The sequence below is a fragment of the Balaenoptera musculus genome, chromosome 3 (genome assembly GCF_009873245.2).
Source record: "Balaenoptera musculus isolate JJ_BM4_2016_0621 chromosome 3, mBalMus1.pri.v3, whole genome shotgun sequence".
NCBI classification, from domain to species: Eukaryota; Metazoa; Chordata; class Mammalia; order Artiodactyla; family Balaenopteridae; genus Balaenoptera; species Balaenoptera musculus.
This window is the reverse complement of record NC_045787.1, coordinates 46,202,508-46,274,596: the sequence shown is the minus strand read 5'-3', so window position 1 is coordinate 46,274,596 and position 72,089 is coordinate 46,202,508. Positions and strand designations below refer to the sequence as shown.

At 39.9% G+C, this 72,089-nt stretch overlaps 1 long non-coding RNA gene across 2 annotated transcripts; it reads right to left on the bottom strand.

Annotated features, from left to right (window-relative positions):
- Positions 1 to 15,100: 15,100 nt before the first annotated feature.
- LOC118891815 lies at positions 15,101 to 67,425 on the bottom strand. 2 transcript variants are annotated; one of them, XR_005019177.1, is made up of 4 exons: positions 67,201 to 67,425; positions 65,822 to 65,949; positions 17,956 to 18,078; positions 15,101 to 16,311 (listed from the first exon to the last, which is right to left on the bottom strand). It is a non-coding gene; the product is annotated as an uncharacterized LOC118891815 (long non-coding RNA). The 2 variants fall into 2 exon arrangements; XR_005019178.1 differs by lacking the exons at positions 15,101 to 16,311; positions 17,956 to 18,078 and adding an exon at positions 65,580 to 65,710.
- Between the last annotated feature and the right edge of the window lie 4,664 nt (positions 67,426 to 72,089).

Here is a 72,089-nt window from a genome sequence, read left to right as displayed (position 1 = left end):
TACCCTGTCACATCTCACCCCTCCCCGTCCCCATATCCTCAAGTCCATTCTCTAGTAGGTCTGTGTCTTTATTCCCGTCTTGCCACTAGGTTCTTCATGACCTTTTTTTTTTTTTTCCTTAGATTCCATATATATGTGTTAGCATACTGTATTTGTTTTTCTCTTTCTGACTTACTTCACTCTGTATGACAGACTCTAACTCCATCCACCTCACTACAAATACCTCCATTTCATTTCTTTTTATGGCTGAGTAATATTCCATTGTATATATGTGCCACATCTTCTTCATCCATTCATCCGATGATGGACATTTAGGTTGCTTCCATGTCCTGGCTATTGTAAATAGAGCTGCAATGAACATTTTGGTACATGACTCTTTTTGAATTATAGTTTTCTCAGGGTATATGCCCAGTAGTGGGATTGCTGAGTCGTGTGGTAGTTATATTTTTAGTTTTTGAAGGAACCTCCATACTGTTCTCCATAGTGGCTGTATCAATTTACATTCCCACCAACAGTGCAAGAGTGTTCCCTTTTCTCCACACCCTCTCCAGCATTTATTGTTTGTAGATTTTTTGATGATGGCCATTCTGACTGGTGTGAGATGATATCTCATTGTAGTTTTGATTTGCATTTCTCTAATGATTAATGATGTTGAGCATTCTTTCATGTGTTTGTTGGCAATCTGTATATTTTCTTTGGAGAAATGTCTATTTCGGTCTTCTGCCCATTTTTGGATTGGGTTGTTCAGTTTTTTGATATTGAGCTGCATGAGCTGCTTGTAAATTTTGGAGATTAATCCTTTGTCAGTTGCTTTGTTTGCAAATATTTTCTCCCATTCTGAGGGTTGTCTTTTCGTCTTGTTTATGGTTTCCTTTGCTGTGCAAAAGCTTTTAAGTTTCATTAGGTCCCATTTGTTTATTTTTGTTTTTATTTCCATTTCTCTAGGAGGTGGGTCAAAAAGGATCTTGCTGTGATTTATGTCATAGAGTGTTCTGCCTATGTTTTCCTCTAAGAGTTTTATAGTGACATTTAGGATTTTAATCCATTTTCAGTTTATTTTTGTGTATGGTGTTAGGGAGTGTTCTAATTTCATTCTTTTACATGTAGCTGTCCAGTTTTCCCAACATCTGTTATTGAAGAGGCTGTCTTTTCTCCATTGTATATTGTTGCCTCCTTTATCAAAAATAAGGTGACCATATGTGCGTGGGTTTATCTCTGGGCTTTCTATCCTGTTCCATTGATCTATATTTCTGTTTTTGTGCCAGTACCATACTGTCTTGATCACTGTAGCTTTGTAGTATAGTCTGAATTCAGGGAGCCTGATTTCTCCAGCTCCATTTTTCGTTCTCAAGATTGCTTTGGCTAGTCAGGGTCTTTTGTGTTTCCATACAAATTGTGAAATTTTTTGTTCTAGTTCTGTGAAAAATGCCATTGGTAGTTTGAAAGGGATTGCATTGAATCTGTAGATTGCTTTGGGTAGTATAGTCATTTTCACAATGTTGATTCTTCCAGTCCAAGAACATGGTATATCTCTCCATCTGTTGGTATCATCTTTAATTTCCTTCATCAGTGTCTTATAGTTTTCTGCATAAAGGTATTTTGTCTCCTTAGGTAGGTTTATTCCTAGGTATTTTTTTTTTAATATTAATTAATTAATTAATTAATTTTGGCTGTGTTGGGTCTTCGTTTCTGTGCGAGGGCTTTCTCTAGTTGCGGCAAGTGGGGACCACTCTTCATCGCGGTGCGCGGGCCTCTCACTATCGCGGCCTCTCTTGTTGCGGAGCACAGGCTCCAGACGCGCAGGCTCAGTAATTCTGGCTTACGGGCCCAGCCACTCCGCGGCATGTGGGATCTTCCCAGACCAGGGCTCGAACCCGTGTCCCCTGCATTGGCAGGCAGACTCTCAACCACTGCACCACCAGGGAAGCCCTATTCCTAGGTATTTTATAGGTAGATTTATTCCTATGTATTTTATTCTTTTTGTTGTAATGGTAAATGGGACTGTTTCCTTAATTTCTCTTTCAGATTTTTCATCATTAGTGTATAGGAATGCAAGAGATTTCTGTGCATTAATTTTGTGTTCTGCAACTTTACCAAATTCATTGATTAGCTCTAGCAGTTTTCTGGTAGCATCTTTAGGATTCTCTCTGTATAGTGTCATGTCATCTGCAAACAGTGACAGCTTTACTTCTTCTTTTCTGATTTGGATTCCTTTTATTTCTTTTTCTTCTCTGATTGCTGTGGCTAAAACTTCCAAAACTATGTTGAATAATAGTGGTGAGAGTGTGCAACCTTGTCTTGTTCCTGATCTTAGTGGAAATGGTTTCAGTTTTTCACCATTGAGAACAATGTTGGCTGTGGGTTTGTCATATATGGCCTTTATTATGTTGAGGTAAGTTCCCTCTTTGCCTACTTTCTGGAGGATTTTTATCATAAATGGGTGTTGAATTTTGTCAAAAGCTTTTTCTGCATCTATTGAGATGATCATATGGTTTTCATTGTTCAATTTGTTAATATGATGTATCACATTGATTGCTTTGTGTATATTGAAGAATCGTTGCATTCCTGGGATAAACCCCACTTGATCATGGTGTATGATCCTTTTAATGTGCTGTTGGATTCTGTTTGCTAGTATTTTGTTGAGCATTTTTCCATCTATGTTCATCAGTGATATTGGCCTGTAGTTTTCTTTCTTTGTGACATCTTTGTCTGGTTTTGGTATCAGGGTGATGGTGGCCTCATAGAATGAGTTTGGGAGTGTTCTTTCCTCTGCAGTTTTTTGGAAGAGTTTAAGAGGATAGGTGTTAGCTCTTCTCTAAATGTTTGATAGAATTTGTGAAGCCATGTGGTCCTGGGCTTTTGTTTGCTGGAAGATTTTTAAACGCAGTCTCAATTTCAGTGCTTGTGGTTCGTCTGTTTATATTTTCTATTTCTTCCTGGTTCAGTCTTGGAAGGTTGTGCTTTTCTAAGAATTTGTCCATTTCTTCCAGGTTGTCCATTTTATTGGCATATAGTTGCTTGTAGTAATCTCTCATGATCCTTTGTATTTCTGCAGTGTCAGTTGTTACTTCTCCTTTTTCATTTCTAATTCTATTGATCTGAGTCTTCTCCCTTTTTTCTTAATGAGTCTGGCTAATGGTTTATCAATTTTGTTTATCTTCTCAAAGAACCAGCTTTTAGTTTTATTGATCTTTGCTATCGTTTCCTTCATTTCTTTTTCATTTATTTCTGATCTCATCTTTATGATTTCTTTCCTTCTGCTAACTTTGGGGGGTTTTTTTGTTCTTCTTTCTCTAATTGCTTTAGGTGTCAGGTTAGGTTGTTTATTTGAGATGTTTCTTGTTTCTTGAGGTATGATTGTATTGCTATCAGCTTCCTTCTTAGAACTTCTTTTGCTGCATCCCATAGGTTTTGGGTCATCATGTTTTTATTGTCATTTGTTTCTAGGTATTTTTTGATTTCCTCTTTGATTTCTACAGTGATCTCTTGGTTATTAAGTAGTGTATTGTTTAGCCTCCATGTATTTGTATTTTTTACAGAATTTTTCCTGTAATTGATATGTAGTCTCATAGCGTTGTGGTCAAAGATACTTGATACAATTTCAATTTTCTTAAATTTACCAAAGCTTGATTTGTGACCCAAGACATGATCTGTCCTGGAGAAAGTTCCATGAGCACTTGAGAAGAAAGTGTGTTCTGTTGTTTTTGGATGGAATGTCCTATAAATATCAATTAAGGTCTCTGAGATTGTCCTCAGTTCTTTTCATTCTTTTTTCTTTATTCTGCTCTGTGGCAGTTATTTCCACTATTTTATCTTCCAGCCCACTTATCCATTCCTCTGCTTCAGTTATTCTGCTATTGATTCCTTCTAGAGAATTTTAAATTTCATTTATTGTGTTGTTCATCATTGTTTGTTTGCTCTTTAGTTCTTCTAGGTCCTTGTTGAACATTTCTTGTATTTTTTCCATTCTATTTCCCATATTTTGGATCATCTTTACTATCATTACTCTGAATTCTTTTTCAGGTAGGCTGCCTCTTTCCTCTTCATTTGTTAGGTCTGGTGTGTTTTGACCCTGCTCCTTCATCTGCTGTGTGTTTTTCTGTCTTCTCATTTGGCTTAACTTACTGTGTTTGGGGTCTCCTTTTTGCAGGCTGCAGGTTCGTAGTTCCCGTTGTTTTTGGTGTCTGCCCCCAGTGGGTAAGGTTGGTTCAGTGGGTTGTATAGGCTTCCTGGTGGAGGGGACTGCTGCCTGTGTTCTGGTGGATGAGGCTGGATCTTGTCTTTCTGGTGGGCAGGTCTGCATTCAGTTGTGTGTTTTGGGGTGTCTGTGACCTTATTATGATTTTAGGCAGCCTCTCTGCTTATGGGTGGGTTTGTGTTCCTTTCTTGCTAGTTGTTTGGCATAGGGTGTCCAGCACTGTAGCTTGCTGGTCGTTGAGTGGAGCTGGGTCTTAGTGTTGAGATGGAGATCTCTGGGAGAGCTTTCGCCGTTTGATATTATGTGGAGCTGTGAAGTCTCTGGTGGACCAATGTCCTGAACTCGGCTCTCCCACCTCAGAGGCACAGGCCTGACACCCGCCCAGAACACCAAGACCCTGTCAACCACATGGCTCAGAAGAAAAGGGAGAAAGAAAGAAAGAAAAAAAGGAAGTCATTCAAGTAAAAAATAAAAAATAGTTATTAAAAATAAACAAATTAAAAAGTGATAAAAAAAAGAAAAAAAGAAAAAAAAAATAAAAGAGAGCAACCAAACCAGAAAACAAATCCACCAATGATAACAAGCACTAAAAACTATATTAAAACAAGAAAACCAAAAAAAAAACATACAGATAGAACTCTAGGACAAATGGTAAAAGCAAAGCTATACAGACAAAATCACACACAGAAGCATACACATACACACTCACAAAAAGAGAAAAAGGAAACAAATATATATATTGTTGCTCCCAAAGTCCACCACCTCGATCTGGGAGGATTTGTTGTCTATTCAGGTATTCCACAGATGCAGGGTACATCAAGTTGATTGTAGAGATTTAATCCACTGCTCCTGAGGCTGCTGGGAGAGATTTCCCTTTGTCTTCTTTGTTCGAACAGCTCCCGTGTTCAGCTTTGGATTTGGACCCGCCTCTGCGTGTAGGTTGCCTGAGGGCGTCTGTTCCTCGCTCAGACAGGACGGGGTTAAAGGAGCAGCTGATTCGGGGGCTCTGACTCACTCAGGCCGGGGGAGGGAGGGGTACGGATGCGGGGCGAGCCTGCGGCGGCAGAGGCCAGTGTGATGTTGCACCAGCCTGAGGTACGCTGTGTGTTCTCCCGGGGAAGTTGTCCCTGGATCACGGGACCCTGGCAGTGGCGGGCTGCACAGGCTCCCGGGAGGGGCGGTGTGGATAGTGACCTGTGCTCGCACACAGGCTTCTTGGTGGCGGCAGCAGCAGCCTTAGCGTCCCATGCCCGTCTCTGGGGTCCGCGCTGATAGCCGCGGCTCACGCCCGTCTCTGGAGCTCGTTTAGGTGGTGCTCTGAATCCCCTCTCCTCGTGCGCCCTGAAACATTGGTCTCTTGTCTCTTTGGCAGCTCCAGACTTTTTCCTGGACTCCCTCCCAGCTAGCTGGGGCGAACTAGCCCCCTTCAGGCTGTGTTCATGCCGCCAACCCCAGTCCTCTCCCTGCGATCGGACCTCCGAAGCCCGAGCCTCAGCCCCCAGCCCCCAGCCCCCAGCCCCCACCCATCCCGGCAGGTGAGCAGACAAACCTCTCGGGCTGGTGAGTGCTGGTTGGCACTGATCCTCTGTGCGGGAATCTCTCCACTTTGCCCTCCGCACCCCTGTTGCTGTGCTCTCCTCCGTGGCTCCGAAGCTTCCCCCTCCGCCACCTGCAGTCTCCACCCGTGAAGGGGCTTCCTAGTGTGTGGAAACCTTTCCTCCTTCACAGCTCCCTCCCACTGGTGCAGGTCCCATCCCTATTCTTTTGTCTCTGTTTTTTCTTTTTTCTTTTGCCCTACCGAGGTACGTGGGGACTTTCTTGCCTTTTGGGAGGTCTGAGGTCTTCTGCCAGCATTCAGTAGGTGTTCTGTAGGAGTCGTTCCACCTGTAGATGTATTTCTGATGTATTTGTGGGGAGGAAGGTGATCTCCACGTCTTACTCTCAGCCATCTTGAAGGTCTCCCCAGATATACCTTTTAAAATAAGGATTTTGTGATTTATTTGGTTTAATTCTTGGTTTTATTTTAACCACACTTTGATACATTTCATGAAGTATAGTGGCAGAATGAAAACCAATTTTAAAAGGCAAATTTTCAAAACAGCTTTCTTAAATAATTCACATACATTTAAATTTAAAGTGTACAGTTCACCTTTTTTAAAGCGTATTCACAGAATTGAACAAACAGCACCACAATCTAATTTTAGAACATTTTCATCACCCCCAAAAGAAATCCCATATCCATTAGCAATCCTCTCCATTCCTGCCCATCCCCTCCCCACAGCCTGAGGCAACTGCTAATGAAATTTCTCTCTGTATATATTTGTCTGTTCTAGACATTTCACACAAATGGAATCATACAATATGTGGTATTTTATGACTGGCTCTGGTTTTTTTCACTTAGCATAACACTTTCAAGTTTCATTCATGTTATGACATGTAAATACGTCATTCCCTTCTATGGCTAAATAATATTCTATTGTGTGCATATACCACTTTTTATTCATACATTCGTCAGTTGATAAGTATCTGGACGGTTTCCACTCTTTGGCTATTATGAATAATGCTGCTATGAACATTTGTGAAGGAGTTTTTGGGTGGCATATGTTTTCTTTTCTCTTGGGTATATACCTAAAAGTGGAATTGCTGGATCACATGGTAACTGTATGTTTAATATTTTGAGAAACTGCCAGACTGTTTTCCAAAGTGACTGTGCTATTTTACAATCTCACCAGCAGTGTATGGAGGTTCCAATTTTTCCCCATCTTATAAAAGGCAAATCTTACAATTTTAACTGGTAAACATTCAATTATTTATCGAGCATCTCCTAGGTGAAAGGTCCTGTTTGAGGCACTGTACTTTTAAAAATTCTATCAATTCATTTGTGGAAAACTTAGAACTTTTCTTAAGGGGATTCCTTCCTGAAGGGCACTATGTCAGTCAGTGACCAGTGAGGAGACAGAAATTACACCAGTAATTTGAACAGGGAAAATTTCATATAAAAAATTATTAACTAGTAAAATATAATTAACTGCAAAAGGGGTAAATTAAATGCTAAAGAACACAGGAACAGTAAACGTAGGAAGCAGCTGTGACAACTAGGGCTGAGAAAGAGTACTGCTCAAGGAAGGAATAAACTTGGGAGAGCATCACCTTCCACTCGAGGCTGAGATCCAGACCTTGTTGGAGGGGGAGAGGCTGTGGTCCACTGGAGGGCGAAGTTTCTTGAGGTGCCATGAGCCAGGGCTGGCAAGCAGTGAACTGGGAAAGTGTCTACTAGAACCTGGCAAAACCTGCAGGAAGGTGGGTACCCCTGGATCTTCCACATACTGCTGGCAAGCAAGCTGCCTACTGGGCTGATAGGGAAACTCAGTAGAAAGCCCTCACTCGAGTGTGATGCCACTGGGTCCCCCACATACCACTGATGGCATGCCACAGGAACAAGAAGGACCAGGAAGAATGAAGAAGGACCATGCCTTCCTCTGCTATACCTTGCAGTATCCCTCCTGCACTCTACCAACAAAACATAACATGGCACCAGCTGGCAAAGGAGAAGTGTTTACAAAGTCCAGATTAGGGCAAAGCAGGGTGGATTTGGAGTTGAGAGGCAATAAACCAGTAACTGGCAGTCACCTCCTTTGACTACTTACTTCCGCATGCACCCTTTTAAACATATTTGAACTTTTGCACAACACAAAGCCAACTCTTTTCTTCATAGAAGTGCAGAGGTTCTCACCCTTTCCCCCAATGAGGAGACACACAGTTTCAGCAGCCATTTATGTAGCCCACTGGCGATGTTACTTACTCTTCAAATTTAATCCCAGTCCCACTGAGTGTTCTCTTATCTAAAGGCTAAGTTGCAGAATTTACATTCAACGACTTCTATGTAAAATAATGAAGGGAAGAAAGAGAGAAAAAAAGAAAATGGTTAATATATACAAATGTACTCATACATGTAACATACAAAGAGAAAATATGTAAAACTACTGCAGTTCTCATCTCTGTAATTGAGAAAGAGGCCGTAGTTGATAGCTATGACTTCCTCCTTCTTCTACTGTCTATTCTATGTACCATTGCCCTTAGATGGTCAGGGCTCTCTGCCTGATGGGGTGATCCAAAGCTTCATTTCCAAGGGTCTGAGTTCTCAATAATCCTGCCTTTTAAAAGTTTTGATTCCTATGGTTTTTTATTAAGCGCTACTGTTGGTGCCCCCAGAAGATCCCCTGCCTTCCACAGTCCTCCTTGCCCCCCTTGTGGAGCAACACCCCAAATTCCCCTTGGTAACCAGGATCAACCACTCCAGCCAATAGAGTTGCCCTTTTCTCTGTCTGTTGGTTCAGTAGCATAAAGAGTGCAAAATGGCTTGTGGCATTCTCATCCTATGACTTGATGGAACCATTTTACATCCCTTGGTGGAAGTCTTGCCTCCTGAGAACTTAGAACCCCAAGTCAGCCAGCAGTGGTCAAAGTTGCTGGGAAGGGAAGCAAAATTTTTGCAAATAGCTTGTTATTTATATAGTGAGAATAGCCACTTTTATTTCCGCACTTGTATTGTATTGTAGATACATGTATTCTGGTTATGAGGGAGATAGCACCGTATAAAATCTCTGATTCAAGGCATACACTTTATTCTATAAAAGAGAACCCCATCCTCTCAGAGTCTTGTCTCTCAGTTGGTGGTGTAACTGAGTCTTCAGTAAGCCTTTCAACGTTTCAGTCAGCCCAGTTGCTTCTGGGGTATGGGATATGTAACAAAATCTGTTAATTAGTTGGGCATAAGTGCATTTGCTGTGAATCAGTCCCTTGATCAGAAACACTGCTGTGTGGAATATCATACACAGCAAGTGCTTTTCTCTGGGCTTCAAGGAGAATTCGAAGTACCTAGGTCAGATTTACGTAGGTCAGTACATAGGTGGTTCTGACAGAAGCATTATGGGCAGAAAGACTAATCCGTATCCAGAGTATATGTCTAGTATGGTGGAGACAAATCTCCATCCCCTCCACAAGACAAGAGACCCAACATAATCAAACTGCTGCTGGGTGGCTGTCTGGGTCCCCCTGGTAAAGGGCACCATGTCAGGGGCTCAGTGTTGGTCTCTGCTGTTGGCTGGTTAGAAAATTGGTGGCAGCAGTAGTAGCCAGGTCAGCCTTATTAAGGAGAAATGGATGTTGTTGAGCCTATGCAGGGTCTCTATCCCTGACACTGTGATCACTTTGAGTAGCACTGGGGTAGCTGGGGAAAGGGTCTGACTGACATCAGATAGCATGACTTTAAAGAGCCTCTTCTGTAGTGGATGCCTTTTGATAATAAGCATTCACATGCAACACAAATATCTTCATACTGTGCTCATTCTGAGAAGTCTATTCACATACCTTTTCTCATTCTTTGTTGAAACTCAAGAGAGGTATTTGGTCACCAGACCTAGAGTTTTTTTCCTATCACTGTTTTCAGATCAACATTAGATCCCTGGCACCTTTTATGGTAAATAGTCCATCTGGTCTTTGGTGGTAAGTTGCTGCCTCATGGCTTCTGTTCCTCTGGAGTCCCATCGTCGCATGAAATCAGGGATCCTCATTTCAACGGAAGCTTCCTTCATTGTCATGCTTGGCCAACAAAGTGAGCAACTACAGAGCTTTTTTATTTCCCTTTATTTTAGTTTTTAATTTAATTAATTTTAAGTGTCTCAAAAATTGAAGTATCGTTGATTTACCATGTTGTGTTAATTTCAGGTGTACAGCAAAGTGATTCAGTTATACACATAAATATCTATTCTTCTTCAGATTCGTTTCCATTATAGGTTATTACAAGATATTGAATATAGTTCCCTGTGCTACACAGTAGGACCTTGTTTTTTATCTATTTTATAGATAGTAGTGTATATCTGTTTTTTGTTTTTTTTTTTTTTTTAAATTATTTATTTATTTATTTATTTATTTTTAATTTATGGCTATGTTGGGTCTTCGTTTCTGTGCGAGGGCTTTCTCTAGTTGTGGCAAGTGGGAGCCACTCTTCATCGCTGTGCGCGGGCCTCTCACTATCGCGGCCTCTCTTGTTGCGGAGCACAGGCTCCAGACACGCAGGCTCAGTAATTGTGGCTCACGGGCCCAGCTGCTCCGCGGCATGTGGGATCTTCCCAGACCAGGGCTCGAACTCGTGTCCCCTGCATTAGCAGGCAGATTCTCAACCACTGCGCCACCAGGGAAGCCCAGTGTATATCTGTTAATCCCAAACTCCTAATTTATCCCTCCCCCACCTTTCCCCTCTGGTAACTATAAGTTTGTTTTCTATGTCTGTGAGTCTCTTTCTGTATTGTAAATAAGTTCATTTGTATCATTTTTTAAGATTCCACATATAAGTGATATCATATAATATGTCTTTGTTTGACTTACTTCACCTAGTATGATAATCTCTAGGTCCATCCATGTTGCCGCAAATGGCATAATTTCATTCTTTTTTATGGCTGAGTAATATTCCATTGTATATATACACCACATCTTCTTTATTCATTCATCTGTAGATGAACATTTTTTAGGTTGCTTCCATGTCTTGGCTATTGTAAAATAGTGCTGCTGCGAACACTGAGGTACATCTATCTTTTCAAATTAGAGTTTTTGCCTTTTCCAGATATACCCAGGAGTGGGATTGCTGGATCATATGGTAACTCTGTTTTTAGAGTTACCAGCATTCCTACCTCCCTGAGCTTTTGTATTCCCCTGCATCTCAGCCTCACTGAATGTAGACCACTCTTGAGACCACATTTTGGGCAACCAGCCACATAAATTGTTAGAGCCACTTCTAACTGCACAAGCTAAGACGTTAAATCCAGAAGCACTAGTAAATATATCCATATCAATGAATTTGGCTCTATCTAATTACAGCCAAATTAATTATCTTCCTTGTTCTCACACCCTTAGAATCGATTTCCACATGTTTTCTCCAGGTTTATGCCAGTATATTTAGCAACATCTTGCAAGTCTTTTGGAGAGTGAGCTATTTCTTTCTGTGTTATAGTGTGTGCCTGACTCCCGTGGGCATGCTGAGTATCAGCCCTAGTTATGGGTCGAGTGAGTACAAGAGGTAGTTGTAATTGTGGTGGGTCTTGAAGAGAATGATCATCTCTTTTCAAGTCATCTTCTCCAGGTGATGTTATAATAGCCTTTTCAATCAAAGAAAAGCTAGTGTCCTCAAACAAAAGAGGGCAAGCTACTTCCACTGGTAAGGAAGACTCAGGGCAACTTGGGGTTTCAGGATTGTCAGTTTCATTTCAATACAACCAGATGTCCTTATCCCACATTTTAGGGCTCCATTTTTCCAAATGAGTGCCCTCACTTTTACATGAGAAACTTAGTGAGACGGTGAATTCAAATGATGTTAAAAATTCAACAACCCACACGACTAAATTTTTTGTTTGATTTTTAGCAATATCAGCCCATTGGCTACAATAAATAGGAGACAGCAAATGTCTCCAGGTTTTATGATGCTGTATAGTGAAATAATACTTATTTTGGCCACTTTGATGTCTATGGTATCGTGGTTGGATTCCTTTCTGAGGGCCACAGGATTCATTAAAAAATAAAACTACATTCAGTTCTGTCATCAGTAACGTGCTCTATTTTGATTTTTATGACTTAGTGTTATTAAACGCACTTTGCAGATAGACTTTTCCTCCTGACTTCCAAGTAGGGACACTGTGATTGTGTAAACATTTGTAGATTTTAAGCATCCTCACAATGCACTGGTTTCATAATGCAATAAAAATAGATAAGCTCAATGAAATAAAGACCACAAATACCTGTCTGCTTAGTTGAAAAGCATACTATGAAGATTAAACATTTCCCTCATAGTGGGTATAAATCTCAGTCCACAAATATTGGTGTTTTCCCTATACTCCATCATAATTTTTTTAATCAACCCCTATTCTGCTAGCGTAGAGGGAACAATCTCAGCAAGGCCTGGGTCTGCCTTTTCTCTCATTTTGCACTTTGAGTCCAGGCTCTAGGGAACGTTGCTCACGTTGAAGATTCCTCTTCCGCTCCTGTGCAGCTGTTTGTGAGTGACTGTTCTCCCAGGTGGTCCTGGGTCCTTGGGCCTCCTAGGTTGCTGCCGCCTCATTCCTGGTACCTGTCTGTGGGGCAGGTTTACTTCAGGTGGTTCATCCCACTGTGTTCATGTCGTACATTGGGGGATTGTGTCATTACAGTTTCCTGCTTCTCTGAAGTGCCGGGGGATCCAGAATCCCTGCATGATGCTGGATGCAGCCACTCTTTTAATGGAGACTTACCACCCAGGGCCCTTCTTTTTTAGGATATCCCCCCTCCAATCTCTGTTCCCCTCTGATCTGGGGAAACCTCTTTTTCTTCTGGGGTGGTGGAGGGTGAGGAAAGAAATTATTTTCCTTTTTTGTTTATCTCAGACACTTGGATGGCCTTGGTTCTCATTTTCTTAGCTTTAAGGGCTTAGTTCTTACACTCCCCCCTGCCCCCTCCCAGAAATCACTTCCAGGAAATCTCATAGGACTTGTCTGCTTTCTGCCTCAATTTACCCCTAATGAACAAAGAGCTAACATTCTGCTTGTAAGGGGGGAATATAGTAAAAAATGAACAAAATGTAATATCTCACAACTCTTTTCCCACCTTTTAATAACTATTGATAAATTCTAAAAGTAGCTGCCTAGTTGAAAGTTCAGTAAGTAATTATAGCAATTATAAATTTTTATTTATTATGTAAGATAATGCACATATTATAAATGTCATTATCTGTGGTATAAATATACATTGTAACCACCTCCTTTTAAGCATTTTCTCTCGAACTTTCAACATTTGAATTGGATTCAGAATACAGAACAAACATCTCTTAAAAGTGTCAGACATGCTAGATTTCTTTCTCGGCTCCATGGAAAAAGTAAACACAACATAAAACACCCACTAAATTTTAGTAGTTAAGAATGTGCTTTATGTAATTTATGCTAAAAAAATTCCTGAGTTATATAAACTTGTAGATTAAAACCGAGTTATAGTCATTTGGAGATTGCAGCAGAACAATTGTCAGATTAAAGGATTTATACACAAAGGTGAAGTCTTCTTGAAACAACCAGAGTCTTCTTGCAAGTCGAACTCCCAGAGCAATTTATTTCAAAAATCTTGAAATGTCATGCAGGAAGATGTTCAGGATATGCAAAATTATTCAAACTGCTTTGATTATGTTGAATCGGAGGACAGGTCAAGAGTGCAACAAAAGCTAAAACAGGAGGAAATGAAGTGAGCTTATTGTGAACATGGCCTTTTCCTGTTTAAAAAAAGAGGATAGTTTATGTTATTTTGAGGATTGTGAAGTGGGAGAAGCAGATCAGCCTTTCATGTTTCCGAAATAGAATTTTCCTGGCCAGCCCCACATATCCCTCATTACTTGTCCCCAGTTCTTTAAAAAGAAAAGAAATACCCTTCCTGCATTTCTTCTGGAATAATTTCATAGTTGTATTTGCCAAATATTTAAACACAATTGTGATAAGCAGTGCAAATACCTTGCTCTGTGGTGGCATGAAATGATTGAGAAAATAACTGTTTTTTTTCTAATGCTTGTTTGTTCTCCATCCTTACTCTCGACCTCTACTAGTTGAGGGTAGCTGGAGGGAGGGTTCTGTGTGGACATCTGAGATCCCCTTTCTCCAGGGGAGAGGTAAGAGGCTTTTGCTGCATTGACTTGTGCTCCTGGAGCTGTTGTACTGGACAGATGCTGAGGGAGCACTGGGAAGCTGAAGGGGGGAGGTCGAACCACAGAGGATGCTGGAATGCTGAGACCCCTGGTGGTCATGAGAGACACTGGCTTTCAGAGTCAGGGCAAAGACTTCAGTGGTGGGGTGGATCCTGCGAATAACAGAGTCATCTATCATGAAATGAGCCAGCTGGGTGGGACAATATACTTCAAGATTCTGCAACCAAGATAGACAAAGGACCAGACCAGAGACTCTTCCCTAAACGGATTGCAAAAGCCCCAGTGTTCTTATGTTGGTGGGTGGGGTATATGGTGGTCTAAAAATGACTGAGATTGGATTTCCTGTCAATCCTAGTGTGAGAAGGCTCGTTCAGTTAGAATTAGATTTGGAAAAGTAAAGAAGCCTGCCATTTCATGGACCTGGGGGTTGTGGAACAAACCTATACCCATTACATTTGTTTCAAAAGCATAAGCAGTAGATCCTGCCTTCTCGCTTTATCTACTCTCCACATATAGCCAAGGTAAGACCATTTCAGGTTTCCTCTTGGGCCAGAAGATTAATTCTATAAAGAGCTGAGGAATGTCAACGATTTAAAACAAGAAACATTTACTGACTAACTATTTTGTTAGCCTGGTAGGTGCTACCTACTAGGTACCATGAATATGAGGAAAAATATGTGATATCGGCCCTTGAGGAAGCAGACTTAAACATTAAATCTATAAAGTGTTAATGACATCAATAAAAGGTCTGTATAATGGATGTGGCCAGGGCTGGGGCCAGGAGGTCCATCTCAGAAAGCAGTGCGAAATAATGAGTCTTCAGTCATGTTTCATGGAGAGGAAGGGACATATTTAGGCCCAAGGAATTGGAAGGGAATGGATAGAAATCTTATTTCTGCTCATCTGCAATGTCAGTTTCCCGATTATAAAACCTGTTCATATAAAATGCAGTTTACCACCTAGAGGGGTGGGATAGGGAGGGTGGGAGGGAGACGCAAGAGGGAAGAGATATGGGGGCATATGTATATGTATAACTGATTCACTTTGTTATAGAGCAGAAACTAACACACTATTGTAAAGCAATTATGCTCTAATAAAGATGTTAAAAAAATATATAAAATGCAGTTTAGTACACGAGGAATCAGCAAGATTGTTTATTATGAAGATCTGGAGACTTAGGTACAGATGGGGTTGATATTCTGAAGCTCACAGAATTTGCTAACATAGTACTTAGGGAAAAAATAGAAGATCATAACTTGAAGAAAAAATATAAATTATCCTAGGAAGAAAGGGAAATCAGAAATCTTGAGGGCTCCCTTGGAGAAAATCAGATCTGTAGTTCTAAGCCAGAATCAAATGATATTGGTTGAGAGTGTTAATGTGCTCTGTGCTAGAGAAGTAAGTGAATGTCAGTCTTTCCAAAGAAGATGGTAGGCAATAATCTCTAATTATCTTCAACTAGAAAAAATAAATTCAACAATCCACACTATTCAGCAACCCACACTCTTCTTCAAGCCACTATCTCAAACCTTTTTCTCCCTCCTTTAGGTTTAAATGATAAACTTCTAAAAATGGCAAAGATATTTCTCTGAAAGTTTTGTTAATGAATGGATTCCTCCTGATAGAAGTCCAGGCGGGAACACAGATAATGAGAGAAACTTAATGGACCAGATGTAAAACAGAGACTACAGTGTTTAAGAATTATGTAGAAATAGTGTCTTGGCGTCATTCTAACACCAAGAGACCAAGAGCAGTACAACAGGGGGCTCCGTGCAATGCATTCCTCAGCAGAACATAGAACCCTGTAAAGCCTAGGGATGAATGCAGAGAAGAACCCTGCCCACTGTTGGGAGAGCCTGGTCTGGTCCTTGGGCTGCACTCACCACTGTGAGTCCTTGGGCAAATCATTTACCTTTCTGGGCCTTCACTCCCTCATCTAGAACTGAGGATAGTGGATTAGGCCCTTCTTCAGGTCCTAAGATTTTTAAGGCTCAAGAGCAGTCATATATTAATATGGTACCATGTAGCCTTTGTCCTACATGGAGTTGCAGGTATGATTTATGCATATTTGTCTCCAGTCCAGAGGTTTGCGTATTCACTAAGGAAGAATCAGTTAAGGGCCAAACAGGGGAATTGGAAGGATTCAGAGCTATAGGATCTATTCTTCGTTACAAGGCAACTCTTCACCAGAAGATAGAGAAGCTTATCTAAAAACTGCCATCTGGTGTTTGCGTGGGTGTAGGGTGCTGGAGAGAGGGGGATGGCCCAGGAGATCAGGTGAGGGGGTTGCTATGATATCTGAACCAATCAAAGAGCCTAGAGGCATGAGTGATGACTCCTTCTTTCATGTGGCCATGATTTTCTCTAGTTCTTCAAAAGCCATGAGTTGGATCATTGTTTTTTCCTGTGAAAAAAAGAAAATTAAGTGAAAATGCTTCACAGAATATAACGGCAACACACATCTCAGGATTAATTACTATTTTTAGAAAACAGATGGAAAGAGACCTTGCCCGTATAAAGGACTGAAGATCCACATATTCTGGGAGAAAAGAGGCTGTTATTCTGTCATAGCTGCATACACAGTTTTGCTATAAAGTTAACAGAAAATTCAAGCCTTTCAAAAATAGAATGCATGGGCATGGCTGTGAGGTCATGCATGAGCAAAATCTGAGTTTCTGTTCCAGCTAAGTTGCCCCTACTGAGGTCAGAGGAGAACCAAGAGGGAATGGTAGCCTGAAAGCCAAGTGATTGAAAGGTGAAGATTTTCAAGAAGGGAGTGATCAGCCGTGTCACATGCTGCTGACACGACTGGGGAGTGACCACTGGATTGAGCAACATGGGGGACATTGTGACCTTGATGCAAACTTTTTCTCTGGTTACAGTGGATTCTAAAGAGAACAGGATGAGGAGTAGAAACACCGAGTGAAGACAACTCTTTGAAGATTTGTTGACCATTTGTTATTGTACCAAGTGAGTTGTGAAGGAGAGTTTTATAACCAGAGAAAAGCCTCCTTTGAGCTCAGGGTGTAATTGCTTTTGAAGCCATGGAGAGTCAAGGTCACTTGTGATATAATCATTCAGGAAAGTGGTTTCTTAGAAAATTTATACTTTCTTCAAAGGCAGTCAGTTTCTCTCATTTGAGTGTCTCTCCTTTTTAATAGAATGCATTCTGTACTACAAAGCAAAGCAACCTAGTGAAAATTCCTTCCCCTATGAACTTGAGCTTTGCACATATTGAGTATACTTACAAGTGCTGGTTGGTTTGATTTGGTGCTGAGCAGGATCCCACAAAGAGAACAATTCAGATTTATAACCTCTCCTCCCTTGACTTTCTACCGTTAATTTTTTGAGAGTTTCATGGAGTGTCTGGTAACAGCTATGCCCCCCCCCTTGCCATGTGGTGACCCTCGTCTTGGAACAAATTGGCTCACCCGGTAGGGGTGGTGGGCAGGAGGGATGAAATCATTGTTTTGCTTCGGTGTCCGTTTTTCTCAAGAGAACTTTCACCGCCAGGGAGTCTATATTTTTAGAATTAGCGTGTTCTGTTTCAGTGTTGTGAACACTTATTTTAAACCTACTATATTTAGTGAAGATTTAATTATCCAAGTATGGAAACTAGTTGCAAGCTGTCACCTTTCATTCCTTGCTCATCAAAACAGCCCCCTGCAGCTGAGAATGGCAATTTCAGCTACGCCTGCTGAGGGCAGCAGACAAGAAAAATTCCATTGCTGGAGTTCAGTGTGAGCAGCAGGGAAAGCCACTCTGGTTCCTCCCACTCCTGTTGTAGCCCCTCCACTCTCACTGGGACCCACTTTCTGCAACACCCCCTCTGTGGGCAGGGGCTGGTGGTACTGAGTGTCAGCTCCAGTGCGTGGGAACTATATTCCCTTCCTACACAGAGACAGTGATTGGACTTTCCAAAGTAACACTCAGGTAACAGGATCTGTTTGTGCCATTTACAAGTACGTGAGATGTTATGGAACTGTGCTCTGAATGATGAGATTCTTGGATTTTTCAGGGATACCATTTATTCCTTGGTTTTACTCACTCGCTTCTTCTGGCAGGGTCTGCTCCAAAGCCATGCTTGGGATTGAAGTTGGGCCAGTCAGAGGGCTGGATTGAGGAGTTCCAGGCTGAGGCAGGCATGGGTGAGTTAGATTCAGGGAGGATGCTGGTGGGAGAAAGGGAAGGTACCAACTGGCACAAAAAATGCTCTGAGACACAAATATAATATTTTGCACACATTTATTTACTCATTCAGCAAATATTTGTTGACTGATTGGTGGAGAGCCATGGAGCCTGGCACTACTGGGGAAGGGTAGAGATGAATAGAAAAAATTATGCGAACAAATGTATAATTACAGTGTGAGAGCTCAGAAGAAAAGGAACATTTTATGAGTGTGTAACAAAGGAGACTGTGGTGACTGGGTCAGCGGAGGGAAGTGATGCTTGAGCTGAGAGCTACAATGGTGCTTCCCAAGTTTCTGTGCATATGAATCTCCTGGGGATCTTTTTAAAGTGCAGAATCCTGTTTTAGGTGTGGGGTCTGAGGTAGGGCCTGAGATGCTGCATCTCTAACGAGCTCCCACGTGATGCTGGTGCTGCTGGCCCATGGACCACATTTTGCGTAACAAGGAGTCTAAAGGGTGAGGATAAGGCAAAGCAGTGGGGTCTGGGGAGAAATACGTTTTGCAGGGAGGGCCCAGCATATACATAGTCTGCACATTGGTCTTCTAATCCCCTTTGGAGGCACTGAGGCAACGGTAAAGAAGCTGTTCCACTCTCTTCCATGACCAGTTCTCAGGATGTGTGTTCACCTGCCAGGACATTTTTCCCCTTAAAGGCTGCTCTTTATGTTTACTTTAAACTTCATTTTATCTTTTGTAAATAGTGGGGCTTCTATTTAAAAGAGCAGGCTGTCTTCAATAAGTGGTGCTGGGAAACCTGGACAGCTACATGTAAAAGAATGAAATTAGAACACTCCCTAACACCATACACAAAAATAAACTCAAAATGGATTAAAGACCTAAATTAAGACCAGACACTATAAAACTATTAGAGGAAAACATAGGCAGAACACTCTATGACATAAATCACAGCAAGATCCTTTTTGACCCACCTCCTAGAGAAATGGAAATAAAAACAAAAATAAGCAAATGGGACCTAATGAAACTTAAAAGCTTTTGCACAGCAAAGGAAACCATAAACAAGACAAAAAGATAATCCTCAGAATGGGAGAAAATATTTGCAAATGAAGCAACTGACAAAGGATTAATCTCCAAAATTTACAAGCAGCTCATGCAGCTCAATATCAAAAAAACAAACAACCCAATCCAAAAATGGGCAGAAGACCTAAATAGACATTTCTCCAAAGAAGATATACAGATTGCCAGCAAAGACATGGAAGGATGCTCAACATCATTAATCATTAGAGAAATGCAAATCAAAACTACAATGAAGTATCACCTTGCACCAGTCAGAATGGCCATCATCAAAGTATCTACTAACAATAAATGCTGGAGAGGGTGTGGAGAAAAGGAAACCCTCTTGCACTGTTGGTGGGAAGGTAAATTGATACAGCCACTACGGAGAACAGTATGGAAGTTCCTTAAAGAACTAAAAATAGAACTGCCATATGACCCAGCAATCCCACTACTGGGCATATATCCTGAGAAAACCATAATTCCAAAAGAATCATGAACCACAATGTTCATTACAGCTGTATTTACAATAGCCATGACATGGAAGCAACCTAAGTGTCCATCAACAGATGAATGTATAAAGATGTGGCACATATATACAATGGAATATTACTCAGCCATAAAAAGAAACGAAATTGAGTTATTTGTAGTGAGGTAGATGGACCTAGAGTCTGTCATACAGAGTGAAGTAAGTCAGAAAGAGAAAAACAAGTACCATATACTGACATATATATGGAATCTTAAAAAAAAAAAAGGTTCTGAAGAACCTAGGGGCAGGACAGGAATAAAGATGCAAACGTAGAGAATGGACTTGAGTACACGGGGAGGGGGAAGGGTAAGCTGGGACAAAGTGAGAGAGTGGCATGGACTTATATATACTACCAAATGTAAAATGGATAGCTAGTGGGAAGCAGCCGCATAGCACAGGGAGATCAGTTTGGTGCTTTGTGACCACCTAGAGGGGTGGGATAGGGAGGGTGGAAGGGAGATGCAAGAGGGAGGAGATATGGGGATATATGTATATGTATAGCTGATTCACTTTGTCATAAAGCAGAAACTAACACACCATTGTAAAGCAATTATACTCCAATAAAGATGTTAAAAAAAAGAGGCATTTTCCAAGTGAGTTGAAAATCATACTGTTATTCAAATATTCAATAAATATGTATTGAGTTCATACCAAAAAAAATAAAATAAAAAATAAAAGTGCAGGCTAAAGATATTTCTTCCACCCTTCTCCTCAGAATTTTCCAGAAAAAATAAAGGAGGATAGAAATATGAATTTACCTTTGATAAAACTTGAAGACTAACCCCCAAAAATAATATATGGGGAGTGCTGCCAATGCAGTAAAGGTCAAACGTGGACACAGAAAGACTCCCAGGGCAGGTGTTTGAGGATATAGATCTCAGACAAAGCAGGCAGGAAATTATTTTCTTAAGTAGATGGCACTCTGAGGGGCAAAACCAATTATCCCTTCTTTGAAACCACAGGAATAGCTTCTACATATGAGGTGGGTGGGTGGCTGGATCCCTAGACCCTATTTCATCCCATAGAGAAATGAAGAAAGCAGAGCTAAATTAAAAATAAAAAACATGTAGAAATGCCACCTTTGGTCTGTCTCCTGATGAGGCAGGGTAGAGGAGAGGTTGAATTGTGTTCTTCTCTGAAGCTGCCAATATCTGTTGGCTGGAGAGAGGTAAAAGCTAAAAGAAGTCACATATACAGCTTTGTCATAATGAGTTTCTTCCCGAACCATTGAGAATTCCTGCTAGCCTGGAGCTGCTTACCCATTCCCCAAAAGGTACCACCTTTAAAGTCCGGGAAGGATGCACTTAATACAAAGATGAGCAATAAAGAGGCAACCAGCACAGTCTCCATACAAGATAGTATAAGACAAAAGGAGGGAGGGGACAGGGGATCTATATGGCAGAAAAAAAAAATCCTCACAATAACAAGTGACCACCAAGACGTTGGAAATTATGACTAAATAAATGGCTAATAGAACCTAATGAAACAATGAACAGACTCAAAGCAGAGCAACTGAGAGCTCAGGGAAAATCATAGGGGCACCACAGAAGGAGATAAAACAAGAACTTCTAGAGCTCAGGAGGGAAGCAGAAGAGAAAAATAAAGCCATCATGGAAATTAAGGCATATTGGAATAAACACAAAGGAGAATAAACACTGCTGACACCAGTGAAGATGAGGTGGACAGGATTAAGAAAAGCAAGAAAAATAAATAAGAAACAAAGAAAGTTAGAATGGATTAGAGAGAATATGGAAGACAAAAGAATCACAGCATATGCCTTATTTGTATCCTCTAAGAATTAGCCTGGAGATATTATTCAGTACAATGCTTTGGAAAATAAAATAAGACTTAAATCTACAAATGGAAAGGGCACAGTGTGGCCCAGGAAAAACTAATACAGAATGATCAACATTGACACATATCCAGGTAAATTTATGAACCCTCAAAGACAAAGAAAAATTCTTCTACCATCCAGGCAAAAACCAAACTATTACAAGGGGGGGAAATCAAGCTGGTGTTATAGCAAAACACACTACATAGGGATATCAAAAGCAAGAGAAGGGAATCATAACCTAAAATGTGAGTAGCAAGTTTTGACCAAACATATGACCATAACCATAAATTGTCTAACTCAGCTATTAAAAGAGACTCTCAAATTGATAAAGAGTGAAGTCCAATTACGTGTAATAATAAAATAATAATGATAAGATATAATAATAAGATGTACCTAAAACAGTGAAGTCCAGAAAGGCTGAAGATAAAGAGTTGGGCAAAGACATTGCTATAGGCTGAATTGTGTGCCACCCAAATTCATATGTTGAATCCCTAACCCCCGCCATGTGATTGTATACTGGAGACCATTAGGCGGTGATTAAGATTAAATAAGGTCATAAGGGTGGGGCCCTGATCTGATAGAACTGGTGTGCTTATTTATAAGACGAGGAAGAGACACCGGAGCTTTCTCTTTGCCATATGAAGACACAGCGAGAAGGCAGCAGTGTGCAGGCCAGGAAGCGAACTCTCACCAGAACCTGACCAGGCTGGCACCTTGATCTTGGAATTTCCAGATTCCAGAACTGTAAGCCACCCAGTTATGGTATTTTGTTAGAGAAGCCCAAGCTAACAAAAAGGGAGAGGGAGAGGGAGAAGGAATAGGAGAGGGCAAAAGCAGCAATCATTGCTGTATGGCTGTATTCAAAACAGAGAGCATTGCATTAGATGAAAATGGCACTTGATGATAATAAAGGATGTAACTCATGATGTAATTTAATGTGATGAATAAACTGTCATGGAAAATATAGTGCCAAAGTTACAGGCAACAGGAATAGACAGAAATGCTTTAATAATAGGAAACTTTAATTCTTATCTCTTAACTACTGACAATAAAATAGAAAAAACAAGTAAGGATATGGACTGCCTAAATGACAATCATTATGATAGCTCTTAGATATACATCAAGCTATATACTCTGAAAATATATACTTTCAAGTATTAATTGAGCTGTCACAAAAATTAACTGTGTAATAGACCACAAAGAAAATGGCAATAAATTTTCCCAAATAGAAATAGACAATATTCTCTGATGACAAAATTGTGAAAATTGTCATCAGAAATTACTAATAAAAATAGAAAGCTTCCTTACCTCCTGGAAATTAAAGAACACAAATATTTCTTGAAACTGAAATTGCAGAATATTTAGAAAACAACAAAAAACGACATATTGGAGGCTATGAGATCTTGCTGAAGCAGTGCTTAGAGGATAATTTGTAGCATTAAATACTTATAATTAAGAATCAAATTAAGTGACTTAAGCATACAATACAGAATTTATAAAATAAAATAAGTTAAAGAAAAAAGCTATAGAGTAAAACATTAACAAAGATTAAAGCAGAAATTAATGAATTTGAAAAATTTTTTAAATGGCAAAACTAAGTCTATGAATTGTGTTTGCTATACTCATTTTATTGAAATGATCTTTTCATTGTGGTAAAGTATATATAACACAAATTTGCCATTTTAAAATGTACAGTTCAGTGGCATTAATTATATTTACCATGTTATATAATCATCATCACTATTTCAAAACTTTTTCATCACCCTAAACAAAAACTCTGTGCCCATTAGGCAATAATTCCCCATTCTCCTCTCTCTCCAGCCCCTGGTAACCTCAAATTTACTTTTTGTTTGTATCAATTTGCAGATTCTAGATATTTCATGTAAGTGGAATCATACAATATTTTTCCCTTTTTGTCTGGCTTATTTCACTGAGTGTAATGTTTTCAAATTTCAGCCATTTTGTAACACGTGTCTGAACTTCTTTCCTTTCTGTGTCTGAATAATACTCCTTGTATTGCATATATCACCTTTTGTTTATTTATTCATCTGTTGGTGGGCACTTGGATTGCTTCCACCTTCTGGCTATTGTGAAAAATGGTGCAACATTTGTTTTTGAAAGGGAGAAAGCAGAAATAGATTAAAAAAAAAAAAGAGTAGAGAAATAATCACAGATAAATTAACAGAGATTATAGGAGACTTATTTGCTTAACCATATACAAATAAATTTTAAAACCTGGATAAAATATGTAATTTCTAGAAACCTGTATAAAATATAGAAATTTCTAGAAAATGCAGTTCTAAGACTGGCCCCAGAAGAGTCTGAATATCTAAAGAGATCAATTATACTCTGAAACGCAGGAAAGTTTTCAAAAGGCTGCCCCTCTCCCCAGCTACCAGCTGTCGATGTTTTCACAGGTGAACTCTTTTTAACCTTAATCAATCACCCCATTGCTTTTTAAAACTCTTCTAGAAAAAGAAGAAAAGCCTCTGGTTTCTTTCATGAAGTAAAGATTCTGTTGGTGACAAAGTCCGCCATGGAACATCAACAATAAAACGAAAGAAAACCACAGACCAGTGCCTCTTGTGACTATCAATGCAAAAGTCTTCAATAGAATATTAGCAAACAGAATCCAGGGTGTCAGTAAAAGAAAACATGACCAAGTGAGGTTCATTTTAGGAAGGAAGGGATAGTTTAGTATTAGGAAACCCATTAACACAATTCACCATACTAATATATTAAAACATAGGTGCTCACACCCTTGGTTGCTGAAAATGTTTGTTGTAATAGTAAAACTCATGATTGATTATGGAAAAACACCTCATGAAACAGAACTAAATTCCTATTGCCTTAATATAACAGATTTATCTTACCTCAAAAGTCAGCTCATGCCTAATGGGTAAACAATAGAAGCACAATGTTCATCACATTAGTGAACATTAATCTTGAGGTACTAGCCAACTTCACTTAGATAAGAGAAAGAAAGAAATATGAGATGTATAAATGGGAAAAGAGGAGGTAAAATAATCATATTTGCAAATAATATGACTCTGTGCCGAGAAAACAAGGAAATAAACTGAAAGATATCAACAATAAGAGAATTGAGTAGTGTGGCTTGATACCAAAATCAATGGTCTTTATATATATAAACAACAACAATTGGCACCAAGATACATGGAAGAAAGGACCACATGTCCAGAGAAGCTGATTCTAAAGTTTACATGGAAGAATAAATAGCAAGGATAGCCAGGAAAAATCCTGAATCAGAAAAGTAACGAGAAGCATGAATGCCCTGATGAGCACATAATATAAAGCTAAAATGATTAAAGCACTCTGGTACTGGGTCACAGATAACCACATCCATGGAACAGAAGAGAAAGTTCATTTCTTTCTGTAGATCACAATAAAAAAAGTTTGAAAACTACTCTTCTACATATGTGATATATACATTTTCCATAAAAATGCATGTACGTCTGTACTTGTATACGCACAGAACAGCTTTGGACGTATATTTAAGAAACTGCAACAGTAGTTAAATGGCTGGGAGATAGAGTTGGGGACGATATTTCACCATTTTCTTTTATAACTTTTGAATTTTGTAACATCTACCCTATTATCTCTTCACAAAATAAGTCATCTTTTCCCCAAGTCCAACATAGGATATGGATAAGGTAAAAAAATACTATGGATGAGTATGGAATGATTTGCTCAGATCACTCCCATAAGGGCTTTTTTTTAATTATTATTTTAATTAATTTATTTATTTTTGGCTGCATTGGGTCTTCTTTGCTGCGTGCAGGCTTTCTCTAGTTGTGGCGAGAGGGGGCTACTCTTCGTTGCAGCTGCGTGGGCTTCTCATTGCAGTGGCTTTGCTTGTTGCGGAGCATGGGCTCTAGGCGTGTGGGCTTCAGTGGTTGTGACTCGTGGGCTCTAGAGTGCAGGCTCAGTAGCTGAGGCGCACGGGCTTAGTTGTTCTGTGGCATCTTCCAGGATCAGGGCTCGAACCCGTGTTCCCTACATTGGCAGGCAGATTCTTAACCACTGCCCCACCAGGGAAGGCCCCCATAAGGGCTTTGAATACGTCCTTGCCTGTGTCTGAAAGCTTCCCAGACCTAAATTCCCCAAGAGAGACTTCAGAGAGTCATACCAGAGTGAACACATTGACATAAGATTTTCATCATTTTCCATGTTTTTCCCGCTCTGGGCTTTCCTCCCTTCAGCCTCCAGTGGGAGGCCAGGAGGTGGCTTGGATGTAGGGGCTTAATGATTATCCCATCAGCTCCGCTCAGCTGATGCTGATAAACGCAAACAGCTGCCGGATAACACGCAATGCACGTGATAGCCGTGTGCTTGCAATGCAGGTTTCAGCAAAGCCCCCCAGGTTCCTCTTTGTGGTAGAGTCCTGCCCCCCTCCCTTCCTGTACAAGAAACTCCGGAGCGTGCCACATGCCTGCCTGTTTCCCACATCTTCAAGAGAAAAGGGCCGTCCTATTTTCTTCTGAGAAAACACCAAAATTTACTGGTCAGCACGAAGAATGCACCAAGTGTACTTAACTTTGGTTTCAGATGGCAGCTCAAACATGGGTGTGTTTGTATTGCCCTTTATGAGTATTCCCATCAGCAAAGCCTTCGGTAAGTAGCACGGGAAGTGGCTAAGCAGAAAACATTCCAGTCTGGAAGCTCCTTTTTCATCCTCTCCCTTTTGGGAAAAGGCTCTGAAAACTCAGGGTTGTGGCCAACTCTTGAAGGCCAGGGTCATCATCAAACATTTGCTGAGGCTCTAACAAGAACACAGGTCTGTTAACTAGGTCAATATGCACACAGCTGTACTGGGAAGGGAAGAAGGGTTCTGATAGGAAGCCTGTTTCTGGAAAATGCCCGGCCACCAGTTACTTGAGTTGAAAATCTAGGCGGAGGAAAACTCAGAATGTCTTCACGTTGTCCGAGCGAGAGGGCATCTCTAAGAAATTAGGACTAAAACTTGGCTTTTGACTTGGGGAACACTCAGAAGGGTCCAAGCTCCTGCGTGCTCAGTGTGTAACGCTCTGTCTTAAGAAAAAAAAGAAAAGAAAACAGAATTTGTTTTTCTAGCTCCCGAGCCTTTAAGTGTGTTATAACCAACTGAGAAAAAAATCTTATTTCAACCTCATTCCTAAAATGGGTTAAGCACTGATTGTAAATTTAAAAACTTCCTCAAACGAAAAACATTACAACTGTATTTTACCTTTAAATATATTTTGTTGATATTTCATTATCATTTCATTATGGGTAGCAAAAGGTGCCGAGATAAGGATCTGACATGGTTAATTTATTGTGCACTGTATACAGCAGAAAGGATGTTTTCCCTAAAAAATCATTTTGCTGAAGTCTCTTTCTTGCTCAGATCTAACTAGCTGCCCACATCATTTGATTTCCCACAGCAAGTTATTCTAAGCCCTCGCTGTAATCTCTGTTTCCTCTGCTCCTCTGAATCTTCCTCTCCATCAGCAGGATTCTCATGTCTTTCCTTCGCCAATTAACTGCGTGGCTAAGAGCCATTCGCTAGAGTCTTAATGGTCCTTTGTCCTGGCCTTGTATGGAGTGTATCAGAGTCAGGGTGAAGGTGTCCTATGACATTTGAAAATAAAGCAGCAGAGAAGCTTGACATTGAGAGTAACCTGCATTGGGCTCTGGTTTTCCCATTACTTAGGAAGGAAAGCTCCTGGTGAGCATGCAGATTCAGAGCTCACATTGTTGCCACATGATCCAAGGAAGAAATGTGTATCTTTCAAGGTCGAAATAAATTTTTTTTTCAAGGTTACCATTGCAACCATCTTTTTTCCCTCACGATACTGCATTTATTTCAAATTTTCAAATAACACTAGAGGAAGGCATACAGTTTTTGTGGTTATCCAAAAGCTAGTTTGTTTGTTTGGTTGTTTTTTTTTTTTTTTGAGTAACTTAAGGATTTTTAAGTCACTTTCCGGCTCTGAAAATCATATGACTGTGAACATGTGCCCTTCCTCAGCTCAAGAAGACATTTAGAGCAAACTCACTTATCTGCTTTATCCAGGCTGTGCTTCCTTCCCTCTACGGCCGTCTGAAATATTCTTCTCTGACATTCTGACAAACCCTGAACCTCCTAGCTTCCCTGCCTGAGGCGAATTATTCCATCTGGACTGGACCAGCACATGCAGCTTGGGAGCCCCCTTATCTTTAAGGTATGGGGCAAAATATAGATGAGAGAACCCACTGTGCAAGAAGTAGTAATAATAGTGGTAAGAACAAAACTAATCATTTTATGACAGTAATAGCAGCTAGCATTTGTTGGACTCCTTTCATGTGCTAAGCATTCTATGTTCATTATCTTACCAACACTTCACAACAACCTACAAGGTGGGTGTTATTATTAACCCAGTTTTCAGAAGGAGAAACTGAAGCTTCGAGAAGGCTGTAAAACTTGCTTAAGATGGTGACTGGTAGAGCCAGGCTGCAAACCGAGGTTGTTTGACCTCCATGACCCATGCTTTTACACCGTTCATAAATATTTACCGGTGTGTATTCATATTGTTTCCATCTGTGTCTGTGCCATTTTTCTCATGAGACTCCTGGAAGGCAGGTTGTGTATCCCTTCATTCTTTTTTTTTTTTTTTTTTTTTTAAATATAGTAATGAGATCCTGAGGTCTGGGATTAAACCACCTTAATTTTTTGTTTTTTTAAAAATTTTTATTTATTTATTTATTTATGGCTGTGTTGGGTCTTCGTTTCCGTGCGAGGGCTTTCTCCAGTTGAGGCAAGCGGGGGCCACTCTTCATTGCGGTGCACGGGTCTCTCACTATCGCGGCCTCTCTTGTTGCGGAGCATGGGCTCCAGATGCGCAGGCTCAGTAGTTGTGGCTCACGGGCCTAGTTGCTCCGCAGCACGTGGGATCTTCCCAGACCAGGGCTCGAACCCGTGTCCCCTGCATTGGCAGGCAGATTCTCAACCACTCCACCACCAGGGAAGCCCCCTTCATTCTGTTAAACCTTGTCAGAATGCTGTAACAATAAGTGAGCAAATAACTTCTCACTGGCATTACTTCTTAGGGGAAGAGAATTCTCAAGCAAGCTATTACTGAGTTGGTTACCTGAATCAGAATGAATTTTCTCCAATAGCATGGTACATTCCACAGACCTTCAGGTAGCATTGAAGGATTTGAAGGTTTTGTTTAAGTTGTTCCTCGTTGCCATTTCTTGACCCTACTTCTGAGTGCTTGAGCTGCCTGGCAGGGCTTCTGAGTATGAAAGATACTGACTGCTCACTTAGAAGTAAGGTTAATGGCTACTAAAGATTTTAGAATCACATCCAACATGATAAGATCAGTATTCTAGAACTGAGTTATTTTGGTACATTAATTTAAACTTGTTTTACTGGCCTTTGGCCTGCTGCCTAATGCCAGTTGAGGCAACAAATTAATTCCCCATAAATAGTGGCTTGTCATGTCTTGTTGCTTAATTCTGGGTTTTATGAAGAACCAAGAATTTATTGATTAAGCAAATTACTGTGCTGCGTCCCCTAAAGCTGCTGGGACAGTGTTTTCCTCTAGCATCTCTAAAACTTTTCATGCAATTAAGTGATCGACAAATGCGTCTTTTTAAAATTTTATTTATTTTTACTGGGGTATAGTTGTTTTACAATGTTGTGTTAGTTTCTACTGTACAGTGAAGTGGAGTTCCCTGTGCTATAGAGCAGGTTCTTACTAGTTATCTATTTTATACATATTAGTGTATATATGTCAATCCCAATCTCCCAGTTCATCCCACCGCTCCCCCCCATTTCCCCACTTGGTGTCCATACGTTTGTTCTCTATGTCGACTTTAAAAAAATGCACAATGTGAGAGTTGCGAGTTAAGTGTTTGTTTTTTTTTTTTTTTTTGAGTTAAGTTTTATTTGGGGCAAAATGAGGACTGCAGCCCGGGAGACAGCGTCCCGATAGCTCTGAGAAACTGCTCCAAAGAGGCAGGGGGGAAGGTCAGTATATATGTGATTTTGGTGAAGGGAGAATACATGCAATCAAGCAAATATTTTTTACAGAAGGTTTCTGCTAGTCTTGCGCAGGTTACTCCTAGTCATGAGGAGCAGACGTCACCATGAAGGATTTTAGTGCTTTTCTAGATATGAGGAGATACAAGAATTGGGCTCATAAAATCGGCTCCTGAAAATATCTAACTATCTGAAGACCTGTTCTGCCAGTTTTTCCCAGAGCACAGAGTGCCTTATTTCTGCTCTCCACCTGAACTCCTTTCAGGGGGTGTTGAAAGTCAGCAGCTGCTGCAGCACATGATTTAATCCTTGTAGAGGTAGATGGCAAGTGCCCATGGAAAATGCCAATTTGTAGTTGACATCTACATCTTCAACAAATGTATCTTGATGATGAGACAGATGATGATTCTGTAGTGTTAATTTTGGATGTCTTAAAAATTACACTCTTCAGAGTAGCTCAGTTATTAAGTAATTTTCCGTTGTGTTATGTCAGAGGGAAATAAACAGGAAGATTTTAACAGTGTAAATTTCTCTGAGATATTAAAAATAAAAGAATGCCACCGGCTGCCCGCTCCTTTCTTTAAATCGATGTGCAACAGGACACTTTGTTTCTTACTAGCTATTGGGGTCAAGAAGAAGCTCTGACTCCTATTAATTCTTCACCTCTCATCTTATTCAGAAAAATTTTGACAATTTCTGGTTTTAGTTCTCTCTTTCAATCATCTACCATTTTTAAAAGATGGCTTTCTGCATGTCATCTTAGAAGAAAATGCCCAAAGGGAGGAAAGGACAAGATACATGTAGGAGTTACCTGGGATTACTTCCTTTCCCTTGCCCCGTGTACTGCTTCACCCCTTGTTCCTTTTCTACTGTCCTGACTTTCTATTACAGGTCTGTTGGATGGCAAGTAAATACACAAGCTCTGGGATCACACTCTCTAGGTTTGAATTCATTGTATGACATTTTAACACCTACTTTAGAAGGTTGACATGAGAATTCATGTAAAGCATCTTGGACAGTGTAAACTCCTAGTGAGTGGTCCCTAGATATTAGTTATGATCATTCTTTCCCTTTGAGGTTCTGGTTTCTTGGCCTACTATCTCTGCCCCTTCCCCTCTATTCTACATAAGGTAGTCAGATTCATCTTCAAACAGTGCTGTTTTGACCTTATTATTAGCTGGTGGAGAAAAAAGAAAACTTTCAGTGGTTTCTGATGGCTATGAAATAAAATTCAGATTTCTCATTATGGTATTCAAGGTCTTCTATAATCTCACCTCAATCTGTGGCTTTCACTGACACTCCATTCTTCTATTGCTTAGGATGCTTCAAGGTATAGTCATTGAGAAGGACTCTGGTGATTCTAATAAAGGTAGTCTAGAGCAGTGGTCCCCAACCTTTTTGGCACCAGGGGCCAGTTTCGTGGAAGACAAGTTTTCTATGGACTGGTGGCGGGGGCGTGGGGGGGGTCGTTCAGGTGGTAACGCGAGTGATGGGGAGCGGCAGATGTAGCTTTGCTCACTCGCTGCTCACCTCCTGCTGTGTGGCTCAGTTCCTAACAGGCTGTGGACTGGTACCGGTCCGTGGCCCGGGGGTTGGGTCCCCCTGGTCTAGGGGACATTTTGAAAAATATTACTTTAGTGTTTCTAGCAAGCTATGTCTACTGTATGCAATACATGTTTTTATGTGTAAGTCTTGTTTCTCTAGATTTCAATTGCCTCAAGGACATGAACTTGGTCTTTGTATCTGTGCAGAAGAGAGTTAACATAGCAGACTTGAGACTGCTACTCTTAGAAAGGCCTGTTTGCAAGGTTGGCTCTTTGTTGGCATCTAGGAATTTTGTTCTCGAAGTGCTCAGTCAGTTAACTGATCAGTGTGGTTCATTGTGCCTAGAGTTTTGTGCAAAAAATACAATTTAAGTTTGAACACCTGCTTCCCTTCTGGGGCTCTGGAACTTTATATGTGCTAGGCAAAGAGTGCCTACATAACCAGCCCCCTCTAGTAACCTCGGGTACCTAGCCTCTAAGGAGTTTCCCTAGGCTGAATCATTGCATCGTGTTGCAACTTCTTCATTGCTGTGGTATGTGTTCTCTGTGTGACCTCTCATGGGAGGGAGAGAGCATAAGGAAGTCTACACCTGGGATCCTTCAGATTCTCCACATATTTCTTCCCCTTATCATCTGGCTGTGTATCCTTACTATAAGGTAAGAAATCTTAGGTGTAAGTACAACTATAGGCTGAATTCTGTGAGTTCTTCTAGTGAATGTTCAAATATAGGGGTGGTCTTGGGTATCCCTGACACAGTATCCCTTTCAAAACAATTTTTATAGCAAGTGCTCAATAAATCTTTTGTGATTGTTACAAGTTTCCCAAACATTGTAGAGGCTTAAGAAATTTAAACAATTTCTTTTTTTGGTACTATTTTCTATTTATTTTGGCTTTTAAAAATTGTATCATTATATGATCAGACCAACATTTTTAGTGTATGATAGTTACGAGGTATCCTTCTTTCACTGCTCATAAAGAATGGCTCTGGTTTTGCTTATTCGTTTTCTTTCCTTCTCTAGATTTCAAGCAAGGTTCGATATTGCCAGACCAGTTCTTTTGGGCTTTTGTGATGCAGAATCAAGGGAAAAGGTAGAGGGAGAGAAGGAGTGAGGTTTGAAGACTGGTTCTGGGAGGGCAGTTTTGGTGGGAGGATCTGAAGGCGAAAGGTAAATGAAAGAGTTTGTGTGATATGAGGTAACCATATGAAAAAAAAGGAAGTTTTATGGATTGTTGCTGTGGACTGAGTCCCTTTCCCAGTATTTGAGAAATACAAAAAGAGAATTTGTTGTTTTGAAATGACTTCTTGGTTGCTGAGTTGTTTTTCATTGATTAATGACTCATCCTAAGACCAAATCACATTCATAGTTCTGGTCTTAAGTTTTGCATTGATTTTACTTGAGGATAGGAACCGTACCATTTGTAGTTCTAAATTTAGCATGTGTAAATCCTTAAAAAGTTTTTGATGATATTGGCTGATTGCTTCATACACAAGCATTTATTGAATGCCTTTGACATGCCAGGCACCAGGTTGGGGGGATACAGAAAGGAGAGGAAAGAACACATTGCCCACATCAGAGAGGGGGGATGCAAGGCATTCCCATGTAGTAAATACTAGTGGTAGAACGTGGGAGCCCAGAGGACAGCATCTCTTATGCCCACCAGGGCATTTTTTCTGACTAGACTCCACGATGCACAAGGAAAAGAAAACCTGGTCCTTACCTCTAGGTACCAACTAGAAGAGTTTGGAGAAAAGGTACATGGCATGTGTGTTTGGGGGTGTAAGTCTCTAAGAGAAGGGAACCCGGCTGTCTTTCTGAAACCTCTGTAAGATGCCTTTGTCGTAGAATTTTCTAAGGTCTAAGGTTTATACCTGAGCCTTTCAGGCCAGAAACTTGATTTGTTGGGTTCACTGAGCGGGTATCTGCTTCTTAGGTGAGGACTCATATTAATCAGCTCATGAGACTGATGTGTCAATGAGAATGACATACTAATTTGCAATGAAAAAGACAAGAGTCCCAGAAACCAAAATACTCATCAGCTTGACCACCATATTCTATTCCAAGAGACAGACCTGATAGCAAACCAGTCAGTAACCAGGCTGGATGAGCACAGAATCAGAGCTAGAGGAGTCCATTAAATGACTTGTATATTTTGTGCTTGGGGTAAAGTGGGAATTCACCTCTATCTTAGAACAGCCTTGGCCAAGAGAGGTAAACTCAACATCTGCTGGTCAAGACTCCTTTTCACCTGAAGAGAGCTTGGGCTAGCACCGTCTGCATTTGCCTCTATGGCCTCATTCTCCTACAGTTACATGAATGATAACCAGTCTTTGTGTTGAGTCACTTTTTAAAGAGTTGTGAGTTAGAATCATAAATTCGTAGACCGCCTACGAGTTTGCATTTTTTACTTATCAACACTTACCTCACAGAATAAGTGACTTTCCCAAGGTCACATACCTAGTTAGTGGTAGAATTGGCATAATCTTGCAATTCATATGATTTTTCATGTATCTTATTATTTTATTTGTATTATGTGTCAATCTTTCTGATAGAAAATATGTGTTTATTGAGTGCAGGCTTTTGTGTCTTTATTTTTGTACCCCGAGTGCCTAGCATATTGCCTAGGGATGAAAAAAGATTTGTTGGATAAAAGATTAGATAATAATAATAAGAAAGAAAGAATTTAGGCTTCTTCTTGGGTCCTCATGAGGTTTCTCCCACTACATCACATACAAAAAAATCAAAGAGCGTATTCATTATTTATTCAGCATGTGTTATGCTTGAGGCAATCTGCTAGGTGCTGTATTGAATGAAGACAACAAAGACAAATACTGTCCTAAAGATAGAGACCGTAAGATTAAAACTACTAATGACTGGAATGCAAGATAGAATTAAAGTGCCCTAAAGGAGACACAAATGCATGACTAAAGCAAGTCAGAGAACCGAACTATCATACATTGTGGGAGAATGAGAGGAAGCTTCATGGAGGAGGTGACTTGACCTGAATCCTGGAGGAACATCTGAATTTCAGCATCTGAATTTTGTTTCATCTGAAACAAAAATGAGCCGATAGATTGGGAGGGCAAAGGGAACAATAGGAAACAGGAAGGGGACTCGTTTTTGAATACCTGTAAAAAGTCTCTCTTAGGTGTGGTGCGTGAGGTGAAGTGTATGGATGTGGAGGGGAGTGGAGCAAATCAGGATAGGAAGTTGGCTAAGTTCCTAAGTAGCTTTGCCTGTTCAGGCTCAGGGGCCTGCACTTGCCTCATTAACCTTCATGGTTTTCAAATATGGGAGTGACAACAGAGGTTGTTTGGCAGCAGCAGGCGGGCTGCTTTTGAGGGGAAGGAGGATGAGACAGTAAGATAAGTTGGGAGGTGACTGCAATAGCTCAGGAATCACATAGGGAGCAAGTAAACCATGGGGTGGCCGCAGAGATGAAAAGGAAGGGGTAGTGTGTCGGCCTACGTGAATGACACGACACGGGAAGTGCAACAGCAGGAAGAGCCAAAGGTGGAGATGCCATTAATAGCATGTGTTTCATACTTGTCACAACTTATTAACATTTTCTACACAAACACTCATCTCCTCGCTAGTCTGCGAGCTCCTAGAGGACGGGGTCCGTGTAATCTGCATCTACTGACATGAACACAGCAGATGCTTGGTAAATGTTTGTTGTGTAAGTGACTGGGACTTAGGAGACTTGGGTTAGTAATGACAGCTGGGGTGTTGGTAGAAATAACATTCTTTGGGGACACTCTGGAATTTGGGGATGTTTATTTTTCGGATGCAATTTCTAGAAACAGATGGTAGAAAGAAGTGAAGAATTACAAGCCGATATATAAGTGAGGGCAAGATAAAAAAGAGTAAAGAGATGGTATACTGAGTATAGAGAAAATATAGTAACTGCTTCTTTCAAGATATCAGGTGAGATTGGAGGGAAAATGCAGCACAGCATCCATCAGGGGAGACTGGACAGATGGGAAGGACTGGGGTGGACTTGTGGGTTGTGTCAGCCAGTGAAAGCTGCAGGGAAGGGGACGTGGCCTTGATGGGAGGTGGTAGAGCCAGGAGTTGAGTCTACAGGCTCTGGAGTCAGACTGCTTGAGTGCAAACGCTGGCTCTTCTACTGATTCATTGTGTGGTTTCAGTGACTTCACTTTCTCTTGCCTCAATTTCCTCTTCTGCAAAATGAGGATAATGGTCATACCTGCATAAACACATGTGTGGCGCTCAGAACAGAGCCTGGGATGTAGAAAGCACTCCATAAGCACTAGTTACTCTTCTTATTGGAACCCACTGTGACCACTTTGTATGTATTATCCCACTTAGTCCCTTAATAACTATGTAGGTGGGTGTAATTATCTTCATTCCACAAATGAGGAAACTGAAGGGCGGAGAGGTTTCATAATTTGCTCAGATTCACACAGCCAGGTAGTGGTAAAGCTCACCTAAGACAGATTCTTACCCAATCCATCTGGCACCCAGGCTCAGGCCCTCTCTGCTATAACACACTAAGCGAGATAGCTATGGCGAGACCACTTGTGAGTAATTTAGATTTGATCAGTAGGTATTAGGGAGCTGTGGCAGACCTTGGGGCCAGGGAGTAATGTGAGGGGACTGTCTGCTGGAAAGATTCATCTGGCAGTCTTGTGAAAGAGGGGAGGCAAGAAGGCTGGGGTGCTAAGGATTCAGACCAGAGATGGCTGAGGAAATGACCGGGTGTGGCAAACCAGAGTCGAGCTGTGACAGGAGAACTAGCTGAATTTGTGTCTGATGTAAATGAGATGGAACTGATGGTCTGTGATGGAAACTGACTAAAGGGGCAGGCGCAGGGGTGGGGCTTGGAGTTTCAACTTGCAAGTTTCAAACTTGGCCTCTAAGAAAATACTGATACCATGAAACATAATGAGGAAGTTGGGAGGGGAGCCATTTTAGTAACTGCCCCCTTGAGAAGTAGCTACAGAAAAGTGACTGTAGAAGCAGCAGCTCAGAGAATAGTGTCTGAGCATCAAAGTGGGACACTTCATTATTTTTAGTGGCAGTTTGGTTCTGATGGGGACACCCTTGATCGTCTCCACTGTCAATCCCGCTCTGCTTCCCTCCATTTAGGAAGAAAGCTGATGGAGCATTCCTTTTTACCCTGGAGTAGGATATTTTCTGTACATAATTGGCATGTGACCTCCTTTTAGAAAGGAGGTTTACACCTCATGGTAGTTCTCATCCACAGCAAGTGCAGTGATTTGCATTTGAGGAATTAGGAAAATCAGTTCTGTTGACTTCCTGTTTTCTATTTCAGGCCTCTGAGCAGAACTTCCCATTTGAATGGGGCCCAGCAGAAAACACAAAGCTGGAATTTTCTCCCGAAGGTGATCTACCAAAGGGATAAAGTAAGTTCATGGCCTGAGGTGTTTGCCTCACCCCACTCTTGACGTTTGTCCTTCAGCTGCTCTTGTCTTTCTACTACAGGGAATGAAATGAGGAAAGCTTCTGGCCTTTTCCTGCAGGTCAGTCCCAAAGCTTTAGTGCACTCAGGGGGTAAAAAACATGCTGCTCAGACTGAGCTCTTGACCAGATTTGGCGATTACAGTAGCTTCTCCCTTCAACAGTGCCTAAGAATATTATATTTTGGATTATCTTGTTCAGGTTTCCTGTCTGAACACTTTGTTTTACCTGCTAGTGCAAAAGGGTGAGGGAAGCTGAATTTTTCAGTTTTTCCTCCCCTCCTCTCTCCTCTTTTCCTCTTTCTCTGTTTATAATTCAAAATTATGTTCACTTTTATTATCTTATTTCTTCCTTCAGAGCACTCTGTGGGGTGGCTATTATAATCCCCATTTTACAGAGGGTAAGACTGAGGCTTCAGTGAACTGTAGTGACTTGGCCAAAGTCTCTCAGTTAATAACAATTCTGGGCCTGAATCCTCAGTCTTTTGTCTTCAGGTATCTCGTGATTTCTTCTCCCCGAAACCACATTGCTTTTCTGGTGGTGGTTGTGGTCTGCAGGATGCTGACAGAAAGGAGAGGAAATGGTGGCTGGCCTGAACAGATCTCATCTACTATAAGATCATGGACCCTGATTAATAAAACAGAAAATGTTAACTAAAGATATGGCCATGCAATTCTTCAAGCATATAGGACTTTAGGTCTCCTTCTGTGTTACAGACTTTAGGATGACGTGACCAAGGGCGTCGTTCACCGCATGCGAGGAGAGTAAATAAAAGAGTCAGGTGCGGGCCTAGTGGTGGTCCACACCTTGTACTCAGATGATGAGGGTTTTTCTGTTGCTTGTTGGGCTGAGGGTGGTATAATAAGACACTTTGATTTTCCTTGTTCCCCAAATCTTGGCAAAGCAGATGGAGGCCGGGGAACCAGTTGTGAGTTGGGGTCGATGGTGAGTGTCTGGACTTGACCAATGCATCAAGTCCCGGATGTAGGAAAAAGGGATAGGAAATGGCGGCTGCCCGGAAGCTGGCGAGGTTGCTGTGCTCCTTAGGAAGGGATGAGGATTAGGACAGGGCAGCGAGCGAGGCCTGAGGAAGCCCTGGCCACCTGCTCTGCCAGGCCTCCAGGAAGAGGCTCCTTTGATTTCGGAGGAGTCCGCAGGGCTAGTCACGTGACCAGGTCGTCCCGCTAGGTGGTAAACTCCGAGGGCCCTTCTGCACCAGGGCTGGCAGATGCCTTCCTGACCCCGACTGTGAGCAGCAACCAAGCCAGGCAGTGCCCCCTCTGCCCGAGTCCAGCCCCTCCCTCCCCTGCCCCGAAGCAGAAGTGGCTGGGAGGGCTGTGGTCTGGGCCCTGGCCGGGGCCCACGGCCCACAGTGCTGTGAGAGCCTGACCATTCTCTTTCTGGACTGACAGATGGCAGGGAGTGAAGGAGGGAAGTCACACGTCGTGGCAAGCAGGGACTGGCAAACGGGGGCCCATGAGAGAGGAGGGTTTGGAGATTTGGGAAGGAATCTCGGAAGTCTCAGTCCTTAAAAACACACTCGGGCTGGAATGTGGTCCAGGTGTGGGGCTAATATTCCGTGTAACTGGCTGATGGAAATGGGCTGGGATGAGGGGGCCTGGGGGTAGAGGATAAAGGAGGTGCTAAAGAGCCCAGTTTTGCAATTGACCAGAGGCTGTCTGGTCGCAGGCCACAGGCCTCCGGAGAGGGCTCGTCTCTGCGCATTGTACAAAAACAGCCGTGCCATCTGCTCTTAAAAAGCCTGTGACGGAGTTTCTGTCAGCTGAATTATATTTTGAAGGCACGAGGGACTATCCTCACTTAAAAGGACCTCATGAGAACGACTTTCAAAAAGCAAAGAATCGTTTTGAGGAGTAGACACTCAACACTTGGTTTGAGCCCCTGGATTTTTATGCCTTTGCTCAAAGTAGGAGTCAGCGTTTTGCCCTTTCACGGGGAGGGGAAAATTGTTCTCTTACATCCATAGAATGCAAAGTTCTTAACGGAGTATAGTAATTAATTATTTCCCAGCTACCTTTACTTCTGCTATACTGAAAGCTGGGGGAAACCATTTCATTAAACAGAATTTAAGCAACATGAAAAAGTTACTTTCTTTGTGCTTTTTCCAGGAAAGGCCTTCTCCAACAGCCCTTTTCCAGACAGTTACCAAAGGACAGTCCTTGCCAACAGAGACACTCGGTGTCTAAGTCTGGCTTTTGGAAAATGAGTGTGTGTTTTTATTTATTTATTTATTTTTCCTAAACAGGACACTGTGAGTTCAGTCATGTACACTATGAAAATAATTGGTGTGTGTTAGTACGCCTTGTTCCAGATTTCATGCTTGTTGAAAGGTGACTGGATTCAAACCAGCAGATTTAAAGGTCAGCTGGTTGTTCTTAAACAGTGCAGAACTTTAACTCTTTTGTTGTCATGGATTTTAACCAAATGGCCATTTTAGGAAGGAGACTGCATACTGTGTTCTGACATTTTGTCCTTAAAATTTTTAAAGTTCTCAGGGCTTTCTTGAGGATGAAAAGGGTCTGAGAAACGACTTCTCAACTGGCATTTGGAAATGGGTGGGAGGAGAGACTTAGTTCTTTTTAAACTACTAAATTTAGATCAGGGCTGTACCGGGAGAGTGGACATCACATAAGCAATATCTAAATGTCAGGCTGAAAGGTCTCTCTCTGTCTTTTTCAATAGGTACTTCAAATTTGCAGGTAAGAGCCAGTGATAGACTCTGTCTCTTATCTTCCCACCTTTTGAGTGATTTCTCTTTTTTTTTTTTTTTTTTTTAAGTTCCTTGAAAAGTTTGGTGGAGAAACCACAATCTAATCATCAATATTTAACCCAGCTGTTTGATGATGTTAGTTCCATTTCTGAAGTGGGTATTTCACTGGGCTTTGGGATTTTGATGACCTTTTTCCTCAGTGATTTTGGTTGCATGGATTAAATGGTTTATTTTGTTGATCTTCAAAATACCTTCTGCCTACCAGTCTTTTTTCTGGGTTTCCCAAAATTAGGTAGGGGACTGACCTGTCTCTAATCAGTAGGATGAATTGTAGTCAGCTGATGCTAAGGCTTCTTGTTTTTTTGGATTAGTGTCCTGGTGAATCCCTAGAAACTGTTCAACATTTCATTATGAGGACCCCAGTTTGGAAGCTATAAAAGCAGTATCTTTCTTAAAGGAAAAAAAAAAAAAAAACCTCTCTGAGATTGACATTGGACACTTCCACATATGCCACACAGAAGTTGACAGGCAAAGGCAGCTGGAGTCCAAGCGTCTATCTACCTAGACTGCGTATGAACTCGTGGAACTAACAAAAGGCAAACTAAAGTTACCCTGAAAAATCACAGAGTCCCACTTTGTCTCAATATTCTGTTTTTTCTTGGTTACTTCCAAGTTCACTCTTAGTTCTATTCTTTCTATGTTCTCCACAACTTTATAGCTGTGAGACCATGTGCTAGTTGCTTAAAAACTCTGTGCCCCATTTACCTCACCTGCAAAATGGGGAAAACATTACCTACTCAGTGTTACTGTGAAAACTTAATGAGTTAATTCATGTAAGATGCTTGGAACAATGCCTGGCATAAAACAATGCTCAACAAATACTCTCAAATACTCTCATTATCATCATCATTTTTTTGCTGTAATTCTTATCTCTTTCACCAATTGCTGTGCCATGTGGAGATGATTCCTCTGGTTGACGATTCTTTTGGTTGAGGTAGTACAAGCCTAGGAGTTCAGGTTAAAGCTGCTCTCCGTTTCATGTCTTAACACCCCAATCTTTTTTGCTTAAACCCCAGCTGAGGTTGGCTGGGAGACATCCTATGGGAGACGATGGTCCTAAACCAGAGAGCTGGGGGAACAAATTGCTAGGGTGGATCTTGAGGGAAAAGATAGAGAGCCAGACATGGTGACAGTTCAGCCACTGAGGGAGCGTCTGGGAGACCAAAGCAGGTAAAAAGCAAAAGTACAGCTTGGGGGAGCTTTCAGAAAGGGACCAGGATATTGTAAGGCAGCTATACCCCAATAAAAAAATAAATAAAAATAAAATAAAATTAAATGGTTAATTCTAGGAAAGAACAATGGAATAGGGAAGAAGGAGATAATGTTTGCTTTTTTAGTTTGTGCATGTTTGTAATATCGGAATTCGTTAAAAAGGACATGTATTTGTTGTATAATTAAAACACTAATCACTAAGAAAAGTGTAAAAAAAAAAAGAAAAGAAAGGGACCAGGAGATGGCAGCCAGGAAGAGGCCCAGAGAAATGCCTTCTCAGACAGCTGTCCTTTATCTTCACTCACTGCCTCTGCAGCACCTTGTGCCCCTTCCCATAAGTTCCCTGAGCCACTGATATCCTCCGGGGGCTAACGCTCAGTGTTCTTGAGCATCCTCTTTCAAAGGCTCCGGCTGGGCTCTGGCTACCTGCATTTCACTGTTGTTCTCATATTCTTCCCTAATTAACTCATGCATAACCTCCAGTTTTCACCATTAACTCTCATTCAATTCTATTCTATCACATAGGTAGCAATCCCAAATCTAAGGTTTACGTCTGAGCTAAAGCGAAAATGACACAGCCGCAAAATACCTGCCACAGTAAGTACCAGGCGTTATAACATGTAATGACACTTAGAATTCTGTTGGAAAATAGTTCCCAGAGCATGGTTTTTCAAATATATTTGACTGCAATCAACAAGAATGAACAGATTTTACATCACAGGCTCTATATACACATACATATATTTGTGTGTGTGGATATGTGTGTGTGTATATGTGTGTGTGTATAACTTAAGCAAAAGTAAAAATCATGAAATGATGCTTAATCTTACCGTGCAAGATTCACTTTGATGATTTCTATCTGATTGAAAATATGGCTGTTTGTAACCCACTAAACACATAGCCTGCAATTTGGGAAAATTGATCTGGAGTACCACCCAGCAGTTGCCTTTTGAGCTCTTATATGTTATCCACATATCATACATGAAAGAGGATTGTGGCCATCTGTTACATTTTCAGGGATTTTCTTCTTATCTTAAACAAACAAAAAGGGAAATGCAGGTCAAGAACTGTCATGTTATCTGCAAAACATAATTCCTCCTTTCCCTTATACTCTTTCCTAATAACTATTCTCCCTTAATTCCCCCGAAATTTAGGAAACATTTATGAGAGAAATTAAGGAAGATCTAAATAAATGGAGGACTATCCTGTGCTCATGGATGGAAAGATTTTACATAGATATCTATATGTCATAATGATGTCAGTTCTTCCATAAAGAGGTCAATAATATCACAATCAAAATGCCAGCAGTCTTTATTTTCTTAATGGAGGTTCACATTCTTATTTAAAATTTTATATGGAAATAAAGTTAGCTAAGTTAGCTAAGAATAGTCAATAGAGCTCTAAAGAAAAAGAACAAAGAGTAAGACTTACTCTCAGATATTAATACTTATAAAGCACAGTAATTAAGACAGTGCAATATTGATACAAAGATAGAAAAATTACCCTCAATAGCAGTTTTGTACATCTTTTGTTAGATGTATTTCTGTGTATTTGGTATTTTTGATGCTGTTGCAAGTTATATTATTTTGTAAATTTCAATCTCTGTTGCTCATATCAGAAAAACAATTGATTTTTCTATCCAGAACTTGTTAACCTTCCTGATTAATTCAAATACTTTATAGATTCTTTTGAATAACACAATCATGTGGTCTAAAAGTATTGATATTTTTACTTACTCTTTTCTAATTCTATGCCTTTTTTTGGTCTTATTACCCTGGCTAGGCTTTCCAGTACAGTGTCAAATAGAAGTGGGGATAGCGAATATCTTTTTCTTTTTACTGATCTCACAGGAAAAGTTTTGAACATTTCAGTGTTAAAAGTGATGTTTGGTGTGGTGTTTTAAAATTTGTTTTTGTAAATATTCTTTATTAGATTAATAGATGTTAAATTTTATCAAATGCTTTTTCTCAGTCTATTAAGATGATAGAGATTTCTCTTTCATTCTATTAGTCTGGTTAACTACACTGAACTGATATTTTAAAATGTTATACCAACCTTGTGTTCTTGGAGTAAGCTGAAGTCAGCTATGGTGTGCCACATTATTACTGGATTCAGTTTATTAATATTTTATTTAAGATTTTTACATTTATTATATGAGAGACTCTGACCTGAACTTTCTTTTCTTTTAATAACTTTGTCAGGTTTTGGTATTAAGGTTATGCTGGCCTCATAATATGAGTTGAGGAGTAGATATTGGTTATTTGTCTCTTTTCTTATCTTATTTCCTTTTTAATCCATCTTATCAGGAGGTTATCAAATTTCTTTTTACCATCTTACCAGTCTTCTCAAGTAACAATCTGTTGGCTTGGTTGATATTCTCTGTTGTATTAAAATTTTTCCCATTAATTTTATTCTTTTATCATTTCCTTCCTTTTCTTTTGGTTTAATTTGCTATTCTTGTATATCTTCTTGACATAGAACCAAGATAATTGATTTTTTTAAGCTTTTTTTCCCCTCACCTGATATCTACATATAAATATTCCTCAAATATCAAGTTTAACTATTTAATGAATTTTCCTTTGTAGGATTTTCATTTTTATTTAATTCAAAATATTTTTGAATGTCCACTGAAGTTTTCTTTGACCTATGTGTTCTTTATAAGTATATTACTTAATTTCCAAATATATGGGGATTTTCTAGTTATCTTTTTGTTACTGACTTCTGCTTTAGTCACTTAAAAAAGAATACAGTAGTTTCTTGGTATCCGTGGGGAGATTGGTCCCAGGACCCCCAACAGATAACAAAATCTGTGGATGCTCAGGTCCCTTAGGTAAAGTGGCATAGTACACAGAAGGCCCTCCATACCTGCCATTTGCAGAGCCAGCTGTGTATATTCTGCTGTTATAAGGGTTGTGTTCTATATAAGTTAATTAAATAAAGTTTTTGAATCATGCTTTTCATATTTTCTCTGTAATTGCTAATTATTTTTCTGTTTATTACATCTGTTACAAGAAGGGTGTGTGAAAATGTCTCACCATGATTTGTGGATTTACCATTTTTTCTTTTAATTCTGCCAATTTTTACATTAAATATCTTGAAGCTATTAATCACATGTAGAACTGTTACATCTTCTTTGCAAATTGAACTCTATCATTATGAAAAATTCCTTTCTCTCAGCTAAGTCTTATTGTCTTAAAATCTATCTTGTCTGATATGAATATGGCTACCTCAGCTTTGTTTTGGGATAGTTTTTGCACAGTGACTTTTCCCCATTTTCCACCTTCAATCTTTCCAATATTCTTAAATTTAAGGAATCTCTTATAAACACATACAGTTTTTGTTTAATCCAGTCTAGCAATTTTGTCTTTTAATTGATATATTTAATCTGTTTATGTTTCATGTAATTATTGATACAGTTGGGTTTAAATCTATCATCTTAATACTTGCCCCCCATTTGTGCCATCTTTCTGGCCCCCTTTTACTTTCTTTTTGTTTGAAGTTTTAAAAAATTAGTATTTTTATCCACCTTTCCTCATCTGTTGGCTTGCTAGTTATACATCCCTTTCTATACTTTTGGTGGTTAACAAAAATTATCACGTGCATCACTTACTTATTGAAGCCTAAGATAAACGAATACTTTTGCCATTTCCTGGACAATTCACAGAAATTAAGATACTCTAATTTCAGTCCCCTGCTCCTAACTTACAGTGTGCTCTTGTTTAAGTGTTCTAATTTCATATCTATATTTAAACTTCTCAGGACATTATTATGGAATAAATTATTATTGAATACATTAGGTATGCATTTAGATTTACCCACATATAACCCCTTTTCTGGGCTCTTCATTTTTTTTCTCTCAATCCTTCATTTGTGAACACTTCCTTTCTCCCTGAAGAGTACCTGTAATGTTTCACTGAGAACATGCCTGCTGCTGAAGAATCTGTTGGTTTTTGTTTTTCAGAGTGTATCTTTACTTAGCCTTTGTTTCTGAAAGATATTTTTACTGGGTATAGAATTTTAGGCCAACGGTTATTTTTTTCCAGCATTTTGAAGATATCCCACTGCTTTCTGCTTTCATTGTCATCCAGTGTCTTCCAGATCTTATCTGGATAGGTAGAAATAATACTAGGCATGCAAACTTTTAACCCAAAGACTAAATAAAAATGCATCTATGAATTCATAGCTCTATTTTTTATGGAATTTTGCAAAAGTGCATATGCATATGTCTTGCTCAAATCACTTTCACAGTCTCAGAGTAGCTCATTTTCTAAGAAACACCCATAATACTATTCCATATCCTTTTCTTTTTAAAAACGTTTTATTTATTTATTTTTAACATCTTTATTGGAGTAAAATTGCTTTACAATGTTGTGTTAGTTTCTGCTGTATAACAAAGTGAATCAGCTCTACATATACATATATCCCCATATCCCCTCCCTCTTGCGTCTCCCTCCCACCCTCCTTTTCCCACTCCTCTAGGTGGTCACAAAGCACGGAGCTGATCTCTTTGTACTATGCGGCTGCTTCCCACTAGCTATCTATTTTACATTTGGTAGTGTATATATGTCCATGCCACTCTCTCACTTCGTCCCAGCTTACCCTTCCCCCTCCCTGTCATATCCTTTTTATTTATGATGTCAGTCCACATGGGTCTGCCTTGAATTAGCATTCCTGATCATTTACAATTTTATTTTACATGGCTGTTGGTTAGCTGTGTCTCACTGAATATTTTCATTTTTGGATATCACTTGTTGGAAAAATAGCTAAATGTGACGCCTCCTTACTGAGCATATTGTGTCTATGATTGTGTATTTACTTATGACATTTCTTCACCTAGAAAAGTATTTTGGCTACAATATTAACTTCTTTTGGCATTAATATTGTGCTTGAACAATGAACTAAACTCTTACTTTCAAAATATTTTTTCCTATACTAAAATCCACTACAATATAATGTAGCACTTAAGAATATGAGTTTTACAATAGCAAAGATCAATAAAACTAAAAGCTGGTTCTTTGAGAAGATAAACAAAATTGATAAACCATTAACCAGACTCATCAAGAAAAAGAGGGAGAGGACTCAAATCAATAAAATTAGAAATGAAAAAGGAGAAGTTACAACAGACACCACAGAAATACAAAGCATCCTGAGAGACTACTACAAGGAACTCTATGCCAATAAAATGGACGACCTGGAAGAAATGGACAAATTCTCAGAAAGGTATAACCTTCCAAGACTGAACCAGGAGGAAATAGAAAATATGAACAGACCAGTCACAAGCACTGAAATTGAAACTGTGATTAAAAATCTTCCAACAAACAAAAGTCCAGGACCAGATGGCTTCACAGGTGAATTCTATCAAACATGTAGAGAAGAGCTAACACCCATCCTTCTCAAACTCTTACAAAAAATTTCAGAGGAAGGAACACTCCCAAACTCATTCTCTGAGGCCACCATCACCCTGATACCAAAACCAGACAAAGATACTACAAAAAAAGAAAATTACAGACCAATATCACTGATGAATATAGATGCAAAAATCCTCAACAAAATACTAGCAAACAGAATCCAACAACACATTAAACGGATCATACACCATGATCAAGTGGGATTTATCCCAGGGATGCAAGGATTCTTCAGTATACGCAAATCAATCAGTGTGATACACCATATTAACAAATTGAAGAATAAAAACCATATGATCATCTCAATAGATGCAGAAAAAGCTTTTGACAAAATTCAACACCCATTTCTGATAAAAACTCTCCAGAAAGTGGGCATAGAGGGAACCTACCTCAACATAATAAAGGCCATATACGACAAACCCACAGCAAACATCATTCTCAATGGTGAAAAACTGAAAGCATTTCCTCTAAGATCAGGAACAAAACAAGGATGTCCACTCTCACCACTATTATTCAACACAGTTTTGGAAGTCCTAGTCATGGCAATCAGAGAAGAAAAAGAAATAAAAGGAATACAAATTGGAAAAGAAGAAGTAAAACCGTCACTGTTTGCAGATATGATACTATACATAGAGAATCCTAAAGATGCCACCAGAAAACTATTAGAGCTAATCAATGAATTTAGTAAAGTTGCAGGATACAAAATTAATGCACAGAAATCTCTTGCATTCCTATACACTAATGATGAAAAATCTGAAAGAGAAATTAAGGAAACACTCCCATTTACCACTGCAACAAAAAGAATAAAATACCTAGGAATAAACCTACCCAGGGAGATAAAAGACCTGTATGAAGAAAACTATAAGACAATGATGAAAGAAATTAAAGATGATACCAACAGATGGAGAGATATACCATGTTCTTGGATCGGAAGAATCAATATTGTGAAAATGACTATATTACCCAAAGCAATCTACAGATTAAATGCAATCCCTATCAAATTACCAATGGCATTTTTTACAGAACTAGAACAAAAAATCTTAAAATTTGTATGGAGACACAAAAGACCCCAAATAGCCAAAGCAGTCTTGAGGGAAAAAAACGGAGCTGGAGGAATCAGACTCCCTGACTTCAGACTATACTACAAAGCTACAGTAATCAAGACAATATGGTACTGGCACAAAAACAGAAACATAGATCAATGGAACAAGATAGAAAGCCCAGAGATAAACCCATGCACCTATGGTCAACTATTCTATGACAAAGGAGGCAAGGATATACAATGGAGAAAAGACAGTCTCTTCAATAAGTGGTGCTGGGAAAACTGGACAGCTACATGTAAAAGAATGAAATTAGAAGACTCCCTAACACCATACACAAAAATAAACTCAAAATGGATTCGAGACCTAAATGTAAGACTGGACACTATAAAACTCTTAGAGGAAAACATAAGAAGAACACTCTTTGACATCAGTCACAGCAAGATCTTTTTTGATCCACCTCCTAGAGTAATGGGAATAAAAACAAAAATAAACAAATGGGACCTAATGAAACTTAAAAGCTTTTGCACAGCAAAGGAAACCATAAACAAGACGAAAGGACAACCCTCAGAATGGGAGAAAATATTTTCAAATCAATCAATGGACAAAGGATTAATCTCCAAAATATATAAACAACTCATGCAGCTCAATATTAAAAAAACGTCCAGAAATGGGCAGAAGACCTAAATAGACATTTCTCCAAAGAAGATATACAGATTGACAACAAACACATGAAAGGATGCTCAACATCACTAATTATTAGAGAAATGTAAATCAAAACTACAGTGAGGTATCACCTCACACCACTTAGAATGGGCATCATCAGAAAACATACAAACAACAAATGTTGGAGAGGGTGTAGAGAAGAGGGAACCCTCTTGCACTGTTGGTGGGAATGTAAATTGATACATCCACTATGGAGAACAGTCTGGAGTTTCCTTAAAAAACTAAAAATAGAATTACCATATGATCCAGCAATCCCACTACTGGGCATATACCCAGAGAAAACCATAATTCAAAAAGACACATGCACCCCAATGTTCATTGCAGCACTATTTACAATAGCCAGGTCCTGGAAGCAACCTAAATGCCCATCGCCAGACAAATGGATAAAGCAGAAGTCATACATATATACAATGGAATATTACTCAGCCATAAAAAGGAACGAAATTGAGTCATTTGTAGAGATGTAGATGGACCTAGAGATTGTCATACAGAGTGAAGTAAGTCAGGAAGAGAAAAACAAATATCATATACTAACACATATATGTGGAATCTAGAAAAATGGTACAGATGAACCAGTTTTCAAGGCAGAAATAGAGGCACAGATGTAGAGAACAAATGTATGGACACCAAGGGGGGAAAGTGGTGGGGGCTGGGGGTGGTGGTGGGATGAATTGGGCGATTGGGATTGACATGTATACACTGATGTGTATAAAATGGATAACTAATAAGAACCTGCTGTATAAAAAATTTTTTTAAAAATTCAAAAAAAAGTGAAGTGAGAAATGAGTTAGTATCATGATTTATGTGGCATTCATTATTGTTATTATTATTAATTCTTTACCTTATATAGTATAATATTGGTGCTATCTTTGTTCGTAGAACAGTATATGGTATTGGCAGATGATATCTGGTAGGAGAATGGTGCCTTATGAAATAAATAACTTAAAATAACTTACTGCTTTCTTTTTTGGAGTTTATGAAGATACACACTTGGTGAACATGTAAGTCAATGGCATTTCATAAATTCTGTATTCTTATAACACATGTGATGGTTAATTTTGTGCGCCAACTTTACTGGACTGCAGGGTGCCCAGATATTTGGCTAAACATTATTGCTGGGTGTGTTTGTGAGGGTGTTTCCAGATAAGATGAGCATTGGAATTGGTAGACTGAGTAAAGCAGACTGCTTTCCACAGTGAGGGTGGCCACTACCCAGTCTGTTGAGGCCTGAGTAGAACAAAAAGGTGGAGGAAGAGAGAATTGACTCTGCTTGACTGCTTGAGCTGAAACATCAGTCTTCTGTCCTTTGCTGGGACTTACACCACTGGCTCTCCAGTTCTCAGAACTATACCACTGGCTTCCTGGGCCTCTGGCTTACAGACAGCAGATTGTGGGGCTTTTCAGCCTTCATAATTGCATGAACCAATTCCTTATAATATCTCCTATTATAACCAGGATCTGCTATTGATCCTGTTTCTGTGGAGAACCTTGACTAATACCGTAAGCATTTATTGAGTCTCCAACAAGGTGAGGCTCTGCCTTCTTGTTTCAGCTCTCATACTGTAAATAACCTTTTCTTGATATATTTAATGCTCCATTTTTTTTTGCATTTTTGTGCTTTTTGATGATGATTTTACTGTGTAAAATGACCCACAAATATAGTGCTGAATTGCTGTCTAGTGTTCTGAAATACAAGGAGGCTGTAATATGCCTTGCAGAAGAAATATGTGTGTTAGATGAGCTTTATTCAGGCCTGAGTTATAGTGCTATTGGCTGTGTTTTCAGTGCTAATGAACCAACAATATATATATTAAATAAGATGTCTTTAAACAGAAACACATAAGATAAGATCATGTATTGATTGGTTGATGAAGATGTTATGACCAGAGGGTCACAAGAACCTCACCTATTTTCCCCCTAGGAATAATTGTTCAGTATTCACTAATTCAGGGTTTCCAGTGACTTTACAGAACATAACTACTATGAATAACAAGAATCAACAGTATAAAACATTTGTTTAAGCTGAAAAGATGGCTAGTGAATATGCATGTTTAAACATTTTGTAGAATTACAGTCAACCCCAAAAAATGTAACTACTGTTATTTAATTTTGGAAGACACTATTTTCTCTTTTGTTTAGATTGGTTTATTTTCATAGACATTTACTGGGGAATGTATTAAATAAGTGAGGCACAGTTGAGTTAGACCCAGTTTGTGCTGCAAGGGAACTCCCAATCTACCATGGAAGGCAATGGGAATTGTGCAATCAACAGTATTGACATTTATTTGTATTCATGTAGCAGACATCACGTAGAGTCAGATGTTGGGTTTCTTGATGTTCTGAACATGCCTAGATACAGAAAATAACCATGGACTGTCCACAGAGCAGATGTCTCTGCAACATGCCAGTGAAGGGTGACCTTATCTTAGAGCTCCATGGATTTACAGAGGCTTGGTATGTGATAAGGACCTAAGCATGTTTAGATGAAGAGCTAGAGCCAGAAACCAAGTCCCACAGCTCAAGTTGAGTCCTTTCCCACTAAACCATGTTTGTTCTATGTGCTTAAGTGAATTATTGGGTTTAGGCTTACAAGTGAACTCATGTTCCAGAAATTCCACTTAGGTCTGATGTTTAGAAGTGAGTCTGAGGCTGTTCAAAGATGAGCTCCTAGAGGCCTGTTTTACTGTATTTGAGCATTTTTTAAAAATTTATTTATTTTTGGCTGTGTCGGGTCTTAGTTGTGGCATGCGGGATCTTTTGTTGCAGCGTGCAGGCTCTCTAGTTGCGATGCACAGGCTTAGTTTCCCCATGGCATGTGGGATCTTAGTTCCCCGACCAGGGATCGAACCCGCTTCCCCTGCACTGGAAGGCAGATTCTTTTTTTTTTTTTTATAAATTTATTTATTTATTTTTGGCTGTGTTGGGTCTTCGTTTCTGTGTGAGGGCTTTCTCTAGTTGCGGCGAGCGGGAGCCACTCTTCATCGCAGTGTGCGGGCCTCTCACTATCGCGGCCTCTGTTGTTGCGGAGCACAGGCTCCAGACGCGCTCAGTAGTTGTGGCTCACGGGCCCAGTTGCTCCACGGCATGTGGGATCTTCCCAGACCAGGGCTCGAACCCGTGTCCCCTGCATTGGCAGGCAGATTCTCAACCACTGCGCCACCAGGGAAGCCCATGGAAGGCAGATTCTTAACCACTGGACCACCAGGGAAGTCCCTGCTATGTTTGAGCATTTTTATAGAAAGAGTTTCATAGATTTCAGCTGATTCTCAAAGGAGTTCATGATACTGAAAAAGTATACGAACTTCTATGCATATTCAGAAGTTTACTTTGTACCATAGATGGTAAACTGAATAAGGGTTAATAGTGCCTTTGGCATTGTATTTTGCACTCCTATCAATTTAGTAGAGGATTTTTATGTTAAGAAGATGCTAATTGTTGACTAGGGTGTGGCGAAATAAACCTACCTGTGGCAGTGTAAATTAGTACAAAATTTCTAAAAAGACATATGGCACCTTTTGAACCAGGTACCAAATTTAACCTTCTATTTAACAATTCTATTCTAAGGAAGTAATTAGAAACTCAGGAAAAAATACTATCTATGACGCATTATTCTTCAGAATATACAAACTAAGAATCAAAATAAATGTTTAAAAGTTGTTGATTATATTATGATGACTTAATATAATGAAAACTGTCTATGGCAAGATACTATGTGAAAAAAATCACAGCATATATGGTGTGATCATGAGTTGTATATACATGACCAGAAGAACTTATATTAACAGAGGTTATCTCTTGGTAATAGGTGTTTCTTTTCCTTATTTTTTGTATTTTTCAAGTTCTCTAAATGACTATATATTTTTATAATCAGAAAAAATGTTAATGTTTTGTCACACTTGAACTTTGATTTACTTAAGGGAAATCCTGTCTGTTTCTCTTAGTGTCTACATTTCAAAATGTCTCATCACTGGTTTTGGCTGAAAGTCCAAATGGCAACTCAGTTATTTCACATTTGTTCAATTTACAGACCCCTTTTCTTCCCATGGTGACATTTCAGCTTAAACCTTTGTACTCAGCCCCCTTTCCAATTCTTGCCTCTCTCCTCTTCTTTTTTTTGTTCTTTCACTGATCTTTAAAATAAAATTTAAATTCTGGCTGCTTTTCTTTGGCAGCTTTAGCCTTTTTCTCCTCTTCTCTATTTGTACTGTTTGTACTATTCAGTTTCAGATATTCACCTGACCCTTGTTTCTTTACCCCGCTTTTTCCTTTTGGAAGTTAGAAGCATTCATGGAACAGTCTCTTCTAAACCTCAGAGCCTTGGTAGTACTTTTGTGTTAATTTTTGTATTTTTATCACTTTTGGGGTTTCACAAGTATTTTCCCACTATATCAGAAGCAGGTGTCCACAGGTGTGCATGTGCTCTCACATGTGTGCATGTGTGTGCTTGTGTGCGTACATATGTACGAGAACATGTGCATGTATGTGAAGTTCAGGTCAGACCTGTGTCCAGACTGTATGCATAGGATGGGAATTTCCTAATCCACTCTGATACCAGCAGGCTCACATCCATACTTGGACGTGAAGATTTGGTGAAGATGATGCAAACTGGGTTGGCTCTGTGGGTTGTGCAGCTGCTGCCAGGCTGCTTTGGAGCCAGGCAGGGTGACTTTCAACCGCTCCAAAAGCCTTTCAACTAGCAAAGAGATACATTTATTAGAAAAGATGATAGAACTTGATTTAGAAAAGTGTGAATACAGGGTTGAATTAAAATGACACCTCAAGGAAGGAGCCCAGGACCAAACCAGGAGACTCTCTGAGTCAAAAATCAAGGCTAGAATTTATAGGATGAAGATTTGTATGTGCAAATTGGAATTCAAAGTAGATATTTGTAATTGAAGTCCTGTGCTTATTTTATTTCCATAAATCTAATGTCTGGCTTTGAAGTTGGCTCCATTGTAGGTCCAACAGCAGTGGGCCTTGGAAATTTGCCTGATAAATCAAACCTATGATGAAAAGAATCAGGAAAATGCAACACTGGCTGGCAGTGTGCAAACCCCATGGTGGTATTATGGAGCACTCAGTGTCCCCTAGCAGAGAAAAATGTACCTTAACATGCTTCCTGGGGTTGACAGCTCTTCATCCTTCAATCTAAAGACAGGGTTGGGTAGAGAAAGGATAGGGAGACAAATGCTTTACTTTAATGTTTTTTTCTTAAAACCTAAAGTCAGCTGGGTGAAAATTGGACTGTATGAAATTTACTTGGTTGGAAACAAGCAGGCAAATTACACGAGATTCCTAAATGTGCCAAAGCATCAGGGAGAGAGCCCTGTTATGCATGGAGGTTGAGGAACAACGCTAATGCCATAGGTGACCCTTGCCACTACTGGCCTTTGGCAATCATGTGAAAAAGTTGATCTTTATTCCTGCTGCCTCAATCTCACCTTTCTATGCCATCTTACTGCACTTCCTTCCTCTTTCTCCTTCTAGTTATAAACACCCCCTTCACAAGAAATGTTAGCTTTCAGGGATGACCAGTCAAGCACGTCTTTGCACACATGCAAGATTTATATTAATTCCATTTAGACATTTGAATTTGACATTGCAAATGTTGTGGAACAAAATGTACGTTTCCTACTAGCAGACAGATGAGCATTTTATGCTGTTGTTTGGGGAGGGCAGGTTTAGGCGAGCTCTCCTCTTGGCAGTCTGTGTTTCATAACCTGTCTGGTAGTAAGAAAACAGTTAAATAAGAACTCTTGTGGTACTGGGAGTCTGGCTTCTCGTTTAAAAGTGCTCCCCCTTTTTTGCTTACCATGATGAATGTTAATTTTAAGTAAAAGTCACTACATCAACTCTAATGTCAAATAAATTTGAAAAAGAAGATGCAGCCCTTTGGAAAATATGGTGGAAACAATTTCGTTCCAGGTTTGGAGCTTATTGAAGCCGATCAACCGTCTAACAGATTCAGACTGTATTTAGAGCATTTTGCTTTGGCGTCTCCATTTAAGTGTGGAAGAGGCTGTTTTGTAACCTCATCTTTTTTTGCAGAGAGAATGAAACTGCCTGAGGGACAATACAGAGCCTTGATGAGGGCTGGGATAAAGTCTCAAGGCTGCTGGGCTGTGCCACGTACCGCAAACAGCAGATACCACAGAACTGCTTTTAAAAAAAATCCTGCCCTTCATATGTCATGCTAAAAATACAGACCTAAAAAGACCTGAAAAACTTGAAAGAACTAGAGAAGCAGGCTGTAGTTATATCAAATCAACATGCAAGGTCATGGAAGTAAAACAACAAACAAACAAGTGTGCACTGTATAAAGTAAGACATATTAGAGCTTTCTCAAGTTCCAAAGTAGCTTTTGTAATGTATTAAGAACAGAAATATGAAAGGAATCATAAAACTGGATAGCCCCTAGAAGACTGAAAAAGGCTATAGAAAATGATTCAATAACTTTGGTGGTGGGTCAGATAGAATGCCCTTATTCCCCTAGACTTCTCATTTCTTTCTTCTCCCTCTTGAAATTCACCTTAGGAAAACCTTACATGGGTTTCTACCTGGTCAACTCAAACTTGGTCCTCTGCTTGAACTCTAGTTATCTGCACATGTTATAGATGTCCCCTTAAGTTGCTCGTTGTGTGGCTTGTCACTTTGACTAGGCTCAAAGCTCTAAGGTCAAGAAACATGTCTTTTGTATCTTTGGAATTTCCTCTATAGCTTGGGTACAATAATTGTGTCTGCAGAGGGTGTACAACAAGTGTCCCCTAACTCACTGGATACTTCCAAATTAAAAAAAGGTAACATAAAGCTATTCAACTTTGCTTCTATTATTAATATTTATGTGCCATATTCTGAAATATATGTGGAAGACCAGATAAGAAAAAGGCTAGAGGAACAAGTTGTTGATACAATAGTGAGAATGCGAAAGACCTTTAAAAATGTCTTGACATAAATAATAAAGATGGTAAGAGTAATAATGATATAACAACTTTACATTTCTATAGCACTTGATTCTTCTGAAAGCACTTTCAGGTAATAAAGAAGAGTGGGATAAAGGTGGGAATAGAAATACATGTGAGGAATAACAAAGAAATGCGGAGATAAAAAAGCAAAAGAACAAAAGAAAGGCAAAGAAAATATAGTCAAGAATAAAATGGAAGCAGAATTTACTAACAAACTGGAACAGTTGTTGGCTAAGTTACACACTGGACAGAGTTTCAAATATTTACAACGTTGGTGTTCTTTGAACAGGTAGAATGTGCTGTCTATAGATCATGCCATGTTTTCACTTGTTTTCTACCAGGTAGTAGAGGAGGGAGTGTCCTGGATTCTCTAACTCTCTTCATTTTTCTTCACTAGGGTTTATATTGATAATAGTCTGGCCATCTGTACTCAACATTCTAGATACATCATTAAAAAGACATGGACGTGTGAACGATACTCAACTTTAGTAGCCTATTTCAGCGATTTCACAAAAGCTTAGGTAGGCTTGCTGTGGAGGGCACCATCGATTTTTGATCCTGTTGTAAGGTTCTGAAAACTTCCCAAACTTAGGAGGCAGGTCTCACATTACTGTCAATAATGCTGAATGTAGTAACTTATTATAAAGAAGTTCTAAGAAGAAGAAGACATCCCAACCATATTCTAGAACTGACCAGTTCTAGAACTGAAAAAGTGCAGACCAAAAAGTTCTGCCTGGGGCTTCCCTGGTGGCGCAGTGGTTGAGAGTCTGCCTGCCAATGCAAGGGACGCGGGTTCGAGCCCTGGTCTGGGAAGATCCCACATGCTGAGGAGCGACTAGGCCCGTGAGCCACAACTGCTGAGCCTGCGCGTCTGGAGCCTGTGCTCCGCAATAACAGAGGCCGCGATAGTGAGAGGCCCGCGCACCGCGATGAAGAGTGGCCCCCACTTGCCACAGCTAGAGAAAGCCCTCGCACAGAAACGAAGACCCAACACAGCCATAAATAAAAAAAAAAAAAAAAAAAAAAAAAAGTTCTGCCTGTCACATGTGTCAGAGGCCACAGAGGTCCTAAAATGACCTTTATTACTGCTTTGGCGTGATGAGCTACATATTTGAAAAGATAATTCAATAAGGTGAACTCCTTGCACCTCCTTGCATTCTGAAGTTGGCAAGCTTCTCTACTTTGGGGTCTGTTTTGTTCACAAATTATATTAACTTTAGTTGAAGGGCAGGTGACCCAAACCAAAGTGTCAAGATTAGTAAATTTTTGAAAGAAAGTTAGAAAAAGATATGCGTGATTATCAAAGATAAAACTCATCAAATCCTTAGAAAATTTTCTCATATCCAAATGAGAAAAGAGATTAAATCTTTCTTCCTTTGAGAATGCTGACATGGAGACAGACTTTTAATTTAATTGCCTTCTATGCTGCTGAAAGCATGGATCAACTATTTTCAAGATTTAGAGATCAACACCCATGTTTTGGCAATAATTCTACTTTTCACACTTCAGGTTTTGAAACAGAGTAGAGTACTCTTTCCTTTGGCGAGTTGAAGACCTGCTAGGGTTCTGGTCCTCGCTCTGGCCTAATTATTTAATCTCTTTTGGTCTCAATTCCCTCAACTGTAAGAGGGAATAATTATATCAGTCCTGCTTTATAATAATAATAATTTCCATTTCTAAATGCCTGCCATGTGTCAGGTACTCTGCTGTGCCTTTGCCATATGTTATCTTTAAATTTCTCATCAACTCTGCAAGGAAGGAATAATTATCACTCATGGTTTACAGTTGAGAAAGACGAGGCTCAGATCCCTTCAGGAACCTGCCTAAGGTCACATAGCTAAGAAGTGGCAAAGCCAGGATAGAAACCTTCATATGTATGAACAAAAGCCCCTTCTCAGTCCTCCGTGAGATTTTGAAGTTCATTTATAATGACATTTGTGGACGTGTTTTGAGAATAGAAAAGTTCTTTGTAGATGCATGTTCTTACTACCATTATTATCCTGATGAATATAAATTAATGTGTATTTATTGAGTTCCTTGCAGGAGCTTAGTACTGAATCAGATACCATTTTGGATACTCTGTGGAATTAGGTATATTCCCCAGCGTAGTATTATGTAAGGTGTATTATAACTAAATGTTAAATAGTTCCAAGTGATATCGCTTCCACCCTTGGAATCAGGTATTAGTTTCTTTTGGATCTTTTTTGGAGAAAAAAGAAAAGAAGCAAATATGCTAATCTAAATTGAATGAATATTTCAGGAAACAAAAACCAGTTGCATTAGTCCAAACTTCAGAGTCAGCAAATAAAGCCCCCAGGAACCCTGGGAGTTGATAGGAAAACCTCAAAGGAGATGATGAGAGAAATATACCATAGGGATTAGCAAATTTCTGCTGAAAAATTCATGTGTTCACAAATGTTCTGAACCAACATAGCTTCCCCTGTCTGGTTCTTTGTTTATTTTTTGAGTCTTTAATGACCAAGAGGGCTGTTGAAACTTACTTGAAGAGTGTATCCTTGATTTGGGGGTATCAGACTTCCTGTGTGAAAGATGGCTGGGAATCCACTCAACTCTCCTAAAATAAGCACTAAGTTTTGGAAAGAATTTTCTCTTGTGGGAAACATCCTATTCCCAAAGAAGGCCATCAGCATGAGATAGCTTTTTTTTCCAGGGAGGAAACTGAGGGGAGCCGGTTGGTCCAGCAGCCAGGAATCAACCTTCAGGACAGGTTAACATTCGGGGCAGACTCCTGTGTCCTTTCCTCTTGATCTTTTGGAAGAACTGCTGAAAGTCAAAATGAAAGTTCACAAAATTCTGCAGAAGAATCACCTGAGTCCAGAAATGAGCTGTTTCTTATTGTTTCCTCTGTTTCTTTGTTTCAAGAACAGATAAAAAGACCCACCTTAGGAAGTCGTTGTGAGGATTAAATAACATAACTCAAGGTGCATCTCCTGGCGCAAAACAATCATTGCTATTGAATCCTAGGCCATTTCCCGAAATATGCTCATCCAGTTGTTCTTTACGGCTCAAGGGGAACTATTGATTCTGTTAGGCCACAGAATGTCTAAAGAGTTAAGAAAAATGCTTTCAAACTGAGAAAAGCTGGAGGAGGCTGTCTTTCTAGGCCTCACCAAGGATCTGTGTTGGGTGGAATACAGGCCATGATTTGGGTTTGGTAAGAGCTTCATGATGGGACCATATAGAGAAGGAGCTATGCCACTGGACAGCTGGCTGAGTGCTTGCCTTTGATCATCTTGGTGGAATGAATGCGGGGCCACGCACTGACCCTTGCGTTTTTGTGCATGTGAGATGGGAGAGGGTAGTCCTTGTCCAGTTCTCCTGTCAGATATTTTGATCACATTTGGGTCTCTGCTGGGCTGAGGCAGAAGCCCGTCTGGGAGGATAGGACCACTATATGGCCAGGCTCGATTCTGTTTGACACAGAGTCTGGATTTGGCTGAATCCGAGCAGACGAAATTGAACAAACTAAGGTAATCATACAAGAGATATTTGTTTAAAAAAAAAAAAAAAACCTGGCTACTACAAGAGCTGTCATCAGCCCCGTTTTGCTGTTTGGATTTGGTCATATTCTTGAGTAGAGGAACAAGAGGGCAGCCTAACATCATCCGTGTAGTCTCCAGCCACAGCCAGTCAGAGCTCTGCCCAGACCTAGCAGCTACGAGGCCGGCCAGGCATCTGGTCCAGGCCCTCTGGGCATAAGTTCCTGGGCCTGGGGTAAGAGTGCTTTTGTCACATATGCCTTTCACCATGATCCTGGCACTTTGGGAGGCAGAATCAGTTTTTCAGCTCTGGGGACTCAACTTAGCTGTGCTTTACTTGTGGCCAGTGTCCCCCTAGTAGGATGAGCTCTGCTCAGGGGAGCAAGGGACTGCCATTTGCCCGTTGATTGCAGCAAGTCACTTTATGTCTGGGGGCCTCGGTTTCCTTGGAGTGAGGCCATCTCTAACCCGGATCTCAGCACAAACAATCTGTGGATCTGTGGTCTGCCTCTGCCTGGGGCACAGAAGTGTGTGTGTATTTTTCTTCCCTCCCTCCCAGCCCCTGGTTCTGGGGATGTTCCTTTCAACTGTTCTTGACCCCTCTTCCATTATCCAAATTTCTCTGTGCAAAAGAACATTAAGTTTGAATGGATCATTGTTTCTTATAAGATAAACAGCTGCTGATAAAGTCAGGGGTTGACCTATTTCTGAAGCAGACAACCGAGGAGAAGTTTATGGCTTTCTCTTCTTCAGAATTAACCAGGTTTCCTTCTTGGAACATGTTTTATGGGACTTGACTAATCACCCTGGCAATATGTGGCTGAAGTTTTCTTGGCTATAGATCAAAGTCTCCGATACACCGGCACAGACAATGAGAAAGCAACAATAGGCAGGAGAAAGCCTTTGCAATGAATTTTGGAGTCAGACTCTAATAGAATGAATGTTTGGAGTCAGACTCTAGTAAAGCAGAAATAGGATAGGGATAATTAATTCCTGGAAGAATTGCAAATGACCAGTACATAGGAACAAATGTCTAACTTTCTCTAATAATGAAAGACACGCAAATAAAAATAAAAATGCTATCATTTCCCTTTGTCATTTTGGCAGAAATGTAAATGGTTGGTTAAACCTGGTGCGCCCGTGATGTGAGGAGATGTACACACTCATGCAGCTACACGATGCAACCTTTTGGAGGGTAGTTGGGTGATATGCACTGAAATGTAAAATGTATCATCTCTTTGCCCAACAATGCTCAGTTTAGGACCTACCCTAAGGGGATAACTACTTGAATGTAAAAATAAGTTTTTTTAGTTTTTTAAATATGCAAAAGCATATTCATAGGGAAAACTAGAAATAATTTTGATGTTCATTAGTTGGGATCTGGCTTAGTCAATTATGGTAAGCACCTTCCGGGAAGTTCTGTGCAGTCAATAAAAATGATGATAAAGAGCTTTACGTATGGTGTAGACAATTATTTAATGACACAAAGCAGATTCTAAAATAAAATGATCACGTTTGTATACAATTATATGAATAGAAATATGGGAGGTTTTTCACTTAAATCTTAACTGGTAGGATTTGAGGCTACTTTTACTTTCTTTCTTGTTTAACTTCCAATTCTGCCACTTACCATCTCCGTGTCCTTAGGGAAGCTTATTTAACCTCTCTTGGTAAAAATGGGAATAATAATACGTATCAACCTTTTAGAGGTTACTGAGGGAATCAGGCAGTGAAACACATGTCAAGAACCTGGGATGGTATAAGAAAATACTTTGATTTTTTTTTTTTCACATGGTTTCTATTTTACTTTAATTGTATGAGTACAAACAGCTGTGTTCCTATGCCCATGATTCAGAGAGAAAGCTAAGAGGGCTTTGAATAGCTTCCATTGATTTAAAGGCAGGAAGAGCCCTACTTCCAAATATGTGGAACAGTTTTTTCCTAAGGCTGCCGTCTGTCAGAAAAAGGCCATATTGAGTCTTTTTTTCTGAAGGCAGGAGAGGAGAGTGAGTGACTGAGGCTGTTGGGTAACCTAAAATAATATTTCATTCTTGTTATCCTGATGCAATTTAAGACCAAGGATTTTGGATGGTTCTACAATTTCCCTCTTGGTTTGGAAGAACAAAGCTTTTGTTATTTATGTTCTTAAACAACAGAGCTTTGTCCTATACTCAGGAGCATGCAAACTAAATAGAAGATTTCCTGAAGGGCCATCCTATTTACTGTGAGGAGTGATTCCAAGTGGTAAGTAGACACAGTTAGCTCCAACCATCTGTGGAGGACCCACATCATTGCAGAGGAAATTAGCCAAGACTCACAGAAGCACAGCAGCCAATCAGGTTGGGGATTTACTTCTCCTATATTGTGCTAAAGTTGGTGGACTCAACCATTGAAAAATGCCCTGTTTACTTGGGCCCTGCTTTGTCTTACAAAACAAATAAGCTTGTATTGCTTTCTTTGGGGCAGAAAAATGAAAATGTCAATATTTTGAGTGTTTTTACTTTGGGAACTTCTGGTTCGTAGACGATTGTTTCAAACATTGCCATGTTGTCTTTTCAGAGCTGTTGATACTATGGAATGGTGAGGGCAGGTAATTGAGGCTCAAGAGTTTTCGTCAAAGGCTAATAGATCACTAGAAGCACACAAATTAGGCTATCTCTGTCCCATATCCCTCTTCTCATTTCTCTTTCCTTTCACTAAACTAGCTCCTGGCTTGCTATCACGCCGCCAGGCCCGTGTGCAATTTTCACTTAACCAAGGTTAGGTCTGAATAGAGTATATGAGGTTGGGATCAATTCCAACTCTTAATAATTAGAGCTAGTAAGTATTGAGCACTTCGTAACATGCCAGGTTTTATGTTAAGTGGTTTGCATGCACTGTCTCAGTGCTTCTCAAGAGTAATCCGTGATGACTGGTTTAACAAGCCTAGGGGCGGGGGGGTGTGTACCAATAAAAAAATGCAGATTTCTCGGCTCCATTCTAGACCTGTGAGATGAGCATCCTGTGGTGGGATCAAAGATCTACCATGTTAACAAGCACCTTCAGCAATCCCGATGCGCAAGTTCAAGTGCCTCTGCATTATTTTTCAAAGCACATGGGACTCAAGTGCCATCTGCTTTCCTTCCACTGCTCTGATTTCTGTGCTTAAATTCTCATGGCAAAAAAAAAAAGTAAAAAAAAAATCCTGTGGACTGGGAGACATTGTGAGACTTATGCCTCTTAGTAGCTGGTGATCACGAATGTGTCCCCATAGCCAAAGTGCTTTTGAGACGCCAAGTATTTATCTCTATTGTGGGAGGACTAAAAATTGAGAAATCTCTTCTTGACTGATGGTAGCCTGTGCTCTGTAAATAGAGAGGGAAGCCTCAGGGACCACAGAGACATGACTGTATGAGTGGTTGTACGGGTTGTGCAATGCCCAACTGGCCTTGCCCGAAGGAGTGAAAACCCAGCATTCTCCTTGGCTCCGGGCTGTGTGTCGCGGTGGCCCACTCCTGAGAGGAGAAGGTAACTGATATGCTGGTGTGGGTCCCAGGGCCCAGAAAGCCCCGCCTGCCTTCTGCACGCCTTTGTTGTCACGCTCCAAGGGGCCTGAAGCGTTCAGTGTCGTAAATTCCTTGGTTCTCAAGTTTGTTTCTAGAAAGCCTCTATTAAAATGAAGTGCCACGTGGAAGATGACAGGGACATTTAATCACAGTGGCACAGACTGGTTTAATCTGGTTGCTCTGGGGATGGCACCCAAGAGGATTCATTGGGTGGGAGGGGAGGACAGGCTCCTTTGTGGACCACTTTGGTGGAGGAAGCTGGGGAGATTAGGAAAATATATATATATAAGGAAAAAAAATATATATATATATATTTTTTGAGGCGCAAGGCAGAGGTGAAGTGGCAGAGGGCCTAAAGACACATTGGACCTGTGTCACAATTCTGTTGGTTACCTTCCAACACACTGTTTTCTTAATTCTTCAGCCCCTCCCATCCTCCTCGTCTTTGGTGAATGTCCAGTGCCCAGTGACTCTGCCCTCAGTAACAGGCCTGGACCGCAGCAATACTGCAGGTGGCAAGGACTCAGTGGCATAAGTGGGCCCCGGAGAGAAACTTCATGTCCAACTCTGGAGCTGATGCAGCCTAGGGGAGTGGGGGAGGTAATCACCCACCTCTGAATCTGAGACCTCCCCCTTCCTTTTGCATTCCTCTGCCAGGAGCAGGATAATTAGAATAAAGAGACTTAGTTTAGCTCATTCAACTCCCTGCTGGACTCCATACAAACCTTTCACATATGCAATCATTTCTAGCAACCTGGGTAGGCTTCCTTGCGTTTCTTTATCAACTTGTTGAGAGAGACCAGAGATGATTCTCTAACTCTAGTGAAGAGTTTGTCTATGGGACTATCAAGCCTTAACATTTGATTTCATTTTGGATCTTGTTGAAAGTACCCTAGATTTCATTTTGAAATCTTTTTTTTTTTTTTTTTTGCTAACTTGAAAATGTTCCCCAATTTTCCCACTGATTATTTATCCTGCTAATTCATGTGGTAAATGGTGCTGATTCATTAATTTATCCAGCAGGGAATAAGCACCTTCCATGGAGAGGAGGCTGGTGGGAAGGGGTTTGCTGGGAAGGAGGGGCTTTTCCTTGGTCTTAGTTGTAGGTGCTGGGGAGTGGCATGCAGATGGAGAGGGACATCCTCAGAAGCATAGCGGTGAGAGAGCATGGGCTCCCTGAGGCCCTGTAAGCCATGAGACGTGACTGGTGGGGGTTTGTGTGGGCGTGGAAGAGATAAGGGGCAAGACCCCTCGTGAGTGAATGAATGAATGCAGGAATGACGGAGGGTAGAAGTCTATTGTCCTTCCCTAGGATAGCTGCTCCCTCACCAAGCAGACTCTGTTTTTTCTCTGCACCTTCTCAGTGAGTAAGTTGAAGTTTCAGTTAATAATCTCCTAAACTGAGAAATCCCCTATCACAGGAGGAAAGGAGATAATTAGCTTCAGTGTTCTCTCATATTTAAGCTGAGAAGTCAGCATGAATTCTAGACATGGTTCATGTCTTTGGATAATCAGCACTGCTGCTCATGATAGGTAACTCTCTCTCTTTTTTTTTTTTCTCCCTTCAAATCTTTTTTTGGTTAGGGTACCATGACTGAAATGAATGGCTTCCATTACTTTTTTGCCTTCACGCAGGAATCTTTAAACTAGCCTGAACTTCGTACCAACTATCATATGAATCATGTCTACTACAATTACCCCTTTCTGTGTCATTTCCTAGGTTAGTGTCCTTGTGTGACACAATAAATACAGGGCAGGGTTGAAAATGTCAAGTGATAACCAGGCAGAAAGCTGACAGTTAACAGACCCACCTCCTTCAGCTTTTATCTCAGAGGCCTTAAGACAAAAATCTTGCTTGTATAAATATTACCTGAAATGAAATATGTAATGTTAATAGATATATTTCACCATATCTGGCTGTTTAGTAATTCACCTCCATTTTGGATATTGTGTACCTTTATTGCAGTGAGCTTAATAATCGTTATAAAACAAATGATAGTTTTCTCTTAATGAATGTTCACCATGTAATAGGCTCAGTTCTAAGCAGGTGTTGCCCATTTAATCTTCACACCAGCCCCAGGAGGTAGTTACTGTGGGTGGCAACATTTTTCATATGGGGAAACTGAGACACGGAGCTCTTAAGTAACTTGCCCCAAGTCCACAGTTAAGAGTCAGCTGGGACTTGAACCCAGGCAGTCTGGCTCAGAATTTATGCTCTCAACCTCCATGCTATAATGCTTACACATTGCTTGAAACAAGAGGCGGTTTTAGCATCAAATATGAAGAATGCAACCCTTCAAATTTTTCTCTTCCAAATGTAAGTAATTGCCTGTTTTGTATCCGTATTGTTGTATGGCTTTTGACAAACACTGACAAACAGCAAGGCCAAAGAAATATTGATCCTTTCGCTCACGTCTCGTTACCTAGAAGAAGAGTTTTGACTATATATGAGTGCAAAAGGTTGTTGATTTAGGTTAATTTTATGTATAATAGGGTTTAGAATCTTGTCACGTGCATTTTTAGTACATTTCCAAACATTCATGTTCTTGGGGAGACAATTGAAAAACAGCCACAAAAATTCCCCCCGTGTGCCAAGAACAAGTTTGATTGTGAGGTCTATGTGCCCAGATGATGTGTTTTGTTATCTGAACCAAGAACATAAGCTTACTCCCGGCAATGACCACCATATATAAATGCCTTTTTATATAAGTGAAAAAAAAAATTTTTTTTTCCTTTGTTAAAGTGAGCAGGCCTTCTTGCTGACGTTTTTCTAAGTAACTGCTTCTCTTTCGGTTTACACTATAGACAGTGGCTCCAAGAGCTGGCATTTGAACTGTCAGCAGTCCTCCCCCACACCACCCAGCAACCTGGTCCAAGGTCTAGGGTTTCTTTAGGCGGAGTCCAGTGCTGTGAAAACAATGGGGCTATTTATCCACGTCACCTGGAGTGCAGTTAACATTCCGCCAATCTCAGCTGGTCTGACACACTGACATGGTGGGTCTGGACGTTTCTTATGAGTTTTCTCAAGAGCAGCTCCTTTGGCCACATAAACTGCAGGGCCAGACAGATTAGCTTATGGGCCTAGAAATCCTTCTTGGCCCAGATATAGGGACACTTTTCAGTCAACCAGAGCTGCTCTGATATTTGAGATTTGCTGACAGTTCTTGGTTCAGAAAAAGGTTTGCATTCCTGAGCTACTTTTCTTTGATTGGGATCATCTTAATTCTTATCTGTGAGGTGGAGATCCAGGAAATGAGTAAGAATGGAATTCAGCTGTTTGGGTGACCCTTGTATACCACGAGCCTCTCAGTGCTGGATGCAACAGCCAACAGATATTAATTGATGGTGATGATGGAGGTAGTCTTTCTGCCCAGAACCTGCTAGCACAAGCCCTGACTGATTGGCAGTGATACCTAGCTGACTTTAACACACTGCACTAACAACTTTAGGCAAAAGAAGATTAGAGTATCGGTGTTTATTTTTAAATTTCCTCCTTCATTGCATTGTTTTTTAATAAGGTATTGAAATCAAATGTAAACGGTATAATCAGCTTAAGTTGGATTGTACTGAGACATCACTTCCCTCATCCCAATGTGGGGTTTTCCCTGCTATGTGACAGCTCCAGGCACTAAATATCTACCACCCCCCCCCAAAATTGCCCAAGTAGCAAGTAACATGTCTCAGGCTATCACGACTGTTATGATTATAGGAAGGGAAGCCCATGCTGGTCTTTTAGAAAGCTCTCATCATGAATGTGTTTTCAGGTGAGCATTACTTACTAACAGATGAACAGCTTGAAGTTGAGTCAAACAAAACCTTTAGTGTTTGTAAGGGTCAGGGCACCAGGGGTCAGTCTGAAACTGAGTTTTATATTGACACAGACAATCTCCAGGAGCCGAGAAAGCTTCTAACTCAAGGACTTGCTGGATGGTTGTTGGCCATTGTCTTGAGTGGTGAGATGGTTATCTTCAAAGTTGTCAAAGATGAGGTTTTCCTGTAGGAAACTTCTGGACAATTATCATGTGAAGTGACTTAAATGCCTTAGTTTAGAGTATCCTTGGACTTGTCTGTTGACAAATGGAGATTTGAACATGGGTGTTTGAAGGGATTTTAATGTAATATTTTCAGGGAACGAGAAAACAGGGAGTGTTGTGTTGAGGTTTCAATGACTACATTACCTTAAGAGCTTGCTTTCCCTTTCAGACTAGATCATCCGTGTTACCATTGAGTAAAAGGAATCACAATTTTAACAACACGGCTTCCCTCAGAAGTTTCAGTTCTCACATAGTCACCATAGGCAGCAGCACTGGTAAATAAACAATTAATTTTATATTAATTGTCAAGTAAACAATTTAATTAAATAAAAAATATTTTAAAAGAGTGAAATATTCCTCCCTGGCTAGTCACAAGTTGGACAACTCAAAGAACAAATCTTGGGGGAATTGAGAATGGATTACTTTTTCTGTTCCCTGTGTACTGCTCTGTTTTTCTTCTTGGGGTCAAATCTCAAGTTGAATTCAGTCAACTATCTACAGCAAACAAAAAGGGCATAAATGTCTTTTCTGTTACTGTTCCTTATATTTCATCACTAAACAAAGCAAGTTTCCCTTCCTGGCTTCTTCCTTTGGGAGCATATAAAACTGACATGAGTTTAATACTGTGGAGGTTCTATTGTCACTTTGAAAGTATAATGATTGATTTCATTATTTAAAAGTTTATTACAGTGATTTTTTTGTTGCTAATGTCACACTTGCTACAAAATTTGTTGAAGAAACACACCATTTGCTGAGGATATGGAAGGATTTGTCATTAGGTAAAGTATGTTGAGTATCTGAGGGTGTGGTGTTGGGCTACCTGTATGTCAGTTCCATTACTTTCTTTTTTGATTTTCTCTTTCCATAATCTCTTTTGACTTAAAATGTTTCCCACAGATCCAGTAATAACTACACATTTGGCAGTATGGTATAACAAGCTGTTGGCATAACTAACACTTCAAAATGTAATGGGAAATAAGGAAACTAGTGCCAAGAAAACAGAAACCTGGGCCACGGGGGCTCTGCCAACTTGTGCTGATGTCATTCTCTGCCCCAACGATCCCACCAAGGTGCATTCTAGTACCTTCTCATATGGCCTAAGTGCCAAGGGTCAGAACAATACCGCGTCTTCCTGCGTACTGTCTGAGCACCATTATTCCTTTTAAGACACTAAAAGCACTTAATTGTACCCATGAAACCCCTTTCCTCTCCCCCCTGCCTGAGCTGCCTTTATTCTTGTTTCTGTGGGTGGGTGAAAAGGCTGCCCGTCTGAAAAGGCAGCTCTAAAACGGTTCTGGCAAATGATCTCTCTTCCTCCGCAAATGGTCATTTTGGTTTTAAGTTTATTTCAGGTACATTAAGCCGCCCTCTACTCATACTTAACAGCAAATGATCCTACAATAGATGAGAGTAGAAAAAGGTAACATAAAATCAAAGCATACCTAGTTGCCCAAGTGACTTAATGTATATCATTTTGACTCAGCATTACTCCTACTAAAAATAAAAAGAAAGATGAAAATTACCTTCGGGTTTTTGCTGCTATAGTTGCCCTCCGGGTTCCAGCGGTGGGTGGAATCTTTAAGGCCGGCACTGTTAGGAGTGCCAAACCATAGAAGATCTTGCTCCAGGGTGAGCTTGCATTTCCCAGGTCCTCTGTCCTGCTTCCCTCAGACAGTGAACTGGTGATTTTTCTCTGGCCCTGCAAAGAAAGTGATTCCAGATCAGCTGAGTGTTATGTGGAATATCTCATCTTTGTTGTTCTAGTGCAGCCCTTTCAGCCTTCCAGAGCCAGTTAGACTTGTTGTGAGGAGCTAAATGATTGGCTGGATCTGGGGCTCAGTTTCATAAATTATAGCCCAGCGTACGAGAAGCCCGAGTCCTATAGTTGCTGTGGTCCAGAGGCCTGCCAGTTCCTGCTTTAACGCATATGTAGTCGTAATTGAGTTCTAACACGGCCTTGGATGTTTCTGTCCTAAATAGCTGACATTGCATCTTCAAGACTGTGTGAGTAATCCTGACTTCTTTTTTTTTTAAACTCCGTAAATTAATTACGTGCCCCGAGAGGGAGTGATTGCAATTAGAAAATACTGAAGTAGCAGATGATTCATTTGCAAGGTGCTGTTTTCTATGTATCAAGTTCAATGCAGTTAATCTTAAAGCTTCTAAGACCTGGCAGGGTCATTCCAGCTTTTTGCCATGAATCACAGGCAAGCTGCCTTTTGAAGGAGGCTCTTCAATGCCTTTGCTAGCCCTGTTTGTTTTATGGGGTCAGGAAAAGTGATAAAGGTCCAACAGGTTAAACAGATTGCTGGTGTCAAAGCAACGGCTGAGAGCCCTCGAGTCAGGCAAGTTTCAAGATTTCCCACCCCTGCCGTCCACAGCTGGGAAGGAGCAGCTCATGACAGGCAGTCCTTTTGGGACACAGGTACACAGCGGTTAGAGCACAGAAAGAGGAGAAATGTGAAATGACAACAGAGCTTTTCTTTGCAGTCATCTGAAGCTGTACTGAGACATAGTCTGTGGGTAACTAGAACATTTTTACATGTATAAAAATGCTCCTCAGTGGTCCTGTTCATGTGGTAGGGAGCTGAATGAGAAATCCCTAGGTTGTTTTTTAAAAAGCCTTTTAAGAAGCACATTAAACACACACAGACAACAGTGGTAACAGAAGAAAGCATGTGGATTGGGATGTGTGGTGGGAACGGATCAAATCCCAAGGAAGCCGTTGTTAGGTTTGTGTAATTGCTGGGGGTGTCTTCTGATGTTAACCAGGTTGAAGATAAAGCCGGAGCAGACTGAAACGAGCAACTAGAAAACATCAGCATTTTTTTTACCGTCCATAGCATACACTGCAGGATAGAGTTAATACGAGTGTAGACTGGTGAGTGTAAGCAGTTCACTTTTTACTTTGAAAACATGATTGATTTTATCCTAACCTATCATGAAAAAATCGGGCTTTTGTCTATGAAGTTAATGTGTAAAAATAAATAATTTTTGTTCCTCCCAAATCATTTTTATACCTTTTCTCAATAGGGCACAAAGTTAGGCAATTTCTTATAATTTGGGGCTGTTTTCCAGTTTGCTTTTTGTCTAATTTTTCCTCTTTAGACTTAGAGATACAAAGGTATATATTTGTGCTATGTATAAGCCTCAAGAATAAATCATTTGAACAGTTTTTAAAATCACAGGTTTCTGTGACAAATATAAACTTCTAATAGCTAGAGTAGTTACTTGCCAATTCCTATAAAAATATTATTTTTATACCCAAGAGTGGTTTATTTTTGGTTGCACCTATTTAAATGACATGATTTAGTCAGTAGGAAAGAAATAGTAGTTGTGTTTTTTGCAAAATTTTATATTTTGGTCACACTGAAGTGCAAAGTTTTGTTGTTAAAATATTTTTGCCCTCTAAATATGACCCCTTTTAGGTCACAGCAATGGATGAGGTTTATAAAAGAAGAGAAGAATAATTAACATAGAATCCTTTTCTGTATCAGCCAAGTGTATGCAAAATAGTTTTAAAAAGTGTAATTCTAATACATTCTTTCAGAAATACATTTACTTTGTGAAGAAGAACAGTATACGCTTCTTTATCGTGATAGGATCGTGAGTTCATCATTGGGTTTCTGTGGCTGTAGACGCTAATAATAATAGTTGACATTCACTGTTCTACATTCCTAACTGACTTTGTAACAGTGGAAGAAAGAAAGTAGTGCATCTGTTGAGGGACTATAATCTCGCCCCTCCAGGTGGTTCGGGACCCATCTACAGTGAGAAATGGTAAGCGTGGAAACTGCTTTCTCTGAACTGGTTTCTGACATCTAAGCCGGCTCCTTTTCTTGCCATAGGGTCAGTGTAGCTTTCTTGGTATAGCAATCACATTCCCTTCCAGCTTTTTGTGCCTTCATTCTTTATAGCATTAACTTGCTTGAGCTCTTATTGAGATGAATCAAATAAAAAATGACTTGTGCTTAATTATCAAACGTTAATCAGCTGCTCATGCAATTCAGAAGGTGTTCAGAACGTGGCTCAGGGAGATTCTGGTGGGAGTATTGACATCTTGCCTTGGTGCTTCCTCCAGGACCTTCATCCTTCAGTTCTCCCTGAGATGCCGGGGTCACATTTCTTTTTCATGAAAGGGCAGGATATTAAGAAAAGAAAGAGTAGAGGTGTGTCAGGTGTCCAGTGGACAGGTATCCATGAGCAAGGCGTTGTGAAAAAAGGAAACATTTTCCAAATAGCAGTAGTTGATCTGTTTTCCCTCCCCTCCTCTTTATTTTCTATAGCCATTTTTGTCTGACTGTGGAAGTTCTTTTGCAGATAAGGTTCTGTAAAACTATGCATATCTGCCATAGACAGATGGATTTGACAAAAGATATATTCAAAAAGGAATGTATTACATCATGAACTTGCAAAGCATTCATGAATACAAATTGGCTTTTGGCAACTATTAACACTACCTACTAAAGCAATGACATCAACCCAAATTGAAAGAAAATATTATTTATTGATTGAATTACATTTTCCAGTGTTTCATTTGGTAAATTTTGCTTTTGGAAAGACTTACTCTTCTCTAAGACATTTTTTCCACTGTTATATATAGGACTAATCTTATTGCTTACTCTTGCCAAAGAATTTAATTGTTCTTAGTTGGCGTTTTCAAAAGACTCGCTGTCCCACCTGGAGCATGTTTTAAAGAAGGTGGAGCAAAACAAATGAAACAATCCCCCTCATCGCTACCACAAAGAGTTAAACGCTTTAGAATTGTATGATTCCCTCTGTTTGTGGAGCTCGACACTACCCATTGGAAGAGGAGGAGCTTTCATTTAATTAAAAAAAATCATTTTTTCCACTTTAATTATATAGTGTATGCAGGTTATACAATTTTTCATTATATTAGTCACTAGCCAGAATTGTATCCTTCCAATTTCCAATTTCAAGAAGTAGAAAGACTTAGTGAATTAATCTTGGAGTCAGTGAGATCATGCTCAGGTCATTAAATTTTTCTAAGCCTCAGTCTCTATGTCTATAAAATGAAAATAATGATATATGTCCTGGTATTTTACTGTATTGGTGAATATCAGCAGCATGATGAGAAAGTGCTGATTAAAGAACGTTTTAATTCTTTGTGCATTGTGATCTACTGTACAACTATACATTATTATCATTGCAGAAGATCATAGCATTAGTTAGCTTCCTTTACTTCTAAAAGCGTGTTCCCGGTATTGGATAAGTACTTTTTAAAGCAAAGAACGTCTTCACTGTTTGATCTTGAAAAATTACAAAGGTTTTCAGAGCCTCAGTCCTCATCTGTCTGTTGCTTGAGTATTAAAAATACCAGTATGGTTACCGTGACAATAAAAAAGTGATATTGTATGTGAAAATATATTTAGTAAACTTCTAAGTGCCATGTAAATCTTACTTATGAAAACTGTTATCAGAATATTAATAAAAGGTATAATTGTCAATTTTTAAAATGGAAAATATCACATTTCTTTTTTAAAAAATCATATGATTCCATTTATATAAAGTATACAGAATAGGCAAATTCACAGAGACAGAAAATAGATTAATTGTTGCCAGGAACTGGGGGGAGAATGCATGGGGAGTGACTGCTAAAAGATATACATTTCTTACTGATTAGTTTGATTAGCTTTCTAAGCTATGTCTGCTTCCCTCAAACAGGGTGGATTTTCTTGTTGGTTAAGCTGGTGCCATGACTTTCCTTTCACTTAGATATAGCACAAAGCCAATAGTCAGATAAGCATTCCCTCACAGTCTATATTTAGAACTGTTAATGACAAAGTTTTAGAGGGCGTAGTTTCCTCAGAGGAAAAAATGAGTTAGAAAATTTAGACTGACAGATGTTCTTGGACTTTTTATTCCTGTTTTGACTCTCTTTATTAAATTTAACTAACGAAATAAACATGTAGGTTAAGGTGATGCTTATTCCTAGGTCTTTTCATCCCAGGAATAAAATGAATGGTCAAAATGACTTTCTGAATGATTTAGAAAGTTCAGTCAGCAGTTCTGAATCCCAAATTTTTAACTAGTTCTACTCTGGAAGGTCATCACACGTTTTGGAATATCGGCCACAGGTGTGTCCTACGTTTCGGCTGCTTAAGTGCACTGTTGTTAAGAGTTTATTTTCTAATAGTACTATTGGTTAGTCTGAGACATTTCTACCACCTATAGGATCTCTCTCTTTTTTTTAAAGATGAAACCATACAGGGAGCACCATAAGTAAAACAAATATAAAAATGAAATGAATCCTCTCCTATCTTTATCCTACACACTTCACCCAGCAATTTATGAGAGGACTTTACAGAAATGAAGGAATTTCATTTGTAGTATAGTTAAAAATTTTTTTTTTAATTTTTAAAATTTATTTTTTTATTGAGCTATAGTTGTA